This window comes from Carex rostrata, chromosome 26, assembly GCF_964058835.1.
Source record: "Carex rostrata chromosome 26, lpCarRost1.2, whole genome shotgun sequence".
Classification (NCBI taxonomy): domain Eukaryota; kingdom Viridiplantae; phylum Streptophyta; class Magnoliopsida; order Poales; family Cyperaceae; genus Carex; species Carex rostrata.
Window position 1 is genome coordinate 3,437,249 of NC_135943.1, and position 72,089 is coordinate 3,509,337.

Consider the following 72,089-nt stretch of genomic DNA (forward strand, 5'->3'; position numbering starts at 1 on the left):
GGTTAACCGGACCATTTTAAAGAGTCCGGTTAACCGTTAACCGGAAATTTGGTCCGGTTAACGGTTGACCGGTTTGGGTAGAATTTGAAAAACGAAGCCGGTTCGGTTGATTTTTGAAATTTAATTTAAATTTTGGATAAAAATAAAAAAATCGGCAGCTCACTTGATGGGCTGTGAACCTGTGACTGTGAGGCTCAGATTGATGCTACATCGTACCAAATTGCACAACTTGTGTTTTTTTTAGGAAAATTCCGTCCATACATTTGGACATATTAATTGACAGAATATTAACTCTCATTGACTCATTCTCAAAATTACCAAGGCTTCATTTCAACCACTTGGCGTAATTCTGGTTTTAGGAAAATATAGTACAGCATAGTCCTTTTTTGTTGTTTTCAGAAAAAAAAGAAAGACTATGATGTACTATATTAATTGACAGAATAGTCGAAGCCTTGATAATTTTGGACATATTATAAATTGACAGAATATTAACCCTCATTGACTCATTCTCAAAATTACCAAGGCTTCGACCACTTGGCGTAATTCTGGCTTTAGGAAAATATAGTACAGCATAGTCAATGATCTTATTAAATATCCAATTTGAAAGGGTATTTATACTAGGTTGTAAAATTTATTCTATTTTCTCCTCAAGTGCATATATTGCATCAATTTTTTTCCATTAACTTTCTCTTCCAACTCAAGCAACAAATTAATCATTCATATATTGACTACAATCGGGTGCTAATATTAACACAACAACTTCAAATTTTTTACTTGTATGGACAAATTTGGCCTCTAAAATCTCTCTAGATGCCATACCTTATTTAAGATGCACTTTCTTTGATTAATGGTCATTGATTATTTTTTTTAATAACTAAAACATCAAGCGAAATTTTCAAGAATTTAATAGGAACTTTTAATTTTTTGATTTTCAAAATTGTAGCTATAAATTTTACGAAGCAATCATTTTTTTGTAGTAATAATCATGTACTTTGAATTGCATTTTTTTCAAGAGATATGTTATTTTGAATTTGTATATGTATTAAAAACATAATAATAACAATAAACTAATCATGTTTATTTTTTTCCTCTCAAAAAAAATAATCATGTTTATTTTTTTTAAACAATAATGTTATATAGTACAAAAAATTACAAGTAATGTACCAACTACATATATTCAAACAAAATAGGACCAAACTACATATTTAAGAAGAGCTAAAATCATTGATGCACACCCAGAGATGCATGAATTATTTGACTTTTTCGTTGTTGTTGTTCTTTCAAATTAGATAATTAAAGAATGATAATGACGGTTTGGAAATAATATGTATAAAAGGGCAAATTTCTCTATTATATTTAAAATTTTGAAGTTGTTGTGTTAAAATCAGAAGTTACTGTGCTTATATCAGCACCCTCTACAATCTCATATATCGTTCCAATTAGTCCATCTACCAAAAACGGTACCAAATTTACAAACAGTATGCTTCAACCATTCTCTATTATCTTTCTTTGTCCTTTCCTAATACTAACAGAATTCAATTGCTATGCCAATGCTAAACAACTCTCCCCAAATTGCTCGAAGACTGATACATTTGCGATCGGAACCACCATCGAATACAACCTCTTCAAACTACTTTCCTCCCTCCGCACAGATGCACTAATTAACAGTGCCTTTTCCAACAAATCTTTTGGCATCGGCCCCGACGAAGTTTATGGTCTACTAATGTGTTTCGCCGATTCCACTCTGGTCGACTGTGTCAATTGCCTTCAAGATGCCACGTCCAACACAACACAACCATGCTCCATGAGTGCGACCGCCACTGTGCAATATGACTCGTGCTTGATAAGCTACTCCAGCAAGAACATTCTCTCTGTTGCAGATCCCTATTATCCCTTCTGCTTATATAATCTGGATATTTCACTCGATCAGATAACACTGAAATCTCTTATGAAGGTGTTCACTAATTTAAGTGCGACAACACCATATGTACCAGAAATGTTTTCAACTCAAGTGGTCAACGGCACGAATATGTCAGCACTTGTGCAGTGTACAAAAAACTTGTCCCCACAGGAATGTCAAAGATGCATTTCGAATGCAATGTCTAATCATTTCTCCCGGTGCTCAATTAATGGGACTGCACTGGGGATGAGGATGATGGCAAGGAATTGCTACCTACGGTATGAGCCATCTATTATAAACGTTAACTCATTTCCTGTATCATTGCTCTCACCGCCTCCCCCACCATCACGACCACCTCCACCACCACCAACATCATTAGCAGGTAAATAATAGTCCTTTTCAGATTGTACTTTAAACTATGGAATTTGGTTGTTTCCATCAATAAAAAAGGGAAACATTTCATTAAAGAAATTAATAATCCTCAAAAAATTATGTTATGTACTTTTGTCCTTAACTGAACAGAGTGGAAATACTATGAGCACCTTCCTTTTTTAGTTAATGACTTAATTCTCTGACTCAGATGATATAGCATTTAAAGTTTGCTTGCAATTTTTTGAACAATTTAATCAAATATTCAACATACAGGATCAAAATCCAATTCAACTGTCACAATTGTGGTCTCCACACTAGTGGAAAATATGGAATCAGGATCGGTTATATACACATATCAGTAACGGAATCCAACCGATCCTGATGAAGGCGATACTGATAATATCAGGATCGGTTTTATATTTTTTAAAGAACCGTTCCAAATAGAACCTAATAGGATCGGTTTTTTCATAAAACCGATCTTAATAGTAGTTATCTAGATCCGTTTTAGAATAGGAACCGCTCCAGATAGGAACTATTAAGATCAGTTTTTATATAAAAACCGTTCTTGATAATATTTTCGAATATTTTTTTTATTAAAAATTTCATATCTAGATCAGTTTTTGAATAAAAACCGATCCAGATAGGAACTATTAAGATCAGTTTTTATATAAAAACCGTTCTTGATAATATTTTCGAATATTTTTTTTATTAAAAAGTTCATATCTAGATCAGTTTTTGAATAAAAACCGATCCAGATAGGAACTATTAAGATCAGTTTTTATATAAAAACCGTTCTTGATAATATTTTCGAATATTTTTTTTTATTAAAAATTTCATATCTAGATCAGTTTTTGAATAAAAACCGATCCAGATAGGAACTATTAAGATCAGTTTTTATATAAAAACCGTTCTTGATAATATTTTCGAATATTTTTTTTTATTAAAAATTTCATATCTAGATCAGTTTTTGAATAAAAACCGATCCAGATGTTTTGTTGAATGTAAAAAATGTAATTTTAATTATTTGGCCAGCTCCCATTTATATATATATATGCTGGCCCAATTAATATGCTACCGATACAAATCACAGATTGATAAATATATATGCATACAAATCACAGATTGATATCAAACACATCCTACAAATTAAGTTTACATATCCTAAATTATGTTTACACATACAAATCACAATAAAGTCCGAAATTAAAAATCATAAACATACACATCCTAAATTGTTGTACTTCATGTCTACCGTACCTCTTTCAAGAAAATTTGAACCCACATTTTTCGTAAGTCGGTCAAGCGTTGTACAGTATGTTTAGCGGGAATGTCCTGCATTTTTTAAAAGATAGAAGAGCATGCACAATTAATTGTGTATTTTATTATATTTGAAGCAACAATGGTTAATTACTTTTTGAAAATATATAAATGCATACCTTTGAGTTCGGAAAAGTATATATGTGTTCGTTTATTATGTCTTGCATGAGCAACATGACATAATATGCACATTCCCAGCCGGCTGGTTGTTGTGGGCACTACATAATAAGTTTGAAAAAATTGAATTGTATGTCAACAATTAATAGCAATGCAATTACCCGATTATACAATGCAATAAAGAGGATATAATCCAATCCATGCATAAAATTAAAATGAGACCACAAAATTGATCTAATCTACTAATCCATACATAATCTAAACCATGCACAATCTAACCATTTTATGATCGGTTTATTAGAAACTATAATATATTTGTAATGAGAATACATGTACATATGCCAATCTAACCAATACATTATGAAATACCAAATAAAATTCCCACAATGCCTTGGTACCAAGTACACTTGATCGAGTAACTAGGGTTAACAAATCCTAATAAGCAACAATTTATAATTAGCAACAAGTCTTAACAATTGGTAATAAACCGAATTAAGGTTTGTTAGCAACTATAATATATTTGTAATGAGAATACACATATGCCAATCTAACCAATACATTATGAAATACCAAATAAAATTCCCACAATGGATCGGTACCAAGTACACTTGATCGAGTAACTAAGGTTAACAAATTCTAACAAGCAACAATTTATAATTAGCAACAAGTCTTAACAATTTGTAATAAACCGAATTCGCAACAATTTGTAATAAACCGAAATATTTAGCAACAATTCTAATCCGAATTTAAAATAATTTCTAATCCGAAATCTAATAAATCGATTTTAGAGAGGGAGAGGGAGAGGGAGAGGGGACATACCCGAATTTGAGAAAGAGGGCCGGACTTGAGAGGGAGATATAGGCGGGAGGTGGGGCCACCGAGCCGACGGAGACGGAGGAGTGGAATAGGAAGGAGCCGACGGAGGAGAAAGAGGCGACGGAGGAGAGGGAGGAGCCGACGGAGATGAAGGGGCCGGCTAGGTTTGAGGAAGTGGCCGGCTAGGTTTTAGTTTGAGAGAGTTTGAGTGAGTTTGAGTGAGTTTGAGGAGATGAAGGGGCCGTTTAGGTCACGGATTTGAGTGGGTTTGAGTATTAATGGCGCCCAAGGAAAGATCTGGAACGGTTCTATGGTAAAAACCGTTCCAAATAGGTATCTGGAACGGTTTTTACCTGTAGAACCGTTCCAGATAGTAAATTTTAATTTTTATGGAATGAAAATATAAAAATTATATAAGAAAATTTATAAAACAATTTCTAAAATGATTTATATAGCAATTTCAAATATAATTTTTGTATCTTAAAAAAATATGTGTATGTAAAAAAAAAATGTGCATGTGTACGTGTATATATATGTGTATGCTAAATTCTGCTTTATGTAAAAACAAAAACATATAAAATTAATTTTACAAAATAAATTTTTACAAAATTAAAAGATAAGCTTAAAAATTTACATTCAACATGAATATAAATAACTGTACAAGTGAATTGTATAAAAATGTGTATGTGTATGTGTATATGTATGTGCATGGGTATGTCATTTTTGCAATCTGGAACGGTTCTATGGTAAAAACCGTTCCAGATAGGTATCTGGAACGGTTTTTACCTGTAGAACCGTTCCAGATAGTAAATTTTAATTTTTATGGAAAGAAAATATAAAAATTATATAAGAAAATTTATAAAACAATTTCTAAAATGATTTATATAGCAATTTCAAATATAATTTTTGTATCTTAAAAAAATATGTGTATGTAAAAAAAAAATGTAAATGTGTACGTGTATATATATGTGTATGCTAAATTCTGCTTTATGTAAAAACAAAAACATATAAAATTAATTTTACAAAATAAATTTTTACAAAATTAAAAGATAAACTTAAAAATTTACATTCAACATGAATATAAATAACTGTACAAGTGAATTGTATAAAAATGTGTATGTGTATGTGTATATGTATGTGCATGGGTATGTCATTTTTGCAATCTGGAACGGTTCTATGGTAAAAACCGTTCCAGATAGGTATCTGGAACGGTTTTTACCTGTAGAACCGTTCCAGATAGTAAATTTTAATTTTTATGGAAAGAAAATATAAAAATTATATAAGAAAATTTATAAAACAATTTCTAAAATGATTTATATAGCAATTTCAAATATAATTTTTGTATCTTAAAAAAATATGTGTATGTAAAAAAAAAATGTGCATGTGTACGTGTATATATATGTGTATGCTAAATTCTGCTTTATGTAAAAACAAAAACATATAAAATTAATTTTACAAAATAAATTTTTACAAAATTAAAAGATAAACTTAAAAATTTACATTCAACATGAATATAAATAACTGTACAAGTGAATTGTATAAAAATGTGTATGTGTATGTGTATATGTATGTGCATGGGTATGTCATTTTTGCAATCTGGAACGGTTCTATGGTAAAAACCGTTCCAGATAGGTATCTGGAACGGTTTTTACCTGTAGAACCGTTCCAGATAGTAAATTTTAATTTTTATGGAAAGAAAATATAAAAATTATATAAGAAAATTTATAAAACAATTTCTAAAATGATTTATATAGCAATTTCAAATATAATTTTTGTATCTTAAAAAAATATGTGTATGTAAAAAAAAAATGTGCATGTGTACGTGTATATATATGTGTATGCTAAATTCTGCTTTATGTAAAAACAAAAACATATAAAATTAATTTTACAAAATAAATTTTTACAAAATTAAAAGATAAACTTAAAAATTTACATTCAACATGAATATAAATAACTGTACAAGTCAATTGTATAAAAATGTGTATGTGTATGTGTATATGTATGTGCATGGGTATGTCATTTTTGCAATCTGGAACGGTTCTATGGTAAAAACCGTTCCAGATAGGTATCTGGAACGGTTTTTACCTGTAGAACCGTTCCAGATAGTAAATTTTAATTTTTATGGAAAGAAAATATAAAAATTATATAAGAAAATTTATAAAACAATTTCTAAAATGATTTATATAGCAATTTCAAATATAATTTTTGTATCTTAAAAAAATATGTGTATGTAAAAAAAAAATGTGCATGTGTACGTGTATATATATGTGTATGCTAAATTCTGCTTTATGTAAAAACAAAAACATATAAAATTAATTTTACAAAATAAATTTTTACAAAATTAAAAGATAAGCTTAAAAATTTACATTCAACATGAATATAAATAACTGTACAAGTGAATTGTATAAAAATGTGTATGTGTATGTGTATATGTATGTGCATGGGTATGTCATTTTTGCAATCTGGAACGGTTCTATGGTAAAAACCGTTCCAGATAGGTATCTGGAACGGTTTTTACCTGTAGAACCGTTCCAGATAGTAAATTTTAATTTTTATGGAAAGAAAATATAAAAATTATATAAGAAAATTTATAAAACAATTTCTAAAATGATTTATATAGCAATTTCAAATATAATTTTTGTATCTTAAAATGATCTACACTAATTCAACGGAAATTAAATATTAGTAATTAATGGATAACCGCCTACATAACAGGTCCAAATTAAGTAACCAATTACTATGCAATATCATCTCTAAAAATAGAGAAAAAAACAAAATATATGCACACGATGGATATGAATTCACAACAATTCACAAATAGATCGATCCACTAAGATCTGGGTATTGCAATTACGATTTGGAAAAATAAGAATTAGTATTAAATAAAATATGCTTATAATTAGATTGAAAAATACGTCCCTAACCTGCTTCACAAGCAAATTAAGGCATTAATATATTCTAAGGTAAAGCAAGTAGGATTGGTATTGCTTGAAGATATATAGTACATATGGATTCTCTCCCTGCCTTTTTCTCACTCCAATTAGACAATGCATCTTAGTTAAAGAAACCTACCTATATATATATTCCATGTCAATGGAATCCAAGAAAAGAACTAAGTCTCCTTATTCATATATGTGTTTGTACCTTAAATTTGAAAATTAATTAATACTCCTTGCTATTTGTAGGAGTTTATAGGTTATACATTTGGCTTGGGTACGGTTGAGATGCATCTTGACACACACTCTGGCATATGAAACTAACAAATCTCCCGACACAATTATTTATAACATCTAGTCATCAGCATATATATATAAACTGAACAAGTTGTGAAATTAGTACAAAAACAAAAGCTCATAATTAAAGAGAAAATGTAGAGATAAGTACCATGCTACTTAGAAAAAAAAAAAAAAAAAAAAAAAAAAAAAAAAAAAAAAAAATTATCAAGAACGGTTTTTAGCAATAAAACCGTTCCTGATAGTATCTGGATCGGTTTTATTGCTAAAAACCGATCCAGATTCTATTTTCTGATATATTTTAATTTGTTAGATGTATTTAAGTTATCTGGATCGGTTTTTAGCAATAAAACCGATCCAGATACTATCAGGATGTATCTGGATCGGTTTTTATGTACAGAACCGATCCAGATGATATTTTCTGATATATTTTAATTTGTTAGATGTATTTAAGTTATCTGGATCGGTTATTATGTATAGACCCGATCCAGATGCTATTTTATGATATATTTCAATTAATAAGATTTATTTGAGATATTTTAATTATCAGGATCGGTTTTTGTTGGAAACTGATCCTGATACTATCAGGATCGGTTTTTACTAAAAACTGATCCAAATGATTGAACTATTAGGATCGGTTCTAAAATAAAACCGATCCTGATAGTATCAGGATCCGTTTCCACAAAAAACCGATCCTAATAGTAATAAACTAGGATCAGTTGTTACTAAAAACCGATCTGAATAGTTTTTAAGATCGGTTTTTTTAAATAAACCGATCCAGATACTTATTAGGATCGGGTGTCCATATAACCGATCCAGATAGGCCGATCCTGATTCCTGTTTTTCCACTAGTGCCATAGTTGTTGTTTCTGTTGTTTCCGGTCTAGTTGCGCTTGGATTCATCTTCTGGAGGAGAAAGCGCTCATTAGACAAAGATACAAGTAATTTGTCAATTCTGTTGAGTATTTTACATGCCTAGAAGACTATAGAGTAATTTATTAATTTTCTTTTCATCATTATGATACAACGTGATTACGTGAGTGTCTTCTTTCTGAACAGATGATGATGATGACGACACGATGTATATACAATAAAATATAGAAACAGAACTGGAATATATCCTAAATCCAAATGCAGAATATCAAGTGTTCAAATTTACTGCATTAAAAGCGGCTACAGATAATTTCTCTGACAGGAATAAACTAGGTAAAGGAGGGTTTGGTCCGGTTTACAAGGTACAACGACACTTTTACCTAGTAATTTTCCTTATCTCTTGGCTGATAAAGAACAAAATTACTTATATCACTGACATATTATTATATATAAGGGTACTCTTCCTGATGGACGAGAAATAGCTGTGAAAAGACTTTCGGGAAATTCGGTCCAAGGAATAATAGAGTTTAAGAATGAAGTGGATTTTCTCGCAAAACTCAAGCACAAGAACCTGGTGCAGTTGTTTGGATGTTGCATAACAAAGCAAGAGAAATTGCTTTGCTATGAATATCTACCTAATGGAAGTCTTGACAAGATTCTTTTTGGTACAAAGTCCTTTGTTGAATATATAGTACATATTTATTCAAAGTAAATTTCTGAGAAAAAACCATTAATGGTAATTATGATTTTTGATATTTTCATTAATGCAGCAAAGGATTCCTCCATACGAGTCAACCTTGGCTGGAAAATGCGACACAAAATAATTGAAGGGATTACTCGTGGTTTACATTACCTCCATGAGGAATCTCAGTTAAAAATTATACACAGAGATCTAAAAGTTAGTAACATATTGTTGGACAAAGATATGAACCCAAAAATTTCTGACTTTGGGCTTGCAAGGTTTTTCGAAGAAGATCAAACCCATAAAGATACAAATATCATTGCCGGAACATTGTAAGATTGATTATACTATAACTTGTTATTATCAATGATCTAACACATACAGATATATTATTGCACAATTCAAGTCCAGGGTAACAATAATAATGGGTTATGACCATTTCATTCCAAGGATACGGTTGTAAGTAACAACTGGAATTTCAGTTGAGAGCTGTTTGACACCCTTGCATAAAATGTATATTTAAATTTCATTCAATGTGCTAGTGGCCCTTTAGATACTCAAGTAGGGTTTAATTAATTTATGCCCATTGACTTAGATTTCTTTCCCTTCTTTATTTCTTTTACTTTTGTTGCTCAATTTGGAGGTAACTTGGGGTAACGATATTGACAGATCAGTTTTGACTTCATCCACGAATCATATGCGGCGCTTTTTTGGACTTTGTTGTTTGGGTGCTGCATGAACCCAAAACTGCGCTGTCAATATCTCTACCCGGTAACCTGCACATAGAGATCAGTTGAGGAACCACCTCAGGTTTAATAAACTGAACATCATGTATGTTGAAACCTATTATAGAAAAACTAACAAAATGTGTATCACATCATACAAGGATCAATTGGGATTGTACTCCAGGCGAAGCGCTTTCATAAATACGACACCAATTTAGCTTTACAGATTCATTTGACTTCCTTTGAAATGCAGTGGATATATGGCACCAGAGTACATTTCGCACGGAAATTTCTCTGCTAAATCAGATGTGTATGGCTTTGGAGTTCTTCTTCTTGAGATTCTGACAGGCCAGAAGAATAGCGCCTTTGCTGGCTCAAATCGTGTTTCAAACCTCATTGATCATGTAAGTATCATTAGCTTCTTTAGATTTAGGAATAGCTTTTGTTGTCAGAATTTCCATTCAGAAATTTGTCAATGCTCCTGTTTCTGCCATCCCTGTTCTTGCAATTGCAGATTTCAATTATGACCGTTAACCACAGTTATGCCATTATAAGAAAGTTTAATTGACATCTCAACAAAAGAAAAGTTTCTGTGAAGCACTGTTTGTATTTATTTCTCGTAAAATTGCCTTGAGTAGAATTAAAAAAGCATATACTATTTGTCTATTAGAAGATGACAATCCTTTAAATGAAAAGAAGGGCTCATTTTTAATTAGTTGCAGACATATTGAACATAATTATATCCAGGAGAATTGTATTGATTTCTCTTAATTCTTCGATGTACTTGCATTAGTGACTAGATTGTTCTTTACTCATTCTTTCATTATGCTAACTAACTTCATATGCAATCAAATTTTAGAATTTGCTTTCATGATTTCTTTACAATATGTTATTTTTAGTAAATAGTTTAGGTAACATATTATTTAAGTTGATCAGACCTATAAGAAAAAACTAACTGAACCACCCTTGTCACAGGCATTGATGCATTGGAACGATGGTACGATATTTGAATTAGTTGATCCAATTCTAGAGGAGGAATTCAAAGAAGAGATCGAAAGATGTGTTCATATAGCATTACAGTGCGTACAAGAAAATCCAGTTGACAGGCCTACCATGGAAACTGTAAAAAATATGCTTGCCAGTCCATCTGTGATTATTCCAAATTTGTCCCCAACCGCCTCTCTGACTTGGCCGACATATCAACGATTAGGGATGGGCAGCTCTATGATTGACACATCTACACTCACAAGTCAAGGTGGAAGTATTACAACAAACATACAGTCAATTCAAAGTCAAGCTGAGAGTTCTGGAACAGAAAGTAGAAATAACAATTTGTTGAGATGATCCGGATCAATTTTTAATCTGTTTGCTACTATTGTGGTTTTATTTGGATCAATTTTTAATCTGTTTGCTACTATTATGGTTTAGATCTGCATGGGATATTAGTAATATTTTCTAATTTTCCACACCAAACATTAATTAATTTAAATAAGACACATTGTGTTTGATGTCCAATGCGAAGAATAAGACACATTCTGTTATTTACCAAAGTTCAAGAAGACAGTAACTCAGGCCGTACCTCAGGCATCTCAGTTCTCATGGAGTCACTTCCTAAACTGAATTTGCACTTCCAAACAAGCCTTGGCAAATTTGAGTAGAGAAGGCACAATTGACGAATAGCCTTTCTGTCCTTATAAGTGTCATTTGTTAAAATGGTACAGAGTTTTTTCAAAATAAAATTTCTCTGAATTGCTGATTATACTAAAAACTATGTACCATTTTGAAAAAAACTCTATACCATTTTAACAAATGACACTGGTCAAGTCGGTGCTTTCAGCAATTGACGTCTAATTTCTTGTTTTATTGAGGGAGGGTGACATTGGTCAAGTCGATGCTTTCAGCAATGCCATTGCATTACATGAAAGCCTTACAGGTCCCTCTAGGGGTGATTAAACATATTGACAGGATGCGTCAAAACTTTCTATGGAAAGGTAAGGATCTGTGCAAAGGCATTAACTGGTAAATTGGCTTAAAGTTTGTGCATTAAAGGAAAATGGAGGGTTAGGTGTAATCGATCTACATTGTCAGAACAAAGCTTTGTTGTCTAAGTGGATCTGGGAAATAGAACATAAACTGCAGGGTCTTTGGGCAACCACACTATCTAGGCTTCACGGTATTACAGCAGCACAACATTTGCAATTGTATGCGCTAGCCTCCCCCTTTCTTCAGGTATTGTCAACTCTGATGCCGTTCTTTTCATGCTCGGTACAGTACGACAATGGTTTACGGTGGAGATGGTCATCCTCGGGACTATTCACTTGTGCCACCGCCTACAAAACACTGCATCAGAGGGGAGTTCTATCGCGCATACATGGTAGCCTATGGAAACTGAAAGCACCAATGAAAGTCAAGATATTCATATGGCTTATGCTGCAAAACAGGATACTCACCCGGCAGGTACTCTCAAGACGAGGCTGTATGGTGCAACATGGATGCCAACTGTGTGGTATGGGAGCTGTAGAAACACGGGATCACTTGATGTGGAGCTGCTCATATGCGGAGAGTTTCTGGAGAGGACTGTTCGGGCACTACAATATGAGTATCCATATGGGAGGTTCAATAAAAGAGAGATGGGATATAAACAACCGTCGAGGAACGGTCACAATGACGGCTCTAGCAAACACGGTTTGGGCAGGGGGAGCTTAGGCATTATGGAGGGAGAGGAACTGACGGTTCTTCTCTAACAAGCGAAAACCAGTACATGTATTAACCAATGATACGACACTGAAAGTTAATTTGTGGGCTCGTTATGGGTAGGAGAGGGCAAGTCAAGGGGCGCTATATTGCGCTCTTCTGGCGGCTATTTTTGCAAGTTGATGTAAATATTTTTATTTTTCAATGTGCTGGTGTGCTGGGATGAATTACTAATTTTAGTTATCAACTCGTGTAATTAAACCTTTTTCTTATAAATATATTGTTGGCGGTCAAAACCGCCAACCTTAAAAAAAAAGTCTTAACTATAATATTATTAGTATTTTCTCAATGCAACAAGGGATATTTATTTCCAAAACCTGGTAGGAACTGTGGCACAAAATAACTCAAGGGATTTCTTGGGGTGTACATTACCTCATGAGGAATACGGTTAAAATTTTTACAAAGAGATCTAAGAGTAATATATTGCTTGACAAAGGTACCAACCCTGACAAGGTGAACACTTTCTTTTTTCAGCTCGCAAGTTTTTTCGAGCAATATTAAACCCGTAAAGATAACATGATTGTCAGAAATATTGTATGCTGAATTGCTGATTATACTAAAAAATGTCATTATCCATGATCTCAATTACTTGGGTAGTTCAAATTCAGGATGACAATAAACTGAACATGGTACCATCTCATTTCATTTATGTAATTGTGTATAATTAACAGCTAAATATAATTTGGTAATTTTGAGTTATTGACAGTCTCTCCTCAACTTTTGAGAGAGAAATGGGGCTCCACGAGCCTAATTCTGCCTGATGGATTTAATCAAAATAAATATTTTGATATATGTAAAGTCCAAAGGGATACTAGAGAGGATACCTGTACTGCTATGTTACCCTGATACTCCTAGAAACACATCGTACACATATCCGACACCGACACGTCTCCGATACGGCCGCAATATGCATCAGACACGCCAGCTGGCGTGTCCCAACCATGTTGATACGGTCTTCGATACCGCGTTGAAACGTGCCGATACAGTCCGAAACGTCCGATACGAATGGGACACGGCTGGATACGTGCATGTGGACCGCGACCATGAACGGCTCCTGGACCCGTGCACCATGCATACACCCATGAAATTGAATTTTTTTTCCTGCCTTGCGTGAATCGAACTGGGGATTCCTAGGTGAGTGTTAAAATGCCGAAATTTTTATTGATAGGAAAATTGAAAAACAAAATATTAAAAACGAAAATGGGTCCGTAGAAATTTGAAAAACAGGAAGGGGTACGCGGCCCATGGCGTCCCTTAGGGACGCCATGCCAAACTCCAGTCCGACGGAAAAAAAAAAATTTGAAAAACCCTGGGACGCCATGCTTTGGCTTAGGTTCGACGGAAAAAAATAATAATAAACCATGGGACGCCATGCCCCAAATTAGTCCGTTCAATAAAAAGGAAATTTCGGTGTTCTCCTCTCCAAAAAATTTCGGTTATGAATATAAAATATTGCAGTCCTGTATGTGCAAGTCTTTATTTGAATATGTAGGTTGTTTCATATAATGTAATTAACTGTTGTATAGCCAATATTTCATATGCTCAAAATAGTGTGTTTCATCAAATAATTAACTGTTGCAGTCCTGTATGCTCACAATTTTTTATGAATATCTGATAGTGTCAGTGGGAACCTCATTTTTTAATGTCTTTAACAAGAGGTCTCTTTTTACACATCTAAACTCTTGGAATCCACTGCAGAAGCAGAAAAATTATTGTATTACATTTTTTTTATTATATTACTCAGTCCATTTTTGGAAAGAAAAAACATAAAAAAAGGAATCCATTGTCCATTTACCTTTTCCCTCTCACTCCTGATATACTATTGTCTGACAAAATTTTGCCAAATGTAAATAGGATGGTGAGCCTACAGCAAAATTGAATAAGAAACAATTAACTTTGGAGTGTTCACTATGTATGTAAATATGTTATTTTTTCAAAATTAGATATTTCAACAAACCCATCAGAAGTTACACAAGAATTTTTTAGATACAATCAAAAGACAAGATCATTACGTCATTATAGAAACATCTATTGGACCAAGCCAAGCAAAACTAAACATAGACAACACATAAAAATATAAGAAATTATTAAAATTTGGATCTTTGTTATACCAACATAATCAGAGAACCTTTCCATATAAATTAATACAAAGGGTGATTATCACCGAAATTTCCTTTTTATTGAATGGACTAAGTTGGGGCATGGCGTTCCATGGTTTATTATTATTATTATTATTTTTTTCCGTCGAACCTAAGCCAAAGCATGGAGTCCCATGGGGTAAACCATGCCATGGCGTCCTAGGGTTTTTCAATTTTTTTTTTCCGTCGGACTGGAGTTTTACATGGCGTCCCTCAAGGACGCCATGGGCCGTGTATCCCTTCCTGTTTTTCAAATTTCTACGGACCCATTCTCGTTTTTAATATTTTTTTTTTCAATTTTTCTATCAATAAAAATTTCGGGTTAAAATGTTTTACCACTCCACTAGAGCTTCTCTTGTGGTATCTCCTAGTAGTTATAGTATTTAATATATTCTTTGGTTAAGTCTTTAATTATTTATACAAATTTATTTTCTGTTATGATTATCTTAAATACAATATATAAAATAATTAAAAATAATAAATATATAATAGACGTATCGTATCCTCTATTTTTGAGAATTGCCGTACCCGTATCGTATCCGACACGATACCCATATCCGTATCCATGCAACATAGCTGTACTGTCAAGGTTGTGGTGTTCTTTTTCTCTAGGCTGGACCTATCAGATTTGCCACTCCCAAAAACTTCTTGGTTCTTTGACTAAATTCAATGGTATACTCGATTGCTGATTTCAATTGTGCTCAATATGTTAGATCATAAAGGTTAAGGGAAAGAAAGGGAGGCCAAACCAACTCTTTGGATTGAACTAGAAGCAAAAATAACATGCTGAAACTTGATTATATATAAGACCATTACCACAAAATCACGGTCAATCCAAATTTGCATCCTATAGATATCTCAAACTTTGAGTTGACCTATCAAAATCCAGGCCGTTCAAATCTTTTCTGCACAAATATGTTGAGCAGCCTCTGGGGCAGTCAAGAAGGACATAATATGATGAATTTAAACAATCCGGAAAATACTTATCATGTCTCCGTTGCCTCTCCTTGAGTTCTCGGATCTTTCATGACAAATGGTTGTCAGGGGAATTTAGTCGAACACTTGGTGTGCACTGGTCCTGTACCCAACACAATCGCCAGTTAGTTCTACCGACAAGGAATCATTGCACTATAAAATAGGGGATTTGGCTTTAGTGTGCCTTGTCCTCTATATTGTGATTCTCCTTCTTAAATTCCTTGGGCAAACCACCATACATTGGTATTTTTTGAGTGAGTCCATAAATCCGCTGGGTCGGCTCTAGACGTTTGCTAAACCCCTAACGGGTTCAGCCCGTTTTGCCCGGTCCGTACCCGTTACCCGAGCTACCCGTACCCGTTGCCCGGGTACAAACGGGTAGACGGGTACGGGTAATAAACGAACCGGACAACCTAATTTGAAAAAAAACCCGTTATACCCGTACCCGTCTACCCGCCTACCCGTACCCATCTACCCGCATACCCGTACCCGCCTACCCGTACCCATCTACCCGCATACCCGTACCCGTTACCCGTACCCGACCCGTTTCACTTCAAAAAAATTTGAATTTTTTGAAAAAAACAGAAAAAAAAGGGAAAAAACAGAAAAAAAAAAAAAAAAAACCGGGCGGACCGGACCCGTACCCGGATACCCGGATCCGTACCCGCGGTACCCGTACCCGTCAACCTGCAACGGGTACGGGTAATAAACGGACTGGATAGAGGTTTTGGAAAAATTACCCGTCTACCCGTTACGGGTTTTACCCGTACCCGACCTACCCCTTTACCCGTCCTACCCGTTACCCCTAACGGGTAACCCGGAACGGGTCACGGGTAACCCGTTAGCAAATGTCTAGTCGGCTCTAGTTGCTAGCCCTGGTTTGACATGTATAACGGTTCTGCTCAATTCGAGACAAACTCATCTCTTCCAAAAAAAATCTTAGTATCTGATTTAGTTAAGAAGAAATGAGGTAAGCGAAGGAATTCACTGTTATATATTGAATTGTTCATACATGAATCACTTAATCTTTTGATTGTTGCTGTTTTGTGCATTTCACTTGGCTTGATTTATCACGTGGCAACATTTTTTTTCAGTTTTTTCTCTTTCTCGTGGTCTTTGATGGATGTGAATGCATGTGTAATTTCGTCTTCATTTTTTTTTTGTTAATGTACTGGTGTAGGGTTATAAATTGTTGATTGCGGATTTCTTGTCGAGGTTGGCTAATCATCAAAACAATGCAAGTAATATTTTAGATGGTATTCTAGAATACATAAGAGATGTTCGAATTCGATCGAGGAATTGTCGATTCAATCCTATTATAGATTAAAATTAAAAGCAAAAGATAAAAATGTTGAGTTTACATAACCAACCTTTGATCTAAAGTGACGAAAGTAATTTTCTAAAAGATCACAAATTTTCTAAGAAAATGGTAATATTACGGACCACGCTGTTAGAACATGGGACCTCAAGGAGGAATTCACATCCTCTGAGATATCTCAAACTTTGAGTGTTTTTTCGAAAATTCTCAACCATTCAAATATGTTATGAACGAATCTCAAAGAACAAATAATACCACCCCTGCGCTATCCCGAAGAGGCACCGTACATGTCAGTTACGCAAAAGTTGAGATATCTCAGCGCATCTTCTGAGATATCTCAAACTTCGAGTGCTTTTTTTTTTTTTTATAGATCTCAACTCTTCAAATACGTTCTGCATGAATCTCAAAGCACAAATAATATTGGCCCCTGCGCTATCCCCGACGAGGAGTGCGTATCCTTGAGCTGTCTCAACTTTTGCGTGACCGACGTGTATGGTGCCTATTCGGGGATAGCGCAAGGGTCAGTATTATTTGTGCTTTGAGATTCGTGCATAACGTATTTAAACGGTTGAGATTTTCCAAAAAGTCAAGCAAAATATGAGATATCTCAGAGGATGTGAATTCCTCAAGGAGGCAACGATATATTATTTCCTCTTTCAGATGTTCTGTTGAAAAGAAGAAGCAACATTGGGAGGAACTTACTGTATTAGGATTTTCCAGGCTTCCAGCTAAAGAAGAATCAAGAATATAATACACATTCAGTCGTCAGTAGTGTTCTAATACTCGGGCGGGTACGGGTACCCCGGGTATACCCGACTCGGGTACGGGTACAACTCGGGTACGGGTATACTCGGGTAGAAGGGTATTCGGGTACGGGTATGGCGGGTATAGTTTTCAAAAACCATACCCTACCCGCCCTATACCCTTACCCGTGTACCCTTGACGGGTAAGGCGGGTACGGGTACGGGTAGGGCGGGCACGGGTATTTATTTTATTTTTATTTTTTTGCTGTTTTTTTTTCTGGTTTTTTTGTTTTTTTTGGTTTTTTTTGGTTTTTTTCTGGTTTTTTCCTTTTTTTCTGGTTTTTTTTGTTGGTTTGGGGGGGAAAAAATCAGAATTTTTGAATTTTGAAATGGGATGAACAGTAACTCGGGTATACGGCTACGGGTACTCGGGTACGGGTTTAGTCGGGTACGGGTAAACTCGGGTAGGGTATGGTCGGGTATTGGTCCAAAATAACGGGTCCGGTCCGATTTTTGCCCGTACCCGCATACCCGAGTACCCGACCCATACCCGGGCTCGGGCACGGGTACCCTAGCTGGCGGGTACGGGCGGGTACGGGCGGGTATACCCTTAACGGGTTTTATTCATACACTAGTCGTCAGGCCCACGAAATAGAATATTTGGTGGCCCACTTTATTGTCTTGTTTTCAAGGGTTATGCACTTTTATTTGATTTTTCTGGCACCACTCGCTTTTTCGGCTGCACAAATAGCAGTAGGGGTGGCAACGAACCGAACCGAACCGAACTTAGGTTTGAGTTTGGTTTGAATTAATTTCGAACCGAACCCATTTCGAATCGAATTAATTGTGAACTACACATTTTTCGAATCGAACCCGAATCGAATCACCAACTAAATTATTTTTAGCAGCTCTAGTTATACCGGTAGTTTATACATTAATTTTTTTCTCACGGGACAAAATTCACATGGCTTCCTTTTACCGATATAAACTATGAAATAAGTGTTTTTAAGTTGAAAAATTGTTCATGAAAAAATATATCAGAGACAACTTTTCTGGTATGAACTATGAGAGATGACCGAAGAGAGAGGAGAGACAGTCATCTATGCCAGAGAGAGGAGTGACAGCCGGAGAGACAGCCAGTCGCTGAGAGCGTCGGTTAGATTTTAGAGCTAGAGAGAGAATGAATTAGAGAGAGGTGGAGAGAGAACTAGGTTATTGAGATTTGAGAGCGAGTGTCGGCTAAGTTAAATTATGACTCTCTATCTTGAATTTTAATTTCATCAGGTAAATGGATGGCCGGTGATTTTATAAGATTCGAACTACAAAAAAATCATGAACCTATTTCGATCGAACCAGACGAGATTTGAGTTTGGTTTGAATTAATTCCGAACCGAACCTGATTTGGTTCGTTTCAATTCGAACCCATTTCGAATCGAATTGAACTCGAATCAAACCCGAATCAAACCCGAATCGAATCACGAACCTCGAATTTTTTTGCCAGCCCTAAATAGCAGTGGGGCTCAAATTGAAGCTGTATCAATATCACACCAAATTACACAACTTCGTTTTTTTAACTTATTACTTTAATATTGATGCACAACTTGCAGTTGCGCTCAAAAGGAACTATCCTCTCGGTTTCTGAAATCACAATCCTTCTTCTCCATTTTGTTCTGCAGAGACATTGTCTGCATGTTGCTTCTAAACGGTGCTCAAACAACACCTGCATGACGACTAATATTGAAATTTTTATAAAAGATATACCAATTTTGTATTTTTATCTTTTCAAAATGCTAACAAAAAGATTAAGGAATTATAATGCGGCAATAGAATATTTGGGGGAAATGATTGAAAGTAATCCTCCGGAATTTTTTGACTGGATCTAGTGTTTATGATTTTCAAGACTCTGCTTCAAAAGTCAACAGTCAACTATATTAAAAACGCACGAAAGAGGAAAAAAAAAAAAGGGATTGACCTTCCGCTCCAAAGGGTATTAATTTATTTGATTTTTTTTCTCGCACAACTCGCTTGATGGGCTGTGAGCCTGTGAATGTGAGGCTCAGATTGATGCTATATCGATATCGTACCAAATTGCACAACTTTGCGTTTTTTTTATTACGTTTTGATTGATGCATATTCTATCAAAATCGAACTGTTGCTAGCCCTAGTTTGACATGGACAAATGTTGGAATAAGTCAGCAGTGGTTACTGGTTAGGTTTGTAAAAAGGATTTGAAGAAAATTATCGTAATAAATTAGACGAAGTACGAGGCATGCATCTTCTCGAAATGACTTCAAATTCAACAATATTACTTTCTAAAGGAAAATTCCGCTCATATATTTGGACATATCAATTGATAGAATATTAACCCTCATTGACTCATTCTCAAAATTACCTAGGCTTTTACCACTTGATATGTCTGTTGATCGTTTAGTTCAAATGTTGTACTATATTTCTAGAAGTAACCTTATTAAATATCCAATTAATTTCAAGAGGTATATATTTGTCTTGCACGCTATTGAAGATTTGTATTAGTCTGCACATCTTATACGTCGTTAACGTTTGTACATGATCACCTTATTTATCACTGATATAAATAATTTATATAGAGCACTTGTTCTTAACAATTGAACAAAGATGCCTCTACATATAATTCACCGTCAAACATCTCGTGAATTCTTCAAAATCTAATCCATCCGGACAAAAATTTAATGTGTTTCAGCTAAACTTGGGTTTAGCCCAACATTATCAATGTATTTATTAAGGGGTGCAAACGGATCGGATAATATCCGACTGTATCCGGATCCGTATCTGAAAATTAGATATGGATATCCGATATCCGAATATCTATACGGGCACGGATATGAATATGATTTTGAATTTTAATTATCCGTATCCGAATAATAGACATATATCATATAGTTTAATATATATTATAAAATTAATATTTATGTGTAAATTTACGAATATCTAATTCGTATCCATACATATCCATTGAATATTTGATCCATATCCGTATTCGAAAAATAAGAATATAATTTTACCACTATCCAATCCGTATCCGATCCGTTTGCACCCCTATATTTATAGAAGTCAACGGCCTTCTTTAATAGTTACCATAGTCAATGATCTTATTAAATATCCAATTTGAAAGGGTATTTATGCTAGGTTGTAAAATTTATTCTATTTTCTTGCATATATATATATATATATATATGCACTTGAGAAAGAATGAGACAGTACCTGCGAGGATAAAAAGGTGCTTTCTCTATTAGCGACGGTATACTGACAGTATTCCTTGCGGATACTGTCCCATTCTTGCATCAATTATTTTTCCTTTAACTTTCTTTTCCAACTCAAGCAACAAATTAATCATTCATATGTGTTGATATTAACACAATAATTTCAAATTTTTTACTTGTATGAACAAATTTAATACCTTGCTTAAAATCTCTCTAGATGCCATATCTTATTACTACAAAAAATGATTGCTTCGTAAATTTTCTTTGATTAATGGTCATTGATTATTTTTTTTTTCATAACTAAAACGTCAAGCAAAATTTTAAAGAATTTATTAGGAACTTTTAATTTTTCAATTTTCAAAAATATTGTAGCTATAAAATTTACGTACGAAGCAATCATTTTTTGTAGTAATAATCTTGTACTTTTATTGCATTTTTTTCAAGAGATGTGTTGTTTTGAATTTGTATATATATTAATGACATAATAATAACAATAAACTAATCATGTTTAATATTTTAAAACAATAATGTTAATATAGTACGAAAAAATTATAATTAATGTACCAACTACATATATTCAAACAAAAGAGGACCAAACTACATATTTAAGAAGAGCTAAAATCGTTGATGCACACCCAGAGATGCATGAATTATTTGACTTTTTCGTTGTTGTTGTTCTTTCAAATTAGATATTAAAAGAATGATAATGACGGTTTGGAAATAATATGTATAGAAGGACAAATTTGTATACAACTACTTGTTAGTCTTACATATATGTCAATATAAATCCAAATTTACAATTCAGTTTTGTCTGACCAGTACAAACAGTATGCTTCAAGCATTCTCTATTCTCTTTCTTTGTCCTTTCCTAATACTAACACAATTCAATTGCTATGCCAATGCTAAACAACTCGACGCAAATTGCTCGAAGACTGATACATTTAATATCGGAACCACCATCGAAGACAACATCTTCGAACTACTCTCCTCCCTCCGCACAGATGCACTAATTAACAGTGCCTTTTCCAACAAATCTTTCGGCAATAGCCCCGACAAAGTTTATGGTTTACTAATGTGTTTCGCCGATTCCACTCTGGCCGACTGTGTCAATTGCCTTCAAGATGCCACGTCCAACACGACACAACCATGCCCCACGAGTGCGACCGCCACTGTGCAATATGACTCGTGCTTGATAAGCTACTCCAGCAAGAACTTCCTCTCTGTTGCAGAACCCTATCAGCCCTCCTGCCTTTATAGTGGGGCTAATTTACTCGATCAGAAGTCACAGCAAGCTCTTATGACGGTGTTAACTAATTTAAGTACGACGACACCATATACCCGGGAAATGTTTTCAACTCAAGTGGTCAATGGCACAAATATGTCAGCACTTCTGCAGTGTACAAGAGACCTCTCGCCACAGGAGTGTAGCAGGTGCATTTCAAATTTAAGGTCTTACACGTGCGCAAATGGGACTGCACTGGGGATGAGGATGATGGCAAGGAATTGCTACCTACGGTATGAGCAATATATTTTAAACGTTAGCTCATTTCCGGTATCATTGGTCTCTCCACCACCACCAACATCATTAGCAGGTAAATAATTGTGTTTTTCAGATTGTATTTTCAACTATGGATTTTGGTTGTTTCAAAAAATTAAAAAAAAAGGAAACATTTCGTTAAAGTAATTAATAATCCTCAAAAAATTATGTTATGTACTTTTGTCCTTAACTGAACAGAGTGGAAATACTATGAGCACCTTCCTTTTTGAGTTAATTCTCTGACTCAGATGATATAGCATTTAAAGTTTGCTTGCAATTTTCTGAACAATTTAATCAAATATTCAACATACAGGATCAAAATCCAATTCAACTGTCACAATTGTGGTCTCCATAGTTGTTGTTTCTGTTGTTGCCATTCTAGCTGCGTTTGGATTCTGCTTCTGGAGGAGAAAGCGCTCATTAGACAAAGATACATGTAATATTTCAATTCTGTTAAGTATTTTACACACCTATAAGACTATAGAGTAATTTACTAATTTTCTTTTTCATCATTATGATACAACGTGATTACGTGTCTTCTTTCTGAACAGATGATGATGATGACGACACGATGTATATACAAGAAAATATAGAAACAGAACTGGAATATATCCTAAATCCAAATGCAGAATATGAAGTGTTTAACTTTACTGCACTTAAAGCTGCCACAGATAATTTCTCCGACATGAATAAACTCGGTAGAGGAGGCTTTGGTCCGGTTTACAAGGTACAATCACTTCTACCTAGTAATTTTCCTTATCTAAACCTTCAACAGAAAATTTCCTTATCATCAAATACAAAATAACATATATAAAGGAAATATTTTTTTTATAAAGGGCACTCTTCCTAACAGACGAGAAATAGCTGTGAAAAGACTTTCGGGAAGTTCGGCCCAAGGAATAACAGAGTTCAAGAATGAAGTGGATTTTCTCGCAAAACTCAAGCACAAGAACCTGGTGCAGTTGCTTGGATGTTCCATAAAAAATCGAGAGAAATTGCTCTGCTATGAATACCTGCCTAACGGAAGTCTTGACAAGATTCTTTTTGGTATAAAGTCCTTTGTCAAAATATATAAGATACAAATTCAAAGTAAAATTTCTCATAAATAAGCATTACTGATAAGGTTATTGATATTTCCCTGATGCAGCAAAGGATACTTCCCAACGAGTCAACCTTGACTGGAAAATGCGACACAAAATAATTGAAGGAATTACTCGTGGTTTAAATTACCTCCATGAGGAATCTCGGTTGAAAGTTATACACAGAGATCTAAAAGTTAGCAACATATTGCTTGACAAGGATATGAACCCGAAAATTTCTGATTTTGGGCTTGCAAGGTTTTTCGAGGAAGATCAAACCCATAAAGATACAAATATCATTGCTGGAACATTGTAAGATTGGTTATACAATAACTCTTTACTTACCATGATCTAACACTTCACAGATATATTATTGCGCAGTTCAAGTTCAGTATAACAGTAATAGGTACAATACCGTTTCATATCAAGCATGTAGTTGTATGTAGCAGCTGCATTTTCAGTTGAGAGCTGTTTGACACCCTTGCATTTAACGTTCTTTCAAATTTCAGTCAATATCCTTATTGTGCAGTTCAAGTTCAGTATAACAGTAATAGGTACAATACCGTTTCATATCAAGCATGTAGTTGTATGTAGCAGCTGCATTTTCAGTTGAGAGCTGTTTGACACCCTTGCATTTAACATTCTTTCAAATTTCATTCAATATGCTTGTGGTCCTCTAGGTACTCAAATCGGGTTTAATGTATGCCTATTGAATCAGATTCCTTTCCCTTTAGGTACTGAAATTGGGTTTAATTTATGCTTATTGACTCAGATTCCTTTCCCTTATTCATTTTTTTCTTCTGCAGTTGTTCAATTTGCCAATTTGGGCATAACTTACCCATTGAAATCAGTTGAGGAACTAGCTCAGGGTTAATCAATTGAACATCATGTATATTTAAACCTGTTATGGAAAAACTATCAAAATGTGATATCACATCATACAATCATCAATTTGGAATGGGAATGTATACCAGGTGAAACTTGTATAAATATGACTCCAATTTATCTTTACAGATTAATTTGACTTCCTTTAATTTGTAGTGGATATATGGCACCTGAGTACATTTTGCACGGGAATTTCTCTACTAAATCAGATGTGTATGGCTTTGGAGTTCTTCTTCTTGAGATTCTGACAGGCCAGAAGAATAGCGCCTTTGTTGGCTCGAATCGCGCTTCGAATCTCATTAATCATGTAAGTAACATGAACTTCTTGAGATTCAGGTCCAGAAGCTTTTTGTTGTCAGAATTTCCTTTCAGAAATTTTCGTCTATGCTACGGTTTCTGCCATCACTGTTCCTTTCAATTGATGATCTTAATTATTACTATGAACAACAATTATGCCATTATAAGAAAGTTTAATTGAAATCCCAACAAAATAAAAAATTTCTTTTAAGCACTGTTTGAATGTATCTGTTGTGTATAGCCTTGACTAGAATTACATAAGCATATACTATTTGTCTATTTAGAGAATGGCAAGCCTTTTTACTAAAAAGAAGGGTACATTTTTATTTGCATAACATTTTGAACATAATTAAGTCAGAAGAAGAATTGTTGATTTCTATTCTTTGACTTACTTACATTAATCACTAGCTTGTGATTTGCTCAATCCTTAATTATAATCTGATATGCAATAAAATTTTACAATATGCTTCTATGATTTTTTTACAATATGTTATTTTTAGTAAATAGTAGGTAACATATTATTTAAGTTGAGACCTATAAAACAAAACTAACTAAAAAACCCTTTCCACAGGCATTGCTACATTGGAACGATGATACGATATTTGAATTAATGGATCCAGTCCTCGAGGAAGAATTCCAAGAAGAGATCAAAAGATGTGTTCATATAGCATTACTGTGCGTGCTAGAAAATCCGATTGACAGGCCTACCATGGAGACTGTAAAAAATATGCTTGCAAGCCCATCTATGATTATTCCAAATTTGCCTTCAACCTGGTCTCTGACTCGGTCGATAGATCACCGAATCGAGGTTGACAGTTTAATGACTGACACATCTACACTCAGAAGTGAAGCTGAGAGTTTTACAACAAACACACAGTCAAGTCAAGCTGAGAGTTCTGGAACAAGAAGTAGAAGTAACATTTTGATGAGATGATCCGGATAAATTTTTTAAATCTGCTTGATACCATTGTGGTTTTATTTCTGTACGGGAAATTAATATTTTTTTCTAATTATGCACACTAACCATTAACCAATTGAAATAAGACTGCATTGTGTTTGGAGTCCAATGCGAAGAATAAGACGCATTGTGTTCTTTACCAGAGTTGAAGGAGCAGCAACTCAGGCTGTATATCAGGCATCTCGATTCTCATGGAGGCAATGTGGCACAAAATAACTCAAGAAATTTGTTGGGTTGAGAGAAATGGGGCTCCATGAGCCTAATTCTGCCTGATGGATTCAATCAAATAAATATTTTGGTTGATGGAAAGTTTAAAGGGATACTGGCAAGGGTGCTTGTACTATGATCTAAATACAATGGGTATACAACTATACACCATTGCTGATTTCAATCATGCTCAAAATGTTAGATCATAAAGATCCCCACAAAGGAAAGGAAAGTACATGTGGTCCAGAGATAATCACAAAATCTGTGAACCACTCAAATTTATCTCTTTCGGTTCACCATCTTCTGATTCACCACTCAAAAATGTTATAAGGGGAATTTAGTCAAACATTTGGTGTGCACTAGTCCTTTACTCAACAAAATCGCCAATTAATTCTACTAAAGGAATTAACACTCATTCAATATTCAGACAAAAATGAGGATTTCATAATACAGAGGCTACGTTTATATATATCTATATATAATCAATTGTTCACAAATCTCAGAACGAATCGGACATAAATCCGACGTCAAACCGATTTTGATCCTGATGCCCATCAAACGCGTCAGCTTCCACCCTACTGAGCAAACGATTGAAAGCACAAATAAGAAGAGAGAGCTTAGGCCCATGGCTTTCTCAAGAATAACTTCAAAGCCTTGGGCCTTGGGCCCATGGCTTGATCAAAAGATTAGCAAGAACAATGGAAGCACTAGTACGTACTAACGTACGCCAGGAAGAAAGCACTCCAAGATGGCGCGAGAGAAGTGATACATAAAAATAAGAAAATATTTTCTTCCAAAAGATTTATTATGCCGCTTTAGTTACCCCTCTTGGTTGGGTGGCTTCTAGAGTGGAAAAAAGAGAGTTGTCTATTAATTCATATAAACATATTTAAGTTCGTTAATTGTTCGGTCGAAACTAATTAATTCTACTCATCTTACATCATATATTTGCCTCATACAAAATCCATCTATAGGATGGTTCAAATGCCTCCATTTTATGTCTTTATCATGCCTTCATTTTTAAAAACTTTAATAGTTCAAAATCTAAAACTTAAAAGTCAAAATAAAATCGTTGGATGTGATATTTGTTATTTTCTTTATGTGCTTATAAAAAATTATCACATTTCAATTTTTTTTATGTGAATTATCAATAAGTTGAAAAATCAACATCTCTAAATTATCCATATTAATATATTTTTTACAAGCTCTTGATGACAATCAAAATAAATATGGAATGTCATAATTTTTATATATGCATAGATAAAATGATGTAGACATATCCAACTGTTTTATTTTGACTCTTAAATTTTAAATTTTGAGTTATTAAAACTTTTAAAAATAAAGACATAATGAAGACACAAAAAATGGAGGCATTTGAAATATTAAAAGCAAAAGATAAAAATGTTGAGTTTACATAACCAACCTTTGATCTAAAGTGACTGAAGTAATTTTCTAAAAGACCACAAATTTACAACTAAAAAAAATAAGTCTTTGTTCAGTGCTTGCAATATTTATTAGATTTTTTTTGGATAAATTTTTCTAGAGGTCATTGAAATTTGTACTTTATCACGAATTGGTCACTTTATTTTGAGTGTTTTTTTGAAAAATCTCAACCATTCAATTATGTTATGAACTAGTCTCAAAGAACAAATAATACTGCCCCTGTGCTATCCCGAATAGGCACCGTACATGTCAGTTACGCAAAAGTTTGAGATATCTCAGCGCATCTTCTGAGATATCTCAAACTTCGAGTGCTTTTTTTTTTTATAGATCCCAACCGTTCAAATACGATCTGCATGAATCTCAAAGCACAAGTAATATTGGTCCCAAGTCCCAACGCTATCCCTGAAGAGGAGTGCGTACCCATAACACCAAGATGCCCATTTCTCTTAAAGTGTATTCCCCTACCTGGAACTCCCTTCAGATATTTAATAATTCTCATTATCGCTTCCATATGATCCTCACTTAGGTTATGCATAAATTGGCTCACTAAGCTTACTGCGTATGCAATATCGGGTCTGGAATGTGACAAATAAATCAATTTTCCAACTCGCCGCTGGTACCTCTCTTTATTGGTAGGTACTTGATCCAAAAATTCTCCCAATTTTAAATTTTGAACTACTGGTGTATCAGCAGGTTTACAATCTAGCATCCATACCTCAGCCAATAAGTCAATAATATACTTTCTTTGAGACAAAATAATACCTTGGTTAAATCGGACCACCTCAATCCCAAGAAAGTATTTTAGACCACCCAAATTTTTCATTTCAAATTCTTTTGAAAGCTTTTCTTTCAGAACTCGAATTTCCTCTGTGTCATCCCCTGTAATATTCAAGTCATCTACATAGATAATCAAAACAGTTAGTTTCTCATGTCTTCTTTTGTAAAACATTGTATGATCAGATTCCCCTTGATTGAACCCATACTTCTTCATTGCCTGACAGAATCTACCGAACCATGCTCGAGGAGACTGGTTGAGTCCATACAGAGCTTTGTTTAACTTACACACTGTTTGCTTTGAACCCGGATTCTCATACCCAGGAGGAAGATCCATGTAGATTTCTTCTTCTAAATCTCCATGCAAGAAAGCATTCTTCACGTCAAATTGGTGTAAGGGCCAATCTAGATTAGCTGCAAGAGACAACAACACTCGAACTGTGTTCAATTTAACAATAGGAGAAAATGTTTCCTGATAATCAATTTTGTATGTCAGAGTATACCCTTTAGCTACCAACCTAGCTTTGTATCTCTCAACATTACCATTTGAATCATATTTTATAGAAAACAACCCACTTACACCCTACTGTCTTCTTTCCATTTGGAAGTCCAACCAAAGACCATGTGTTATTTTTATACAATGCTTCCATTTCTACATCCATTACTTTTGTCCATGTTTTATCCTTAAGAGCTTCAGTCACATTTTCTGGTATTGGTAAGGTAAGCATCGTATCACAAAAAAGTTTCATTGGTTCTGGTAGTCTTTTGGTGGTGACGTAATTTGCAATTGGGTATTCTATTTCTTTACTGGTTCCATCTTCAGGAACATATCTTTTAGGGGGCTTTCCACGATTCTGTCTAGGAGGTAGAATATATCTAGAGTGAGAAGTACTTACCTCTGGGATATCCTCAGGAGACTCTTGGATCTGTGGTTCTTGGTCTTATTGTATCACTTCTTCACTATCTTCTTCATTTATCTCGGTCCATACAACATCAACTTCTTCTCTGACCCGAACTGGGTCAGCACCCTCTTTAGAATCTTCGGCCATCTCTCTGACCCGAACTGGGCCATGCACACCTTCAGAGTTTTCGGCCAACTCTCTGACCCGAACTGGGCCCTGCACACCTTCAGAGTTTTCGGCCAACTCTCTTACCTGATTTAAGTTCGATTAAGACCAAAAATCTCTCTCATTTTCATTCTCCACCTGAGAGGGATATTTGGTAGTTTGAAATAACGATTCACTTTCCAGAAATGTTACATCCATTGTAACATACCACATGTTTGACACTGGATCATAGCATTTGTACCCTTTTTGGTGCATACCAAGTCCCAATAACACACATTTAACAGCACATGGTTCAATTTTAGATCTTTGATTCTTTGGAATATGGACATATGCAACACATCCAAATATTTTTGGTGGTAAGCTCAGAACCGATGGTATGGGTACAAAATTCGCAAGTTTTTTCAGAGATGTTTGAAAGTCATTCGCTTTAGAGGGTAGTCTATTAATTACATATACTGCCATGGTTATTGCACAATCCCAGAACCTTTTCTCCACTTGATTCTCAAAGAGTAATGCCCTAGCAGTTTCTAAGATATGATTGTTCTTCCTTTCAACTACCACATTTTGTTGAGGTGTGCCAACACAAGAGGTTTCGTGAATAATCCCTTTGTCTATGAAAAAACTTTTGAGAACTTTATTAACAAATTCACCTCCATTATCACTTCGAAAAAACTTAATGGCCTGCCCAAATTGAGTTTGAACCATTTTATAAAAAGTTTTAAATACTTCTGCTACTTCCTCTTTTCTTTTCAATAGGTATACCCATAGACAGAATCAACTGGGGATGGCCCCCAAACATCAGAATGAATAAGATCAAAAGGTTTCTCACATTTATTCATGCTAATATTATAGGATACACGATGGCTTTTAGCCTTGATGCATGTTTCACAGTTAAACATAGGTATATCTAAACCGGAAAATAAATCAGGTAATTTTTTTTTCAAATAACCAAAAGAAGGGGGCCCTAACCGCCTATGCCATGTCCATATTTTATTTTCTGTTTTTGAACACCCACTTGCCAAGTTGGTTCTGCCCACTCTTAAGTCTTCTAAGTGATATAAGCGGCCCTTTTTAGAACCACGCCCAATGATCTCCTTCGTGAGGATATCCTGAAAAATACAAAAAATCAGGAAACATGAGAACCACACAATTCAACTCCTCAGTAATTGTCCAACAGAGACTAATCGTGACTTCAATGAAGGTACAAGAAGTGTATTATTTAATACCAAAGATTGAGTAACTTTCACATTCCCGGCTCCTTGAGCCGGATACCCAATTCCATTTGCATTTAAAACCATATCAGTTCTTGGTTTTTTAATGTCACTAATGTCCTTCTCAGAGAAAGTCATGTGATCAGTGGCACTGGAATCAATTAACCAACCACCCAAACTATCATGATTTAGAGATAACATACCTTTATCAAGTTGTGTACCTTTTCCCTCAACATGAGACGCAATACCTGGAGTTTGGCCTAAACAGCTTGGTTGACTAGATCCACCAGTTGGAGTTGTTCGGATAAGCTTCTACTCAGCATGCCCTGTTCGGCCTACACCTTGCGGATCAGGTGAACCCGACCCATCTCCTTTAGTAGTCGCAGCAAAGGCTTGATTTCTTCCCTTTTCACCTAGTTGTCTTCCTTTACTTCCTTTATACCAGTCAGGATAGCAAACTAAATCGAAACACCTTTCTCTAACATGTCCTGTTTTTCCATAGTTTGAACACTTGAGTTTTGACTTCTCCTGACTGGGTAATTTTTGTTCAGAGTTGAATTACCCTCATATGACTTGTAACTCCTTGACACCATTGTCATAGAGTTTTGAACTACATCTTCTTCCCCTTTCAGCATAACACTTTGTCGAATTGCCTCTCTTCTTAATACCCATAGGCTTGCTCAACGGTGTGAAATGGCAACATCTGTAACACACTTGCCCTTATGTTGTCAAAACGGTCATCAAGACCATCTAAGAAGGTATAGACCCGAGTTTTCTCAAGGTACTTATTGAATTGTTCGATATCCATAGCACTTGTCATGGGATTAGGACGTCGAAAGTCAATTTCACGCCAAAGACCTTGCAAAGCATTATAGTAGTCTTCTACTGGCTTACCTGACTGCTTGAGTCGAGTCACTTTTCTATTCAGGTCAAACACAAAGGCTTCATCATTTTCATCATAAAAGGTGGTTGCAATAGCCTTCCACATCTCAAAGGCAGTTTCATAATGGATGTAGTTAACCATAAGTTTGGATTCAAGCGAGTTGAGTAACCAACCTTTAACTACCGAGTCATCGATACTCCACTTCTGATATGTTGGAGTCGATGGTAAAGGTGGATCACCAGTAATATGCCCCGTCTTGTCACGCCCTTTTAAATACACCTTCACCACCTGAGACCATATGGAGTAGTTGGAACCATCCAATTTCACCGAAATTGGAGAAGAAGGACCTTCAATTGTCACCATGGGTAGGGCAGGTGTGGCTGTGAGTTGGGAAGATTGGAGAGACATGAGTTGGTTCATTTGTGTTTGTTGCATGGTTACTATTTGAGTTAGTCGTTCTAGAAGGGTTACTGTATTAGAGGATTCTCCATCAGATTGATCACCATGCTTTGATACCATGTCTAAAAGTACTAACAATCACAGAAATAAAGTTTCAAACACGCAAATTTAACGAGGTTCGGTACCAGTTTAGTACCTACGTCCTCAACTCAAACCCTCTTTTTTTTTTCTTTATTCATAACAGAATAGTTTTACAATTTTTGGATATCTCCACTGGAGACACACAAGGGAAGTTTAATAGAAAAAAAACAAAATAGAAATCTTGTACAAGATTCTTTCCTAATTCTATTCATGAAAACAAATAAAAGATTACAGCTCATTTCTTTCCAACTATGCCCTACACGGCTTCCCTTCCAAGAATCAATATTTTCTTTCCAATAATAAGAAAATTTAATTGCAATCCCAACAGAAAAAAAAAAAAAAATTTAGCACTGTTTGAATGTATCTGTCATGAATAGCCTTGACTAGAATTACATAAGCATATACTATTTGTCTATTTAGAGCATGGCAAGCCTTTTTAATAAAAAGAAGGGTACATTTTTAGTTGCATAACATTTTGAACATAACTAAGTCAGAAGGAGAATTGTTGATTTCTATTCTTTGACTTACATATACCACTAGCTTGTGATTTGCTCAATCCTTAATTATGCTAATTAATCTGATATGCAATAAAATTTTACAATTTGCTTCTTGATTTCTTTACAATATGTTATTTTTAGTAAATAGTAGGTAACATATTATTTAAGTTGAGACCTATAAAACAAAACTAACTAAAAAACCTTTGCCACAGGCATTGCTACATTGGAACGATGGTACGATATTTGAATTGATGGATCCAGTCCTAGAGGAAGAATTCCAAGAAGAGATCAAAAGATGTGTTCATATAGCATTACTGTGCGTGCTAGAAAATCCGATTGACAGGCCTACCATGGAGACTGTAAAAAATATGCTTGCAAGCCCATCTATGATTATGCCAAATTTGCCTTCAACTTGGTCTCTGACTCGGTCGATAGATCACCAAATCGAGGTTGACAGTTTAATGACTGACACATCTACACTCAGAAGTGAAGCTGAGAGTTTTACAACAAACACACAGTCAAGTCAAGCTGAGAGTTCTGGAACAAGAAGTAGAAGTAACATTTTGATGAGATGATCTGGATAATTTTTTTAAATTTGCTTGCTACCATTGTGGTTTTATTTCTGTACGGCAAATTAATATTTTTTTCTAATTATGCACACTAACTATTAACCAATTGAAATAAGACTGCATTGTGTTTGAAGTCCAATGCGAAGAATAAGATGCCTTGTGTTCTTTACCAGAGTTGAAGGAGCAGCAACTCAGGCTGTATCTCGGGCATCTCAATTCTCATGGAGGCAATGTGGCAAAAAATAACTCAAGAAATTTGTTGGGTTTAGAGAAATGGGGTTGCACATGCCTAATTCTGCCTGATGGATTCAATCAAATAAATCTTTTGGTTGATGGAAAGTTTAAAGGGATACTGGCAAGGCTGCTTGTACTATATATGAACGGTGAAATGTTATTTTTCTCTAGACCGGACCTGTCAGATTCGCCACCCCCAAAAACTTAATTGATGGTTTGACTAAATACAATGGTATACAACTATACACCATTGCTGATTTCAATCATGCTCAAAATGTTAGATCATAAAGGTCATGGCGAAGAAAGGGAAAGTGGTCCAGAGATATCACGAAATCTCTGAACCACTCAAATTTCTCTCTTTCAGTTCACCATCTTCTGATTCATTGTCATCATCCCAATTTTTAGAAATATCCCAATTCAGATAGGAAAAGAGATCCAGAGATTCTACTTATCATGACCCTGTCACATCTCCCAGAGTACTCAGAACGTTCCATTAAAAAATGTTCTAAGGGGAATTTAGTCAAACATTTGGTGTGCACTAGTCCTTCCCTCAACAAAATCGCCAATTAAGTCTACTAAAGGAATTAACACTCATTCAATATTCAGTGAAAAATGAGGACTGCGTTTATATATATATGAAAACATTCACTGTTAATAGAGAATGCACCTGTATGATAATTTCAATCAGGAACCGTCTACCGAAAGGGGGGACCGTCCAACGCGGACAGCTCGTGACCGTCCGATTCGATTCAAAGTTTATGCGGACAGCTTCAATATTCGTGTGTACCAGTTCAAAGTCGTAGATCAATCGTTCGCAAATAACAAATTGGACATATATCCGACGTCAAACCGATTTTGATCCCGAGGCCAATCAAAAGATTGAAAGCACAAAAAATAAGAAGAGAGAATGGTTTTCTCAAAAATAACTTCAAAGCCTTGGGCCTTGGGCCCATGGCTTGATCAAAAGAGTAGCAAGAACAATGGAAACAATAGAACACAGCAGGAAAGCTCTCAAAGGTGGCGAGAGAAGAGATACATAAAAATAAAAAAAATATTTTCTTTCAAAAGATTTATTATCATGGAGAATTGTGTGCAAAAGTAAAGATCAGGGAGGTTTGGGGGTTTTAGACCTTAAGCTTATGAATAAGGCCCTTCTGGCCAAATGGTGGTATCGGTTTCTAGATAATTCTGTTTCTGATAGATGGAAAAATATTTTACTTAGTAAATATGGAACTAGAACTACTCCTTCTCTTTGTTCACCTTTTTGGCGATCAATCCTAAAAGATCATGTGGTTATCAATTTAGGGCTAAATAAAGAAATAGGTAACGGTAAAACAACTTCTTTTTGGTTAGATAGATGGTGTAGTGAACATACCTTAAAGAATCAATTTCCAAACCTTTTTTCTATTGTTACTGATAGGTTTATTTCTGTAGCCGAGGCATTTTCTACTTCTCATTTAAGTCTGTCCTTTCAAAGGCAAATAACTGGTATTTATAGGAATGAATTGATTACATTGCATCACAAGTTTCAACATTTTACTTTGTCTTCTCATTTGGATGATAGATTGATATGGCGATGGTCACAAGATGATCATTTCACTGTTCATTCTTTTTATAAATGGTTAGAATATGGTGGTATTCCAAATTCTGAATATGATACCATTTGGAAATCTCATATCCCTTTAAAAATCAAAATCTTTCTTTGGCTCGTCCGACGTGATAAAATTCTTACTAAGGTTAATTTGGCAAAAAAAGGTTGGTCAGGAAATCTTACTTGTGCATTTTGTGACCAACATGAGAGCGCTGACAATTTATTTATACATTGTTCATATGTACGCTTGATATGGAATTGGATTGCCACATACAATTCATTCCCTTTTACCTGTAATTCTGTAGATGATTTATGGTTACTTGATGCTTCTATTCCCTTAAAGGATAGACTCCTTATGGAATTATTAAGGGGAGCTATATTATGGAATGTATGGTTAGAAAGAAATAGAGTTATTTTTAATGATAATACTACTCCCATTTCTGCTAAATCATTAGGGTTTAAGATAATCTCTTTAGCTACTTTTTGGTGTAAGTCTAGCTCTGATAATTCATACTTAAAATTAAGTCTAATGCTTCCATGTGATGTTAAGGACCTTCCAGATCAGATACTGGAGGAAGAAGAGGTATCCATTCAAGCTCTTGGAGCTGGCAACCCCCCAGATCATATGTCTGGAGACGCGATGTCGGATGAGGATCTCTTGGATTACTAGTCTCCTATGATATGATTGCTTTTTGAGACTTTTATTTTGCTTAGTATTCATTTTGTTTCCAGTTTAGCTTTTGATGTAGTACTATCTCTCCTTGTATGCTTTTATGTTTGTTGATGATGACTTGATGTATGACTTTTCATATTTGATTTTGGTACCTATTTTAGGTACCATATCAGGTATGCTTTGATTTCTATGAAATCGGTGGTAATACCACTATTTTTCAATCAAAAGATTTATTATGCCGCTTTATTTACCCTGCCTGGTTGGGTGGCTTTTAGTGTGGAGAAAATGTGGTCGTGCCATTTTGTGTTGTAACTAATATGTCGTTATTTTGGTCTCGGACTATGCCGTACTGTGGTCAAGTTAATTTTTGACGTGCTATGCCATAACTTAAATGTTAAAAGATGGTCACGGTACGCAAATGGTCATGCTACATGAGTTACGTCGTGACCAAACACGTCTCACGTGACTCGCGTGACCATAATTTAAGTTAGTTTATTCAAGATTAACTATTTGATCAATATATAATGATCCTAATTACACGTGACTTGCATAATCACATGTCATACTGTGACTACATCTTTTACGTGACGTGCCGTGTCATGCATGCCAAAGCTTCAAAAGATAATCACGGCACGCGAATAATTACAGTACAGAACACACGAGTCACGACATGTAACTGACACGCATACCGTGCCGTTCAAGAACCGGCTCCGCCTAGAGTGGCTTCGATTTGAGCCGACGAGTCTGGGTCAGATTTTAGCAAGTGACTGCGAGAAATAATTATAGTCTGGGTCAGATGCTCTTAGAATTTTCCAGGCCACCAGCTATAGAAGAATCAAGAATATAATACACATTCAGTCGTATGGCCCACGAAATAGAATATTTGAAGGCCCACTTTATTGTCTTGTTTCCAAAGGTTATGTATTTTTTTTATTTTATTTTTCTCGCACCACTCACTTTTTGGGCTGAACAAATAGCAGTGGGGCTCAAATTGAAACTGTATCAATATCATACCAAATTACACAACTTTTTTTTTTTAACTTATTACTTTAATATTGATGCACAACTTGCAGTTGCCAGTTGAGCTCAAACCGAACTATCCTCTCGGTTTCTGAAATCACAATCTTTCTTCTCCATTTTGTTCTGCGTAGATATTGTCTGTATGTGGCTTCTGAACGCTGCGCAAACAACACCTGGATGACGATTAATATTGAAACTTTTAGAGCAACTACATCTCTGAAACTCTTGAAGTTTCTAATATGATGTAGAAGTTTCTAATATGATGTAGCAGTTTTTAAATCAGTTTTAGAGATGCAGATGTGTTTCTTATTTAGTAACTTTGCTCTAAAGTTTCTTAATAAGAAATCGTTTATAAACTCTGAGGTGGCCAAATAATTCGATGAAATTCTTTTCTCCTGTAATTTATTTGCTAATGTAACACCGTGAAAATTTTAAATGCAATTTGAATTAAAAGCCTAATTGTTAAATTAAATTGTATATAAATATGTATATGTATATGTAGAGGGAGAGATAAATGTATAATTTCCTTATTTATTGAATATTGAACTATTGGAGGGGTTTAATTGCAAAATTCGCAAAACATGACATGAGGGCCCCCTTTCCTTTCTTTTCCTCTCCTTCCTTCTCTTTTCTCTTCTCCCTGCGCCATTTCCCCTCCCTTTCGTTTGTGAGCCGCCCCAAATAAGAAAGAAAAAGAGAGAGTGAGAGAGAGAGAGAGAGCTTCCTCCTTGAAACCACCCGAAAATTTGAGAAATCGAAGAGGAGGTTGATTCTCGCCCCCTCATCTGCTCCATTGGTACTTCCCTCTTCTCATTTTCTCTACATTTCATTCTCTTGATTTTCTAGGATTTCGGTGAAACCCGAAAGATTTGAACAAATCTCGAGTAATCCCTTTCTATTTTACTTCTCGAGTGATAAATTGTTGATTTCTTGTTTCAATTGCAACCAAATCCCGATTCGCGGATTTTTCCAAAAGTTGATTAGGGTTAGAATACCTTTCTTGCAAATTGACTCGAATCTAACCTTGACAGTGAGTTTGGGTAAACTGAGACTTCCGTGTTGTTCCTATTTGGTATAAAACCCTAATTGCGAGAAAGTATGCCTTAAACCCTAAAATGGTATTTTACAAGGTTAAAAGGGTAAACTTGCAAGATTTCCGAATTTAGTGAATTGACCATTTACGGGGTATTAAAATGCGATTGGATATATGAAACTATGACTTTTATTGCAAATGACTTATTATGCCCTATAATCTAGGAATAGATCCTATCGAGCACGGCTTAGCTGGATAGACGGAATTACCGAATCTAGCGAAAGCGGATCCGCTCTGCGCACCCTACGTGATCAGGTGCGGGGGTTCACGGGATCTGTTTTGATTTGTATTTCTTTGAACTAAATAACTATGCATATATAAATATATATATCTATTGGACTTCTAATTGAACCATTGTGCATACTAACATGTTGAATCTCTGCTTGAATGCATTATTCGCCGCATTGCATGAGGAAAAGTAATAGTATAATTGAATTGATATGATTGTGATGATCTAGCATGTTGGTATGGTTTTATCGATTTCTGTTCTATCGTTTCTGATAATTGAATGGAACCACAGTACTGAATTGAATTGAATTGAATAAATGAATTCTAATTGCAAAGTCTAGAGTCGACGCTAGACTTTGATTCAGGACCCATATGCGCATACGGAGAATGACCCTAATTGACCCAGTACCGGTTGGGTGAGGGAAATTGAATTGTGACTGTAGGAGTAGTGAAACTGTGGTAAATTGAATGTTTGTTGGTCACTCTTTGATAAGAGTGATGATCCGTTGCATAATCACGAGATATGCGACCATAAATCGGAATTGATGAATTGATATGAATGTACGACTATAAACCAGAGAATAGAATGGTTAAGCCCGATACGATAGATAGTTGATATCTATCATTTATAACCGGACTTGGTAAGTTTATCAGTTAAGCCCAGAAAATTCTGAGAATTTCTCGATTGCTTTTGAATGTGATATGTGTTGGATTTCATTTGATTCTATTCTTGGTGCATGTGCATTCATTATTATTGCATAATTGAATTGATACTCAAATGCGGTGTGTGTTTAGTTCTGGTAATGGATTTCTTACAAATCCAGTAGCCCTAATTAAATTCCGCACTGAGAAAACGGATGACAAGTTTTCTCACCCCCCCCCCCCATGCCCCTCAGGGAATTTTATTTGATTGAATGTGTTTCAGGTAAACGCGAGTAAAAGGGACTCGAGCTCGACAAGTGAGGCATAATCCGGATAGTTTCAGGTAAACGCGAGTAAAAGGGACTCGAGCTCGACAACTCAATGTGTCCATTTTGGTATTTGATTAAACCATCGCATGGTATTTTGTTGTATAGCCTCTTATCGGACCATGTCATGTTGATTGTAACCCTAATTACGACCTAAATATACATACTTGATGATAATATAGATAATTATGTTTTAAATGTGTTTGAAATGGTATTGGAAATGGGTATTATATGTTTAATTATGCGGGAATTGATTGATTCAAAAAATGGGAATGGTATTATACATTATGGAGCTAAGTACTGAAAACTGGGGATACATTGCGGGCCGCAGAGAATAGGTTGCGGGCCGCAATCAATGAATAAAACTCAAAGTACTGCGAAAAATAAAAATCTGAATGAGCCTTGAGGACCGCAACCATTTTATTGCGGGCCGTAAGATTCAAGTCAGAGATTTTGAAAGAAAGATAGTTTTATTGCGGGCCGTAGCCCAACCCATTCCGGGCCGTAACACAGCTCTTGCGGGCCGCAAGATGGACCTTTACGGGCCGCAATAAGAAGAAGAAATTGATGTTTTTATTTGGCAAATTTGAGTGCCGCTTGCGGGCCGCAATAAGCCTCATTACGGGCTGCAATAGGTCATGCAGAAATGATTATTTGATGGTAATAAAGTCTAATTGAATTGGGATCGAATCGGATTTGTTTTAAATCTAAATTAAATAGTAATTGTATGATTTAAATATGTTTGTGAGTATACGTCGAAATTATATAAATCATATTGGTATAAATATGATTTTTGACTAATTAAATGGTAAGTTAGATTGGTTGTAAACCGTTATTATGTTAGGTTTACATCGTACTTGCCTTGTGAGTATATAGGAGACTATATATTCATGGCGGGACTGCACGACCCCATGTTTCGGGGTGTGACAGCTGATGTAGCAATTAAGAAACTCTAATTTTAGTTTCAGGGATGTGGAAGTTTAGAAACTTTCATTAACAAAATTTCTAAAAATTAGTTAACAGTTATTTAGAAACTCAAAGAGTTTCGGGGATATAAATGCTCTTATAAAAGATATGCTAATTTTGTATTTTTATTTTTTCAAAATGCTAACAAAAAGATTAAGGAATTATACTGTGGCAATAGAAATATATAATATTTGGAGGAAATGATTGGAAGTAATCCTCCGGAATTTTTTGACTGGATCTAGTGTTCATGATTTTCAAGACTGTGCTTCAAAAGTCAACAGTAAGCTATATCATCATAGAAAAGAAGACGCACGAAAGACAAAAAAAAGAATTGACCTTGCGGCTTGCACTGGAAATAAATCTGCTGTGATTCTAAATAGATTGCAGGACCTGTGATTCCAAATTTAAACTTTCACTTTTTAGAATGCACAAATCTCAACAACACTTATTTTTTATGCACGAATCTCTAGACAGATAAATGAATGAATATAGAATAACAGAGTCTGCGATCCCTTTAGAATCACAGCAGATTTATTTCCGCTTGCACTACCCTTCCTTTTCGTCGCATCCTCCTTGTAGAGCGAAGGGTCACGCCTTTTTGCCGAGTCTCCAAAGTGTATTAATTTATTTGATTTTTTCTCGCACAACTCGCTTGATGGGCTGTGACTGTGAGGCTCGGATTAATGCTATACCAAATTGCACAACTTAGCGTTTTTTATTACGTTTTAATTGAAGAATATTCTATCAAAACCGAACTGTTGCTAGTAGAGATGAAAACGGAGCGGATAGTGGTAAAATTATATTCATATATTTTTTTTTTTTTCGAATACGGATACAAAATGAATATCAGATGTATTAGATGAATATAGATATAGATCCGAATCAGATTAGATATTTATTAAAATAATATAAAATAATTTAAAAATTATTAAAATTCATAATACTTATTTAATTATAATGGTTAATAACATAAATTTTTTATAATACCGATATTTTTATTTTTATCCTTTTTATAATATATTTTAATAAAAATAACCAGGTTATTGAGTTATTTTTAAAAATACTAAGTCACAGGATTTTCTTACGACTTGGAATTAAGGCCCCAAGTCGCAAGAAAATCCTGTGACTTGGGATACATATAAGGCTGTTCAGCGGTTTCTCTCTGCTTCCAAATTATTTTCTCAAATTTACACACTCTCTCCTCAAATTCGAAAATTCTCCAAATTTTCTACTCTCTTCACCATATCTACTAGTAAGCCCCTATATTTTTTTTTAAAATTTCATTTGTAGTGTAAAAATAGTTGTAAATTAGTCCAATTAAGTTAGTAAGGTACCAAATTAGTATAATGTAGTTTTAATTAGTGTTAATTATATGTAGTTAGTTGAGTTAGTGTTAGTTAGTTGTAATTAGGATTAATTAATTAAGGTACCGAATTTAGTGATAATTAGTGTTAATGTAGGTACCAAAATTAGTTGTAATTAGTGATAATTAAGGTACCAAATTTAGTTTTTATTTTATTTTGAATTTTTTAGTCCAAAATTTTACCGTAATTAGTGTTAATTAGTTGTAATTAGGATTAATTAATTAAGGTACCAAATTTAGAGGTAATTAGTGTTAATGTAGGTACCAAAATTAGTTGTAATTAGTAATAATTAAGGTACCAACGTTAGTTTTAATTTTATTTTGAATTTTTTAGTTCAAAATTTTTCCGTAATTAGCATATTTTCAAGTTTTTTTAGCTAATTTAAGTATATTTTTTGCTTGTTTTAGCATATTTTACTCAAATAACATATCTTTTGCATATTAGCGTATTTTAGTATATTTTTACCGCAATTATCGTATTTTAGCCAATTTCAGTATATTTTTGTTTGTTTTAGAATATTTTACCTTAATAACATATTTTTTGCATATTAGCGTATTTTAGCATATTTTTACCGCAATTAGCGTATTTTACCCAATTTGAGTATATTTTTGCTTGTTTTAACATATTTTACCCAAATAACATTTTTTTTTTTTGCATATTAGCATATTTTAGAACATCAATCCTCATATCATACTAAATGAAATTATGAAATATATATATATATATATATATTGATCTCAATTCAAAAGGCCAACAAAATAATAATTAAAGAGCAAATTCAATCTATTCATCATCAGTTTAATACATCAGAGACATTAACTCTAATATTTAAATAAATTGGCGTAATAGATAATATGCGGATTGGGTAATTGAAATATTATACTGGATAATTGAAATATTAAATTATAACTTATATGCGGATTGGCTGAATAGATAATATGCGGATTTGCTGAATAGATAACATCAGAGGCATTCAATCTATTTATATATTGGGTAATTGAAATATTAAATTACAACTTATATGCGGATTCTTATTCAGCTGTGCGGAAAAAATCGGCCAAATAGATAATATGCGGAAAAATATATGTGGTCGAATATTCGAAATTGTATATTGAATCGAATACTTATTTTCTATTCGGATTCTAACCGAATACAAATATTCGGCTGAATAGACTAATTTTTAAAACACTGACTGCACATAAGCAGCGCTGTCCCCATCCAGTTGGAGGGATGCCCAGCCTTCCATCAGTATTTTTCTAATTTATCGATCAAGAGTGCTCAGCAACTCTTCGGTATCTCTGGGTGAAAACATATTTTGCAAACTCCTCATCGCATGGGCTGCACTCGTTCAAAAATTATTAATAAGTGTTTTTTTTTTTCTCACATTCGGTTTCACTTCTTCCTCTAATTTTTTCGACTTTGGATGCCATTATAACTAGAGTTCAAAATGACAGTGATAAATTAGACAATTGATATTGATTCTAAATTTTTCCTAACAATTTGTAACAATATATATATAACAATTTCTAACAATTTAAAAAATAATTAATAAGTTATTCACCCGCCCAAAAGTTGTTAATAATCTCTCTTCTTCTAACTATTCTAAAGTAATTAAAAATAATTTACAAGTAATTTACAAGTAATTAAAAATAATTAATTAATAAATTAATTATAAATAAATAAAATAAATTATCTGAAAATCGCCTCAGAAGTCGCCCTTTTTTGCCTCCGAAATCTCCTTCTCTTTCTCTTTTCCTCTGCTTCTCTTTCTCTCTATGAATTCTGGTGAGTTTGAGAGAGAGGAGAGAGAAACGGGATTTTATAGTACAAAAAAGCAAAAAAAAAAAAAAAACCAAGTCACAGGAAAATCCTGCGACTTGGGGCCTTAATTTCAAGTCATAGGAAAATCTTGCGACTTGGGTATTTTTAAAAATAACCCAGTAACGTAGTTATTTTTATTAAAATATATTAGTAAAAGGGTAAAAATAAAATGTCGGTTCATAATATATATTAAAATATATGGTATATATCTACTATTTGGTTATGGATATTTAGTATTCTTATTCACACGAATATTCAGATATCGGATATCCACATCTAAATTTTTGAATACGGATCAGATATTATCTTTTATCGTTTTCATCCCTAGTTGCTAGCTCTGGTTTGACATGGACAAATGGATGGAATAAATCCGCAGTGGTTACTTTCTAAAGGAAAATTCCAACCATATATGGTTGGAATTTGAAAAAAAAAATATCGTAATAAATTAGACGAAAAGTACGAGGCATCTTCTCGAAATGACTTCAAATTCAACAATATTACTTTCTAAAGGAAAATTCCAACCATATATTTCGACATATTAATTGGCAGGATATTAACCCTCATTGACTCATTAATTCTCAGAATTATCAAGGTTTTTACCACTGGATATGTTTGATCGTATAGTTCAAATGCTGTACTATATTTCTAGAAGTAACCTTATTAAATATCCAATTAATTTCAAAGGGTATTTGTCTTGCGCACGCTTTTGAAGATTTGTATTAGTCTGCACATCTTATACATTTCACCGTTCACATCTTATCTCAGCCAGGATGCTCCAAGCTACTCGGCATTTAAAAAAATAGGGTGTGGTCAGCAGAGGTATAGGCCCTATGACGAGAAAGAAACAGAAGGTTGTTCTCTGACAAAACAAAACTGATGTACTTGTTGATTCAGGATACCATCCTGGATAGGGGTGTCAATATGGCTCCGAAACGTGTAGAATAAAAGTATTTTTATACTCATATTTTAATGATTTTATACATATCTTACTTTTGTCCACTGAAAACTGACCGTACTTTATTGTATTTTTATTCGTTAAAATTATTAGGTAGCGAAAAGTACGTAGTTAGATGAATCATAAATAATATTAATATAATAATTAGTTTTATTTTATTTTACAGATAAAATATCGAAACTAATTCATTTCACATATATATGCAATAGTATTACTAATAAGAAAATAGAAAAGACAAATATACAATCAATTTAAACTAAATTATCCTTTTATAAAGCAAGAGAATTCAAAAATACATATTTTTGGAACAAATTAAATTATTTAACTAAATAACAAAGCATGCAAATAAAAATAATATGTTAATATTTTTCTTATAACAAAAAACATATACTGAATAACAAAAGTATATCTAATTGTTGCTCATATATTATCATATGAAATATCACGTAAATAAATTTTATCCTATAATTTTATTTATATAATTAGAGTAGTGGGTATGAAATAGTATTATTTACTCGTATTCTTACTCGTTTAACTAACAAAAAATATCCGTATCCGCATCTGTATTCACAATTTTCTGTATTCATTTAATCCGAATTCAGATAATCTCCAAATATAGAGTGAATTATCCGTATCCGTTTACACCCCTAATTCTGGATGTACAATTTTGGTCAAGAGACAATAGATAGGCTTAAAACAGTGGTACGGCTTACGGATCAATCATCCATTTGCGAAGTCTTACAAGAGTTTATCTTTTAATTTACTTTTATTTCGAGACTTTTGTAATTAAATAAATATATTGGCATGTCATTTGACGGCCAAGGCTTGTAAATAATCTTTTTTTAGTATTAATATATGTGTCAGCAGCATTTTGCTGCCAATCATTAAAAAAAAACAATTAAATAAAAATGCCTCTACATATAATTTGTGAAATTCACCCTCAAACATCTCGTGAATTCTTCAAAATCTAATCCATCCGGACAAAAATTTAATGCGTTTCAAGCTAAACTTGGGTTTAGCCCAACATTATCAATGTATTTATATAGGGGTGCAAACGGATCGGATAACATCCGACCGTATTCAAATCCGTATCTAAAAATTAGATATGGATATATATATCAGTATGGATACGGATACGGATACAGATATGATTTTGAATTTGAATTATCTGTACCCGAATAGTAGATATATATCATGAGGGATCCAATTACACCATTTAATGGTGACACATCTTGACACCATATTTTTATAAGTCATTTTTGCAATTTCAAAATTCAAATAGTCGATCTGAACCATTCAACATGATGTCCATATTAAAATGTGCTTGGAGACCAAATTTTACATTTTTTTTTGGAAATTTATTACTATTTTTTTTAAAATTATTGTTTTTCAATGGTCCACAATTGTCTGAATATAACAATTTTGTACACATCTTAATAAATAAATACTAAAAAAATAATCCAAAAAATGTAAAATTTGTTCTCCAAGCACATTTTAATATGGAGATCATGTTGAATGGTTCGGATCGTCTGTTTAGATTTTAAAATTGTAAAAATGACTTATAAAAATATGGTGTCAAGGTGTATCACCATAAAATGGTGTACTTCGATCCCTCCTCATTTATCATATAATTTAATATATATATTATAAAATATTTATGTGTAAATTTACACATATCCAATATCCGATCTGTATCCATACGTATCCATCTAATATTTGATCCATATTCATATTCGACAAATAAAAACGGATAAAGATATGATATGCATATATTGCATCAATTATTTTTCCATTAACTTTCTCTTCCAACTCAAGTAACAAATCATTCATATATTAACTACAATCGGATGCTGATATTAACAAAACAACTTCAATTTTTTTACTTATATGGACAAATTTGAACTTGCTTAAAAATCTCTCTAGATGCCATATCTTATTACTACAAAAAATGATTGCTTCGTAAATTTTCTTTGATTAATGGTCATTGATTATTTTTTTTTATAACTAAAACGTCAAGCGAAATTTTCCAGAATTTATTAGGAACTTTTAATTTTTCAATTTTCAAAATTGTAGCTATTAAATTTACGAAGCAATCATTTTTTGTAGTAATAATCTTGTACTTTTATAGTTTTATTGCATTTTTTTTTCAAGAGATGTGTTGTTTTGAATTTGTATATATATTAATGACATAATAATAACAATAAACTAATCATGTTTAATATTTTAAAACAATAATGTTAATATAGTACAAAAAAATTATAATTAATGTATCAACTACATATATTCAAACAAAAGAGGACCAAACTACATATTTAAGAAGAGCTAGAATCACATGAACTATTTGACTGTTTCGTAGTTGTTGTTCTTTTTCCAATTAGATATATATTTATAGAACGATAGTGACGGTTTGGAAATAATATGTATAGAAGGGGAAATTTGTCTATTATATTCAAAATTTTGAAGTTGTGTTAAAATCAAAAGTTACCACGTTGTTATATCAGCACCCTCACAATCTCATATATAGAAGGGCAAATTTGTCTATTATATTTAAAATTTTGAAGTGGTTGTGTTAAAATCAGAAGTTACTGTGCTTATATCAGCACCCTCTACAATCTCATATATCGTTCCAATTAGACCATCTACCAAAAACGGTACCAAATTTACAAACAGTATGCTTCAAGCATTCTCTATTCTCTTTCTTTCTCCTTTCCTAATACTAACACAATTCAACTGCTATGCCAATGCGAAACTACTCAGCCAAAATTGCTCACAAAATGATTCATTTGCGATTGGAAGCACCTTCGAATCCAACCTCTTCAAACTCCTCTCTTCCCTCCACACAGATGCACTGATCAACAGTGCCTTCTCCAACAAATCATTTGGCAATAGTCCCAACGAAGTTTATGGTCTAGTAATGTGTTTCGCCGATTCCACACTGGTCGACTGTGTCAATTGCCTTCAAGATGCCACATCCAACATGACACAACCACGCTCTATGAGTGCGACCGCCACCGTGTTTTATGACTCTTGCTTGTTGAGCTACTCCAGCAAGAACTTCCTCTCTGTTGCAGAACCCTATGAACCCTCCTGCTTTTATAGTGTGGGTAATTCACTTGATCAGAAGTCACAGCAAGCTCTTATGACGGTGTTAACTAATTTAAGTACGACGGCACCATATACCCGGGAAATGTTTTCAACTCAAGTGGTCAATGGCACAAATATGTCAGCACTTCTGCAGTGTACAAGAGACCTCTCGCCACAGGAGTGTAGCAGGTGCATTTCACATTTAAGGTCTTACACGTGCGCAAATGGGACTGCACTGCGGATGAGGATGATGGCAAGAAATTGCTACCTACGGTATGAGCAATATATTTTAAACGTTAGCTCATTTCCGGTATCATTGGTCTCTCCACCACTACCAACATCATTAGCAGGTAAATAATTGTGTTTTTCAGATTGTATTTTCAACTATGGATTTTGGTTGTTTCAAAAAATAAAAAAGGTAAACATTTCATTAAAGTAATTAATAATCCTCAAAAAATTATATTATGTACTTTTGTCCTTAACTGAACAGAGTGGAAATACTATGAGCACCTTCCTTTCTGAGTTAATTCTCTGACTCAGATGATATAGCATTTAAAGTTTGCTTGCAATTTTCTGAACAATTTAATCAAATATTCAACATACAGGATCAAAATCCAATTCAACTGTCACAATTGTGGTCTCTGGTCTAGGTGTGTTTGGATTCTGCTTCTGGAGGAGAAAGCGCTCATTAGACAAAGATACAAGTAATTTGTCAATTCTGTTTAGCATTTTACATGCTTAGAAGACTATAGAGTAATTTACTAATTTTCTTTTTCATCATTATGATACAACGTGAATGTCTTCTTTCTGAACAGATGATGATGGTGACAACACGATGTATATACAAGAAAATATAGAAACAGAACTGGAATATATCTTAAATCCAAATGCAGAATATGAAGTGTTTAACTTTACTGCACTTAAAGCTGCCACAGATAATTTCTCTGACATGAATAAACTCGGTAAAGGAGGCTTTGGTCCGGTTTACAAGGTACAATCACTTCTACCTAGTGATTTTCCTTATCTAAACCTTCAACAGAAAATTTCCTTATCTAATTTTTTGACTGATCAAATACAAAATAACATATATAATGGATATATTTTTTATAAAGGGCACTCTTCCTGACAGACGAGAAATAGCTGTGAAAAGACTTTCAGGAAGTTCGGTCCAAGGAATAACAGAGTTTAAGAATGAAGTGGATTTTATCGCAAAACTCAAGCACAAGAACCTGGTACAGTTCCTTGGATGTTGCATAAAAAATCGAGAGAAATTGCTCTGCTATGAATACTTGCCTAATGGAAGTCTTGACAAGATTCTTTTTGGTACAAAGTCCTCTGTTAAAGTATATAACATACTAATTCATAGTAAAATTTCTCATAAATAACTGATAAGGTTATTGATATTTCCCTGATGCAGCAAAGGATACTTCCCAACGAGTCAACCTTAATTGGAAAATGCGACACAAAATAATTGAAGGAATTGCTCGTGGTTTAAATTACCTCCATGAGGAATCTCAGTTGAAAGTTATACACAGAGATCTAAAAGTTAGCAACATACTGCTTGACAAGAATATGAACCCGAAAATTTCTGATTTTGGGATTGCAAGGTTTTTCGAGGAAGATCAAACCCATAAAGAGACAAATATCATTGTTGGAACATTGTAAGATTCATTATACAACAACTCTTTACTTACCATGATCTAACACTTCTCAGATATATTATTGCGCAGTTCAAGTCCAGTATAACAGTAATGGGTACAATACCGTTTCATATTAAGCATGTGGTTGTATGAAGCAGCTGCAATTTCAGTTGAGAGCTGTTTGACACCCTTGCATTTAACGTTCTTTCAATTTTCATTCAATATGCTTATGGTCCTTTAGGTACTCAAATTGGGTTTAGTGTATGCCTATTGACTCAGATTCCTTTCTCTTTATGTACTGAAATTGGGTTTAATTTATGCTTGTTGACTCCGATTCCTTTCCCTTCATTTTTTTCTTCTGTAGTTGTTCAATTTCCCAATTTGGGCGTAACTTACCCATTAAAATCAGTTGAGGAACTAGCTCAGGTTTAATAAATTGAACAACATGTATATTTCCTATTATGGAGAAACTATCAAAATGTGATATCACATCATACAAGCATCAATTTGGAATGGGAATGTACACCAGGTGAAACTTGCATAAATATGACTCCAATTTAGCTTTACAGATGCATTTGACTTCCTATGAAATGTAGTGGATATATGGCACCAGAGTACATTTTGCACGGAAATTTCTCTGCTAAATCAGATGTGTATGGCTTTGGAGTTCTTCTTCTTGAGATTCTGACAGGCCAGAAGAATAGCGCCTTTGTTGGCTCGAATCGCGCTTCAAATCTCATTAAACATGTAAGTAACATGAACTTCTTGAGATTTAGGTCTAGTAGCTTTTTGTTGTCAGAATTTCCTTTCAGTTAACAACAATTATGCCATTATAAGAAAGTTTAATTGAAATCCGAACAAAATAAAAAATTTCTTTTAAGCACTGTTTGAATGTATCTGTCATGAATAGCCTTGACTAGAATTACATAAGCATATACTATTTGTCTATTTAGAGCATGGCAAGGCTTTTTAATAAAAAGAAGGGTACATTTTTAGTTGCATAACATTTTGAACATAATTAAGTCAAAAGGAGAATTGTTGATTTCTATTCTTTGACTTACATTAATCACTAGCTTGTGATTTTCTCAATCCTTAATTATGATAATTAATCTGATATGCAATAAAATTTTACAATTTGCTTCTTGATTTCTTTACAATATGTTATTTTTAGTAAATAGTAGGTAACATATTATTTAAGTTGAGACCTATAAAACAAAACTAACTAAAAAACCATTGCCACAGGCATTGCTACATTGGAACGATGGTACGATATTTGAATTAATGGATCCAGTCCTCGAGGAAGAATTCCAAGAAGAGATCAAAATATGTGTTCATATAGCATTACTGTGCGTGCTAGAAAATCCGATTGACAGGCCTACAATGGAGACTGTAAGAAATATGCTTGCAAGCCCATCTATGATTATTCCAAATTTGCCTCCAACCTGGTCGCTGACTCAGTCGATAGATCACCGAACCGAGGTTGACAGTTTAACGACTGACACATCTACACTCAGAAGTGAAGCTGAGAGTTTTACAACAATCACACAGTCAAGTCAAGCTGAGAGTACTGGAACAAGAAGTACAAGTAACATTTTGATGAGATGATCCGGATCAATTTTTTTTAATCTGCTTGCTACTATTGTGGTTCTATTTCTGTACGGGAAATTAATATTTTTTTTCTAATTATGCACAGTTTTGTTTATAGATGAACTCGGGCGCTCCAGGTTTTTTCCTATTGACATCACTATTGAAGCTTTACCTCAGCCGACCAGTGATGATAGTAAAGCAAAGCTGTACTGGCACGAGGTTCAGAAAGGAAAAGCGGTGAGATCTAGCTTGCAGTCTGCTACGTCAAAAGAGAGCAAGCTCACTTCTCCATCTCTTCCAGGGTCAGGTTCTAAGTGTAAAGAGAAGGTGTTGGAGGTTGGCAAGTCAAGCAACCGCTTTTCGTGTTCGACACCGCTGGGTTATCTGGATGAACAACCCCCTTCCAAAAAGAAGTGGGAAGCATGGCCAGACTCTGGAAAGGGAGGGACATCAGGTGTTGAGGCGGTGCCTCCTAAGCCCAATGTTGAGGATCCAACTAACCAGGAGTTACCTGTACCTGTATCGGATCCGATACCGGTTCTACCAGCAGCCAGGGAGGTGCAGCCTATGCCAGAGGTGACATGCCATAGTACGAGGGCCCCGATGCTGACTAACTGGGGAGGCAGAGGTGGTGGACGTGGCAGATGGGGTCGTGGTCGTGGTCGTGGTGTTAGTCAGCAACCTATAGGTACACCTACTTTTATTTCTGATTTCCCTTTTGCTGAATATACAGATTCTAAGCTGATCAAACTCTTTGAGAGTTCGGGCTTTAAATTAGCAGAATGTCTGGATGCAAAATTGATTGTTATCCATTATCTTAGGGAATTAAATAAGGATCGTTTTGATACTGTTATGCAGGACGCGTTAGCTCAGCAAAAGAGCAGCTCTGGTACGACTGATATTAGTACCAGAGTGATGCTTGAGAATTCTTAGGGTCTTTATTTGTTCTTAATGTCAAGAATTTTTTGTTGGAATGTTAAGAGGGTTAGGAAATTCGACTACTAAGCGTGTTTTGAAGGAATTATTGATAAATAATAAAATAGATGTAGTTGGATTACAGGAAACGAAAATGGAGACTTATCCACCTAGGTTTTTTCATAATTTAAGTGTCTATATCTTTTTGGACCTTTAAACCTTCTTGTGGTAATTCAGGTGGGATTATAGTAGGTGTGAATGAGGAAAAATATCAAGTCTTAACAGCATGGATTAAGGATTTTTCAGTTTCAGTTTTGCTGAAGAACAGATTTGATTCTTTTGAATGGATTTTTACAGTAGTTTATGGTCCTACTTTATCTAGGTTACGTAGAGATTCTTTGCATGAACTTAGTGATCTTTGTAATTTAGGTTGTGATGCTTTATGGGGCGCAGATCATTTCTTTAGTTAAGTTCTGGTGTCAACATCAAAACTATGATGCCATTACTAATTTGAATTGTATAATGCCTTGTGACACAAAGGAGCTGGCAGGAGGTTTACTTACCAGTTCAATGGAGGAAGGACAGGTCATAATCCCTTTGCATGGGCAAGAGATTATTTTAAATGAAGAACAGGTTGCTCTGGTGTTGAACGAAGCTGATGGTAGCTGTTAAGAGACGAAGACTATACTTTTTAGTAACATCTTGGGAATTTAGGGTCATTTTAGCTGTTGGTAGCTGTTAAAGATTGTTAGAGTCATTTTGCTTATAAACTTGATTACAATAGTTGGTTTTGTATAAAAATAGGTTTTCTTAGGGTATTATGATGCTTTATTCTTCTTGGTTAGATTGCTATATATGTTATGTGTAGGTAGGTTAGTGAGGTATGTGCTCCATACCTTGGTTTTGTAAGTCCTATGTTAGTGGTACCAAATAGGTGGTACCGGTGTCAAAACAATGTAAGGGTTTTCATGTTGAATGGAAATCGGTGGGAATCCTCACTTGTTTTCATTTTTTTTTCTAATTATGCACTCTAACCATTAACCAATTGAAATAAGACGCATTGTGTTCTTTACCAGAGTTGAAAGAGCAGCAACTCAGGCTGTATCTCGGGCATCTCGATTCTCATGGAGGGAATGTGGCACAAACTAACTCAAGAAATTTGTTGGGTTGAGAGAAATGGGGCTCCACGAGCCTAACTCTGCCTGATGGATTCAATCAAATAAATATTTTGGTTGATGGAAAGTTTGAAGGGATACTGGCGAAGGTGATTGTACTATGAACGTTGAAGTGTTATTTTTCTCTAGGCCACCCCCAAAAACTTAATTGATGGTTTGACTAAATACAATGTTATACAACTATATACCATTGCTGATTTCAATCATGCTCAAAATGTTAGATCATAAGGTCACCGCAAAGGAAGGGAAAGTACATGTGGTCCAGAGATAATTACAAATCTGTGAAACCACTCAAATTTATCTCTCTGTTCACCATCTACTGATTCACTATCATCATCCCAATTTTTAGAAATATTCTAAGGGGAATTTAGTCAAACATTTGGTGTGCATTACTCCTTCACTCAACAAAATCGCCAATTAATTCTACTAAAGGAATTAACTCTCATTCAATATTCAGAGAAAAATGAGGATTTCATAGTCAGAGACTACGTTTTTATATGGAAAAATTTCTGGTTTACCCATCTAAATTCCTATAATAGCCAATTTACCCATAAAAATATCATAATAGCTACTATCCCCATAATAATTCAACATAATATCTTCTATCCCCTTTTATCTACTTAATATTTTTATTTAGTTATTATAAAATTTGAATTGACAAATATACCCTTCATTTTAAATGGAGGTGTCTCTTAAATTTGTACAGGGATTGAATAAGAGAAAAGAAGTACACAACTTTAACTCTAGCCATGGCTAACAGGTCCGAATTTCACTATTGGATCCTATTTTATTTTGAATACCAAAAGGTTTTATTGAAATTAAACACTTCGACAGGGCTTTTTAGTAGTATTGTATCTGGGGATGGTTGAGATTCGACCATCGGCGGTTGGTCAATACATGGCCAGAATCAATAAAATGACAAAAACGAAATGATTTGGATCCAATTTGATAACCCAATTAGACCCATTTTAATCAAACCCTAAGTCAACTCAATTTCTTCGCAGTAAACCAAATCCTACTATAGTACCGAAGCACAATTTCTTTTATTAGATACTACTTTTTAAAAAAGGACCCGGAGAGGAAATCATCAATGCATTCTTTCATGTATCGTATTTATTTAAACAATTGAAAAAAATAATTAGCTTAAAGAATTTAAACCTTCACAGGACGGACATCAAATTTAATGGAAACAAAATGCCATTAGGACAACAAAAGCTTAATGTCTCCTTTTATACTTTTATGTATATTTATAGATTATAATGACAACAAAATTGTCTAACAACCTCAGCAACAAAATCAATGGTTACTAAGAATTTGCATTAAAGGTCTATTTCCATTTGGGTTTCGCAACTGGTGTAATTTGTCGATAATTGGAATCTAAATGGAGCATTGGTGGTGCAAATCTCATCGTTTGTTGTCTTAGTTGGTTGGTGTTTTCTTTTTGGTTATTTCAGCTGTTATAAGATAATTGTGTGCAAAAGGAGAGAGGAAGACAATTATAAGAAATGGACTCTTCCACTAAAATTGAAGGACAAACTTGTAAATTCAAATTATAAAATAGTTAAAGGGGATATAAGAAATAATTTGAAATATTTATGGAGATTTTGGATATTAAAGTGTTTTGATGAGAACATTGACTATTTTAAAAGTTTGTATGAATACACTAGAATTTTTCTCTTTATGTGTGTGTTTGTGTGTGTGAACATTCACTGTATAATAGAGAATGCACCTATATGATAATTTCAATCAGGAATCGTCTACCGAAACGGGGGGGCGTCCAATGCGGACAGCTCGTAACCGTCGGATTCGATTCAAAGTTTATACGGACAGCTTCAATATTCGTGTGTACCACTTCAAAGTCGTAGATCAATTGTTCGCAAATCTGAGAACCAATCTGACATATTTCCGATGTCAAACCAATTTTGATCCTGATGCCCATCAAACGGAATTCGTATCCTCTGCATTAACTCAAAAAACAAATATTTTCAATTAATGAGTCTTGACCATCCAATTTTTTTTAAGATTTGTGCGGACTAGATCCGCATTAATATTAAAGGACCCATATGTTATAGACAAAGACCTGAGCAAACGATTGAAAGTACAAATAAGAAGAGAGAGAGCTTAGGCCCATGGCTTTCTCAAAAATAACTTCAAAGCGTTGGGCCTGGGGCCCATGGCTTGATCAAAAGAGTAGCAAGAACAATGGAAACACTAGTACGACAGGAAGAAAACTCTCGAGATGACGACAGAAGAGATACATTAAAAAAAGAATTTTTTTTCTTCCAAAAGATATATTATGCCGCTTTAGTTACCCGGTTGGGTGGCTTCTAGAGTGGAAAAAAGTGTCATGATTAATATACCTTAAGTTTAGTCTCGTGCTGTACTGTAATCAAGTTAATTTTTCACGTACCGTAACTAAAATGTTAAGGGGTGGTCACGGCACACAAATGATCACATCACGTGAGTCACACTATATCCAAACATGTCGTGACCAAATGCGTCTCGCGTGAATATTTGATCATAATTTAAGTTAGTTTAGTCAAGGTTAACTATTTGATCATTATATCGGTTCTAATTATACGTGACTCGCGTGACCACGTGCTGTGCCGTGACTAGTTACGTGACGTGCCTTGTCGTGCCAAAGTTTCAAAAGATGATCACGGCACGTGAATAGTCATAGTACGGAACACGCGAGTCACGGAACGTAACTGACACGCGTACCATGCCGTTTGGGAACCGGCTCCGCCTAAAGTGGCTTTGATTTGAGCCGACGAGTCTGGGTCAGATTTTAGCAAGTGACTGCAAGAAATATTTATAGATTCACTAGTATCATACCCGTGCATTGCAACAGGGACATATTATAAGAAACAAATATATCAATGAAAATAATAATTATCTAAAAATTAAAACACATGTTAATAGAAAATTTATATGATTATGTATTTTTAATTAACTTTAATCGTGATCTCTGATAATAATTTGATGATGTGATGATTTTTTATTTTTAAGTACCAATGATATCAAATAATAGCTCTATTCGAATCTAATATCAAATATCATACAAGAATTCAATATCAACATATAATATGATATCAAAAAATATAAATAAAAAATGTTATCGTGTGTATGTATAGGATATATATACACACACACATATTATAAGAAAAATATATATTGACACACACGTTCCAATTTATATTCTTCTTTGTTTTCAATTTAGAACACACACACACATTGATATATTCTAAATTGCCCACACCAATATGTATAGAAACAAAGAAAGAGAAATAAGGAAATAAAAAAATGATTTCCATTGTGATCCGTATAGAAACAAAGAAGTAAGGAAACAATAAATAAGAAAATGAAAGGTGGAGTCTTCTCAATTGAGGAGAAATATGGAAACAAAAAAAAAGGAAACGGATAAATATATCGCTAAATTTCAGAATTTATTCAATTTTAATTATAACGTATCGTGTTGCAGCATATGTGGTGGGTATGTTTTTAACTAAATTTATACTTCTATACACAAAACAAATGTATTTAACCAAAAGAAGACAAAATATGTAATTGGAGAGCTGAGATCAAATCCGAAATTTCATCTCTCAATCGTAGCCGTTGGTGGATCGGACACCCAACGTGCTTAATAATATAATAGAGATATATAAGAGAGATATCTCGAAAGGGGAGAATTTAATAAATAGAAAAAAAAAACAAAAATATATTATGAAAAGGAAAGTCTGCGCTTTTTAGAAGGAAAAAGAAAAATATACATTACACCTTCCACTTATTTGCAATTAATTACAAAAATTGACATGACATAGGAATGTGTAATGAAATAATGATGGTTGTAAAGAATTGCCAAAATTACTAATTATTGGCATGTAAAGAATTTATAATACAAGTTACTAATTTAATGTGACAATTACAAGAGTAGAACTAGGGTGTTCTTAAGTTCACCAAATTTTTTGGTAAACTCAAGTCCAAAACCTATCGAATCGGTTTCAAATGATGAATCTGAAACGTTGAAATATATCTACTTTACGAGTGATGTGTCTACATATAAATTTTTTAATTTAAAAATTAATTTTGTATAGAGTCAAGTGATCAAAAAAATTCAAAAAATGAATGCATTAAAATTAATTTATTAACCTTTTTAATTTTGACCGCTTGAATTTATACTAAATTGATTCAAATGTTTAAAATTTTCACATGTAGATGCATCACTCGTAAGGTAGATGAGTTTCAATAGTTCAGATTCATCATTTGAAATTGATTTGATGGGTTTTAGACTTGAGTTCACCAACGAATTTGGTGAACTTAAGAACACCATAGTTCTACTTCAATTACAATATTAATTGTAAGGATGATGAGACACACAATTAATTTGGAGAGAATGGATAAAATTGACTTAAAAAAATTGTGTCTAGCATTATATTTATATTGATTCAAATTATTTTTGCATAATTTTCTGCAGTTCCAACTCAACCCAAATAATGAAACACTAGTATTTCAATAATTGCTGGCGGGATTAACAAAAATTTGCTCATGAGTCACGTCTGGTTGAATCGATCAAGACCTCCTCGTTTTGACTAGAAACGATCAGAATCTGACCTCAAACAGAATTATACTGGTGGGTTTTATTTTTCTTCATAAAATGATACTGATGTGTTATGGTACAGAATTGGTATCATAGTAGAATTTTTTTTTAAAGCCATAAATAAAAAAAAAAATTAAACCAATTTGAGTGCTTTAGTTTTTACAAAAATCATAAAAACCGATATATCATTTCGGTCTGAGCTATTTTTACAGATTTCAATAAAAAAATATAGCTATTGGGTAAAACTTGTAAAAACACATCAGACTGAAATGACATCTTGGTTCAAAAAAAAAAAAAATTTGGACATCTCAGTTCTTATGATTTTTGTATAAACCAAAACAATCAAGTTGGTTTAGTAAAATATTTTTTTTATTTATGGTTTATAAAAAAAATTCATCATAGTAGCGACCATAGAGTAACTTTAAAGTTGCTAAAGCGTCATTTATTCTCCGTTATCCATATTATTCCGGAGTGCAGTTATCGTTTTGCTTATTATTTTCCTTTAAGGCGGCTAAAGGATTTATTACCGTTTTAGAAAGTTTGCTGAACTGCTTATTTCTTAAGGAAGGCGATCGGAGGATTTATTGCTTTTTTTTTTTTCCAATTAATGAAAGGATACTCTTGAGATTCTGATTTCAGAGAGGATTTACTGCCTCTTTTCATTAATAAAAAATATATATCGATTTGTCCATTTGATTGTAGATGAATATCTGTGATCATTATCAGATCTAACTATTTATTTTCGAATCTTTATTTTAGATTTGTTTGGATTCCATTCCCAACATATTAATTTAGCAATTTTAATTATTGTAATAAATGTTTAATTTTAAAATTCAAAAATAAAATGCAATCTATACTTTATATGTATATAACATGAAAAATAATAATATTTGATGTCAATTTTACCATTCATCAAATGACATAAATTTACAACGATCTATATATATTTGCCGATATTTGTCAAAAATCAAATAAGTTTAATTGCATGAAAATTTATGCATCACCAATTTACAAGGAAACAAAAAAAATTACCTCTTTGGCCTTCTGCCATGCTTAAATTACTAGCTTATCTAATTTAAAAGAGTATACCAGTAAATTACTTTCTTCATAAATAAAGTTCTATAATTAAAAATAGGGGAGTGCTATACTGAGAGCAACAATTCAAGTTTTGAGAGCTTTGTTTCTAAATGTCAAATTTATCCTTGCTCTCTTAACGGATGGCTTAATGAATCGCTGAATCAAAATCCAAATTAAACCCGCTTTCCTTACTTTCTCAGTTTCTCGTCTCTCTTGTCTTCGTCCATTTCTCTCCCACTCGCTACAGAACCAATGAAGAAGGTCGAAGGCATCCATACCACCGCCGTTGTCGAACTCGCCGATTGCGCTCTCTTCATGCTTCCCGTTTTGATCCATACTTCTCTAACCGCAGCCACCGCCGCAATAGCATCTGTACCGACGACCACCCTTACGCCCTCTTCTGTTGCTCTGTACGAATTAATTTGAGTTTTCCAATATTGTTGGTCTAAGCTCTATGACATTATGCCGATTTCAATTAGAATCTTGGTACGTACTGACTTTGATTTTTTAATCTTTTTCTTTACAAATTTTTGTCTAATTTTATATTATTTCAGATGTGCTATATTTTGATATTCTTCTTCAATTGTCAATTTTTCTGCGTGAAAACTCGTAGTAAGCTTGTGTAGAAGGATCAAAGAAAGTGTTCCTTCCCTGATAAATTTAGTGTCAAGTGATGGGCCTACTGGTAACCTCGGGGCAGTGAATCATCCTTCTGTAGTGAGTGGTCTCTAAATAATAGTTTTAGAACTATACACTTTAAGTATCTCATTACCTTAAAGCATACCTATTCATTTGTACTAGATTATAAATGAATTGTATTTACATTTTTGTTTTGTTTTCTTTCCCTTTTTTTTATACAGGAACATAATTAATGTCAAAGGAAAATCTAGGATGGAACATTGACTCGGCAGTGTAATAATGATAAATTGAGGAACGCGGTGGACCGGGAAAACCTCTGTATCCATTTAAAAATAATAAAGTTATTTAGACTTCCATTAGTTTTAATTTTTACTTGTTCACCTTTGCAGGCTAAAGCAATAGCAATGAAAGAGGCTCTGTTGGAAATTCAAATGTTGTGTGTGTGGGGGGAAGGGGGGGTGTGGCTATGTGTAATTTTCTCTCTGACTGCTCCCAATTGGTAGAGGTTGCAACTGCTGCACAACCACCCCTGGATATTGATTGGAGAGTGCATAGCGAATGTTTTGAGATCTGGAAGCATTTTAGATTAAATCAAGGTCTAACCTGCAATTGTAAAGGTTTTATTTTTCCAGTCTTTAGGACCTGATTGGTTTGTAGTACCAGTAGCTATGTGGAGATGCTGTAACGTATCTATTATGAATTTGATGATGTAAGGTTACTTTATGTAATTGCCCAAGGGCTTTGAAATAAAAAAAAAGTTCTAATTTTTACTTATGAATTATATAATTTGGTTGTTTAGTAGTGGCATGTTTATCTTGTTTGAAAGAAAATTCTTTTTAATCAATGAAATTATTATAGTTTATACATGGGTATATGATAGAGCACAAAGCTGGAGCACAAGACAACAAACACAAACCCATAGCACTGGCACATCAGTGCTATGATAGCACAGCGTCAGAAAATGAGAGCACTGGCACATCAGTTCTAGTTGCTTACATTAGAATTCTATCAAATCTGAAACTAGCAAATAACAAAATAGGCTCGTACCAGCATGCAAACAACCTACTCTAAACTGAAACCAATTAAAACCAACAATATTTCAAAAGTGACAACATTAGTTACAAATTAAAGCCAAGTGACAAAATCCATGATCTGCAAACTAAAATAAAACATATTCATATAAAAAATTAAAACCAACAAAATTCAACTATTACATATTCATATCAAGTCCTTTTGCTCGAACCGCATTGACGGGATGCTTCAACAAACTCAAAACCAGAAGGATCTCGCCGCGTAGAACTTGCCTTTCTCTTATTATTTGACTTTGGTGGACGACCTTTAGGAGGTCGAGTAATAGGTTCGAATAGAACATCATACTGATTTATGAGTTCTTTTATCCTTTCACGAGCAATTTCCATTTTAGAAGCCGGCCATTCTTGATACTTAGTGCGAAGTTCTTCGAGCATGACACTAAAGCCATCATCGTTGTCATCATTGTGTGTAGTCGCATAATCACTCAAGGTCCTTCCAACAATCTGCCATTGTTCAACACTTCTTATTTCTTCCTGCAATAGCCTACGACATATCGGATGTCCGGTTACATCAATCGAAGCTTCATGATTGTGTAAGTAATTCTTTATTTCAATCATCCATAACCCATTATCTTGTCGTTTTTCCTTAATCTTAAATTGACAATCCGTTAAACGACTTGTGGTTGTTCTTTTTCTTTGTTCTATCGAAATATTACGTTGGTCTCAATAACAACCACCTCTGTCACATCCCAAAATCACATACTTATCTTTTCTCGAGCTACGAATTGATAAACCATAACCTTTTTGTGAGAAAAAAGCACGTGTTCCCTTGATCAAATCATCAGATGTCTCGAAGCTTAACATGGTTAACTCGAGCTTTTCATTCTCCATGCCATCATTATTGATCGGCTCGTTAAGATTCATCTGTCAACAGAGTACAAAGTGTTTTAGAATTATAAATAAATTGTTGCACAAGATCCAACATATTGGTCAGTTTTTAGAAGTTGTACCAATTGTGCTAATATATATCCATACTAGACCTTACAGTAGTGCTAATTAATTCTAGAATGGCTTCTTAATTTAATCAATTTAATCCCTAGTAAGGTTATTACCAATACTGTTATTAAATAACAGAAATTGTTATGCTTATTACCAATACTGTTAGTGAATTCTTGTTAATTAAGAATGAACTACAAGTGCATAGCTAGAATTGCCTAAGGCCAAATTTTTCCTTTTCATAACTGGATTATGTTGAATTAAAAAAAATACAATAATATAGATTACCTTTTAACTTTTGCTTGAGAATTCGTGAGTCATAACGAAGCTTGTTTTTAATCAGCTTCTCTTGCTCGAAGTACAAGGCTTTAAGCTTGCTTGTGTCTAGAATTTAAGCGTATGTCACACAATTTGATGTCATACTAAGTATTCCGTCAATTGATTCTACAGTCTGATTTATTTCCATTCTTGTGTACAAAACTATTTCAAATTATAAGAAATTGGAGGAGAAAAAGATATAAGAATCGAACAGAATTTTTGAAACGATTTTCCACTGGCTCCCTATTGGATTCTCTGAGTTAGTATGAAGGAAAGAAATTGGGTATTATTTATCAGGTGAGAGAGAGAGAGAGAGAGAGAGAGAGGGGAAGGAAAGAAATATAACGGAAAGGAACATTCTTTATTATCGGGTGAGAGAGAAAGTGTATCTGTAGCGAGTGGGAGAGAAATGGACGAACACAAGAGAGACGAGAAACTGAGAAAGTAAGGAAAGCGGGTTTAATTGGATTTTGATTCAGCGATTCCTTAAGCCATCCGTTAAGAGAGCAAGGGTAAATTTGACATTTAAAAACAAATTATTCTCTCAGCTCTCAAAACTTGAATTGTTGCCCTCAGTATAGCACTCCCCTTAAAAATAGTATACCAATAACTAGACTATACTGGTACCAAAAGGTTACCACTAATCAAATTGCATTAAGAACCCTCAACTTACTTATAAATACATTAGAAAGGTAACAGTAACAAATAAAGTTACTACTACACTATTACAATGTTGTTTATATATTATGTGGTACATAACAAACAGTCAAGGTTTGACTTCTAAACCATAAATTGGAACCTCAATCAGTGATATAAGTTCCTTACAGCTCAACAAAGACAATTCAATCCTGCATATACTATACCTTGCTATTCATAGTCTTACATGTATATACTATATACCGGAATATGCTAGCATGCTACGCGTAGCATAGAGGACTTCCGTGCAACGGCTCAATATTCAACTTTTCAAAATTCTAACGGTTGATCCGAACCGTTCATCTTGTTTTTCATATTAATATGCATTTGGAGACCAAATTTTACATTTTTTGAAAAAAATTTTTACTATTTTTTTAGATTTATTGAAAATCGTCGTCTTTTTTATGGTCCAGATTTGTTGAAAACAATGATTTTCAATAAATCTAAAAAAATAGTAAAAAATTCCAAAAAATATAAAATTTGGTCTCCAAACACATATTAATATGGAGAACATGAATAGTTCGGATCGACCGTTAGGATTTTGAAAAGTCGAATATTGAGCCGTTGCACGGAGGCCCTCTATGCTACGCGTAGCATGCTAGCATATTCCACTATATACCTATATAATAGATAGTACCCATAGAACTGAACATCAAAAGTTTTCTTAAACCAATCTTTACTCAAGTAATAGAAATTAAGTCACTATTGATTTATTTTCAAGAAAGATAGTTTAAGGGGAGTGAATCACCACTGTCTTCCAGCACCAGCTCTCGTAATCTCCTCTTCTCTTTTTCCTTCTTACGTCGTCTCCTTTGACGTTTCCACATTCAGAGAGTGATATAGATAGAGAGAGATAGATATAGAGATAGAGAAACATAGTAGAGAGAGGAAATAATACACAAATTGTGCACTGTGTAATAGGAAAAGAATAAGGAAGAGCAAGCAGCTATTTTAGTTGATGGTTATCCAATATCCACACGGTGGAATACAGAGGTCTTGCCACGCAAGGAGAGAGAAGATAAAAATAATAATTTAACATATATGTAATAAACAAGATGTGAGGGTCCTAATTTCCAGACATTTATAGTTCATGTATTAAATTCCTTATTTCCGGGTGTTGTAAGTTTCTAAATAAGCAAAAACAAAATTTCAAATTAATATCATATATAGGTTATTTTATTTCAGTTAAATAGACTTTTAGATAATCTAATAAACTGCAATTAACATTAATTTAAATTAATCATTCTATTGATGTGTTCGGAAAATAATACTCGTTGTTTTAAAATGTTATGCGTTTTCCTAAAAAAAATTCTAGTCAACATTTCATATATCAGTCTCAATTATTAATATCACGTTTATATTTTACGGAATGTAACACTGTGACTGTGGGAAATAAATCTGCTACGATCCTAAGGGGATTATAGCGTCCTACGATTCTAAATCAAAACTTTTATTTGTTTTGAGATTTGTGCATAAAAAACAACTTCTATAGAGATTCGTACAACTCAAAAAATGAAAGGTTGGATTTAAAATCGTAGATCGATCCCTTAGGATGTGCTCCAGAAGTTTAAGTAGAGGGGGAGGGGTTGGGAGGGGAGGGAAAGTGAAATTTTTAGAGGACTTGCTCCAGAATAATGCACTAAGAAAGGGGAGAGGCTGGATCCATTTTTCAATTCAATTTTTATGTTATCTAAAATGACTAATATACCCTCATATTTTATTTGAGAGAAGAAGGCAGGAAAAAGAATAAAATTAGTCAATTTCGTTGGTGGGTCCCTTTTTCCCTTGGCTACCCTCCGAATTGGGGGTGATAATTTTGGATTCCGTAGGGTGAACCACCCACCTGCTCAGCCTTCCCTTCCGAAATATACTTGTGGAGCAGGTGAAGTTTAAATATCTCCTCACCCTATCCTTGGCTCCCCTCCGTTAACCCTTATCGGAGCACATCCTTAGGATCGTAGCAGATTTATTTCCGTGACTGTGAGGCTCAGATTCTTCGACTGTTCACTAAAATGTCGGGTCTCAGCATTAATTTCTCAAAAAGCTTAATGGTACCAATTAACATGGATCAGGAAAGAGTGCGGATCATTGGAGCAATAACGGGTTGCACAATCACCAGTTTTCCGGTAATCTATTTGGGTATGCCCCTGTCGGTGAGGAAACCAAATAAGCAAGCTTTTGCGCCAATTATTGAAAGACTTCAGTCAAGGCTTCAAGGATGGCACAGTAAGCTTTTATCAAGAGGCGGTAGGCTACAGCTTCTACATTCTGTGTTCTCAGCCATCCCGGTCTACTTTATGTCATGTTTCAAATTTCCAAAATGGCTAATCCAACGCATTGATAAGATCAGGCGGGACTTCCTTTGGGGAAGGACCACGACAAATTCCAAAGGAATGTCATTGGTGGGTTGGGACACGGCTAGGCTCCCAAAGCGATGTGGTGGAATGGGAATTATGGATTTAGAGCAACAAAACATTGCTTTGCTGTTGCGTTGGTGGTGGCGACTTTATGAGAATTCTAACTCGCTGTGGGCTTCTACCTGCATCAGTTTATATGCAAAGAGAACTCAAGAGGGGGGTGGAAGGGCTTGGATTATCACGGGATCTTTTTTCTGGAAGTCAATGGGGAAAATAAAGGCTCTATTCAATTGGAGCACGTCCTGGAAAGTAGGGAATGGTCTTCTAATCAGTTTCTGGTATGACTCGTGGAATGGAGAGCCAATTTTGAATTTCTATGAGCGGGTATTACGGCCGCAGAGCCCGGTAATGTCTCTATTTCAGGGAGCTTACTTGTTGGGGATGGTTGCTCCGGGTCTAAATATCCAATTCACCATGTTGCAAGATCAAATTAGATGGATTTGGGCCGCCTCTGGAATATACTCATCCAACTCGATTTATAAATTGCTAGTTTCAGGGGGTAAAACGAACTTCAGAAGTTATGGGGTCTGGACTGCAAAAGTACCTCCAACAGTTAGAGTTTTTGGCTATCTAATGATAAAGAAGAAACTTCTGACAAGGGACGTATTAAATAGGCGGAATGTCATTTGTGATCAGGGCTGTGTGATGTGTAATGCTCAGAGTTGTGAAACAATTGTTCACTTGTTGTTTTACTGTCCTTATGCGAAACGGGTATGGATTGTGATCCGACAACGACTGCGTACCGGATTGCTGACTAGAAGCATAGACCAGAGTCGGTTGTCAATAAGAAGAGTGATGGATCTCTCCTTCGAAGAGTTCAGACCTACTGATGCGGTCAAACGGGGGTGATTGGTTCTGCTGGATTTTATGCGTGGCTTGGGGTATTTGGAGGCAGAGGAACAATGCCATTTTTAGAGGAGAGTTGGTACCCCCTGATATACTGGCAAATAGAGCACTGCAGGAAGGTGCGTTGTGGTTAAAGGTTATAGGCGCGTAGTCCTTTTAATCATTACCATTTTGTAATTTGACAGCCTCTGTCAAATATTATAAAAAAAAAAGACTGTGAGGCTCAGATTGGTGCTATATCGATATCGTACCAAATTGCACAACTTTGCGTTTTTTTTATTACGTTTTGATTGATGCATATTCTATCAAAATCGAACTGTTGCTAGCGCTGGTTTGACATGGACTCTTTGGCAGCCTCTGCCAATTTCTCAAAAAAAAGACATGGAATTAATGTTGTAATAAGTCAGCGGTGGTTACTGGTTAGGTAATTTGTAAAAGGATTTTAAAAAAAATTATCGTAATAAGTTAGACGAAGTACGAGGCATCTTCTCGAAATGACTTCAAATTCAACAATATTAATTACTTTCTAAAGGAAAATTCCGCCCATATATTTGGACAAATTAATTGACCGAATATTAACCCTCATTGACTCAAAATTACCAAGGCTTTTACCACTTGATATGTCCGTTCATCGTATAGTTCAAATGCTGTACTATATTTCTAGAAGTAACCTTATTAAATATCCAATTAATTTCAAAGGGTATTTGTCTTGCACGCTATTGAAGATTAATTTGTATTAGTCTGCAGATCTTATACGTCGTTAACCCTTTTTATCACTGATAAATAATTTATCCTTGAGCACTTGTTCTGAACAATTGATAAAATGCTTAATAGAGACTATCAAATTACAACTCAAGCAACAAATTAATCATTCAAATATTAACTACAATTAACACAACAACTTCAAATATTTTGGAGCCTAATAATTGTCTCCCCACTCTCATCTCTCCATTATCCCCCCAATTTTTTTTATTCAATTTCGTTCACATTTCTCATGATCTATAAGGAATTTTACGAATCTAAAACCACGAACGTCTTCTACGTAATTTTATCTTTCAAATGAGATCTATGATGACATATTTTCGAGCTCGTCATCACGCAAGTATTTATACCTCATCATTTAAGTATTTATACCTAGTATTTTACACATATGTCACTGCTGATATTTAAAAATATTAATATCAAATATTACAAGTATTTATACCTATGCATTGAAGTATTTATACCTATATGGTCAACTATTTTTGTTAGAGAAATGTTGACGCATAAACAATTGTGAAAGGTTGATGTGGAGATGTGGGGTCAACAATTAGGGATAAATACTTACAAGTATAGGTATAAATACTTGCACGATGAGGTATAAATACTTGTCTGACAATGAGCCCGAAAGTATATTATCATGGATCTCATTTGAAAGATAAAATTGCGTAGAATACGTTCGTGGTTTTACATTCGCAAAATTCCTCATAAATCATGAGAAATGTGGACGGTATTGAAAAAAAAAAAAGTTCTAAAATTGTGTATGATTATTCTTCCCATGTAGTTTGAGTGGTCTCCCCATATAGTCTTATCAAGTTAGACATGCAAGTATTAATATCTTAGTTTGCAAGTATTAATTTATTATCTTCCAAGTATTTATATCTATGAGAAACATTCGTGGTTTTAGATTCACAAAATTCCACATAGATCATAAGAAACGTAGACGACATTAAAACAAGAAAAAAAAAAACTCACCTCTAAAAAGATGTATGGGAGGTTTAAAAGATGGAGGGATGAAAGTGAAGGAATTCATATAATCATTCAAATTTTTTACCTGGACAAATTTGACCTCTAAAATCTCTCTAGATGCCATATCTTATTTAAGATGCACTTTCTTTGTATTAATGATCATTGATTATTTATTTTGTTTCCATAACTAAAACGTCTAGTGAAATTTTCAAGACGTATTCAGCACTTTCAATTTTCCAATTTTCAAAATTGTAGCTATAAATTTACGAAGCAATCATTTTTTGTAGTAATAATCTTGTACTTTTATTGCATTTTTCTTTTTAAGAGATATGTTGTTTTGAATTTGTATATATATATTAATGACATAATAATAACAATAAACTAATCATGTTTAATATTTTAAAACAATAATGTTAATATAGTACAAAAAATTATAATTAATGTACCAACTACATATATTCAAACAAAAGAGGACCAAACTACATATTTAAGAAGAGCTAAAATCGTTGATGCACACCCAGAGATACATGAATTAATTGGGGTAATTATTTTCACAGATCAATTTTCGCTTCATGCAGCGCACAGAGTATAGAATTTAAACATCGCTGCATATCATTAGTGCGCTGCATGAAGCTAAACCTAATCTGTTAAAATCTTTACCCAATTTGACTCTTTCGTTGTTGTTGTTCTTTCAAATTAGATAATTAAAGAATGATAATGACGGTTTGGAAATAATATCTATAGAAGGGCAAATTTGTCTATTATATTTAAAATTTTGAAGTGGTTGTGTTAAAATCAGAAGTTACTGTGCTTATACCAGCACCCTCTACAATCTCATATATCGTTCCAATTAGTCCATCTACCAAAAACGGTACCAAATTTACAAACAGTATGCTTCAAGCATTCTCTATTCTCTTTCTTTCTCCTTTCCTAATACTAACACAATTCAACTGCTATGCCAATGCGAAACAACTCGCCCAAAATTGCTCCAAGACTGATACATTTGAGATCGGAAGCACCTTCGAATCCAACCTCTTCAAACTCCTCTCCTCCCTCCACACAGATGCACTGATCAACAGTGCCTTTTCCAACAAATCATTTGGCAATAGTCCCGACAAAGTTTATGGTCTAGTAATCTGTTACGCTGATTCCACACTGGTCGACTGTGTCAATTGCCTTCAAGATGTTACGTCCAACATGACACAACCATGCTCCACGAGTGCGACCGCCACCGTATTTTATGACTCTTGCTTGTTGAGCTACTCCAGCAAGAACTTCCTCTCTGTTGCAGAACTCTATAAGCCCTCCTGCCTTTATAGTGGGGCTAATTTACTCGATCAGATAACACTGAAATCTCTTATGAAGGTGTTCACTAATTTGAGTGCGATGACACCATATGTACCGGAAATGTTTTCAACTCAAGTGGTCAATGGCACGAATATGACAGCACTTGTGCAGTGTACAAAAGACTTGTCCCCACAGGAATGTCAAAGATGCATTTCGAATGAAATGTCTAATTATTTCTCCAGGTGCTCAATTAATGGGACAGCAGTGGGGATGAGGATGATGGCAAGGAATTGCTACCTACGGTATGAGCAATATCTTTTAAACATTACCTCATTTCCAGTATCATTGGTCTCACCACCTCCCCCACCATCGCTACCACCTCCACCACCACCAACATCATTAGCAGGTAAATAATAGTGTTTTTCAGATTGTACTTTCAACTATGGATTTTGGTTGTTTCCATAAATAAAAAGGGAAACATTTCATTAAAGTAATTAATAATCCTCGAAAAATTATGTTATGTACTTTTGTCCTTAACTGAACAGAGTGGAAATACTATGAGCACCTTCCTTTTTGAGTTGATTCTCCGACTCAGATGATATAGCATTTAAAGTTTGCTTGCAATTTGCTGAACAATTTAATCAAATATTCAACATACAGGATCAAAATCCAATTCAACTGTCACAATTGTGGTCTCCGTAGTTGTTGTTTCTGTTGTTGCTTGTCTAGCCGCATTTGGATTCTGCTTCTGGAGGAGAAAGCGCTCATTAGACAAAGATACAAGTAATTTGCCCATTCTGTATTTTATTTGCCTAGAAGACTATAGTAATTTACTAATTTTCTTTTTCATCATTATGATACAACGTGAATGTCTTCTTTCTGAACAGATGATGATGATGACGACACGATGTATATACAAGAAAATATAGAAACAGAACTGGAATATATCCTAAATCCAAATGCAGAATATGAAGTGTTTAACTTTACTGCACTTAAAGCTGCCACTGATAATTTCTCCGACGTGAATAAACTCGGTAAAGGAGGCTTTGGTCCAGTTTACAAGGTACAATCACTTCTACCTAGTAATTTTCCTTATCTAAACCTTCAACAGAAAATTTTCTTATCGAATTTTTTGTCTGATCAAATACAAAATAACATATATAAAGGAAATATTTTTAATAAAGGGCACTCTTCTTGACGGACGAGAAATAGCTGTGAAAAGACTTTCGGGAACTTCGGTCCAAGGAATAACAGAATTTAAGAATGAAGTGGATTTTCTCGCAAAACTCAAGCACAAGAACCTGGTGCAGTTGCTTGGATGTTGCATAAAAAATCGAGAGAAATTGCTATGCTATGAATACTTGCCTAACGGAAGTCTTGACAAGATTCTTTTTGGTACAAAGTCCTTTGTCAAAATATATATGATACTAATTCAAAGTAAAATTTCTCATAAATAAGCATTACTGATAAGGTTATTGATATTTCCCTGATGCAGCAAAGGATACTACCCAACGAGTCAACCTTGACTGGAAAATGCGACACAAAATAATTGAAGGAATTACTCGTGGTTTAAATTACCTCCATGAGGAATCTCGGTTGAAAGTTATACACAGAGATCTAAAAGTTAGCAACATACTGCTTGACAAGGATATGAACCCGAAAATTTCTGATTTTGGGCTTGCAAGGTTTTTCGAGGAAGATCAAACCCATAAAGATACAAATATCATTGCTGGAACATTGTGAGATTCATTATACAACAACTCTTTACTTACCATGATCTGACACTTCTCAGATATATTATTGCGCAGTTCAAGTCCAGTATAACAATAATGGGTATAATACTGTTTCAATTTCAGTTGAGAGCTGTTTGACACCCTTGCATTTAACGTTTAATGTATGCCTATTGACTAAGATTCCTTTCCCTTTAGGTACTGAAATTGGGTTTAAGTTTATGCTTATTGACTCAGATTCCTTTCCCTTCTTCATTTTTTTTTTCTGTAGTTGTTCAATTTGGGAGTAACTTGCCCATTGAGGTCAGTTGAGGAACTAGCTCAGGTTTAATAAATTGAACAACATGTATATTTAAACCTATTGTGGAGAAACTATCAAACTGTGATATCACATCATACAAGCATCAATTTGGAATGGGAATGTATAGCAGGTGAAACTTGCATAAATATGACTCCAATTTAGCTTTACAGATTAATTTGACTTCCTTAAATTTGTAGTGGATATATGGCACCTGAGTACATTTTGTACGGGAATTTCTCTACTAAATCAGATGTGTATGGCTTTGGATTTCTTCTTCTTGAGATTCTGACAGGCCAGAAGAATAGTGCCTTTGTTGGCTCGAATCGCGCTTCAAATCTCATTAATCATGTAAGTAACATGAACTTCTTGAGATTTAGGTCCAGAAGCTTTTTGTTGTCAGAATTTCCTTTCAGAAATTTTCGTCTATGCTGCGGTTTCTGCAATCACTGTTCCTTTCAATTGATGATCTTAATTATTACACTGAACAACAATTATGCCATTATAAGAAAGTTTAATTGAAATCCCAACAAAATAAAAAATTTCTTTTAAGCACTGTTTGAATGTATCTGTCATGAATAGTCTTGACTAGAATTACATAAGCATATACTATTTGTCTATTTAGAGCATGGCAAGCCTTTTTAATAAAAAGAAGGGTACATTTTTAGTTGCATAACATTTTGAACATAATTTAAGTCAGAAGGATAATTGTTGATTTCTATTCTTTGACTTACTTACATTAATCACTAGCTTTTGATTTGCTCAATCCTTAATTATGCTAATTAATCTGATATGCAATTAAATTTTACAATTTGCTTCTATGATTTCTTTACAATATGTTATTTTTAGTAAATAGTAGGTAAAATATTATTTAAGTTAAGACCTATAAAACAAAACTAACTAAAAAGCCCTTGCCACAGGCATTGCTACATTGGAACGAAGATACGGTATTTGAATTAATGGATCCAATCTTAGAGGAAAAATACCGAGAAGAGATCAAAAAATGTGTTCATATAGCATTACTGTGCGTGCAAGAAAATCCGATTGACAGGCCTACCATGGAGACTGTAAAAAATATGCTTGCAAGCCCATCTATGATTATTCCAAATTTGCCTTCAACCTGGTCGCTGACTCGGTCAATAGATCACCGAATCGAGGTTGACAGTTTAACGACTGACACATATACACTCAGAAGTGAAGCTGAGAGTTTTACAACAAACACACAGTCAAGTCAAGCTGAGAGTTCTGGAACAAGAAGTACAAGTAACATTTTGATGAGATGATCCGGATAAACCATTGTGGTTTTATTTCTGTATGGGAAATTAATATTTTTTTCTAATTATGCACACTAACCATTAACCAATTGAAATAAGACTGCATTGTGTTTGATGTCCAATGCGAAGAATAAGACGCATTGTGTTCTTTACCAGAGTTGAAGGAGCAGCAACTCAGGCTGTATCTCGGGCATCTCGATTCTCATGGAGGCAATATGGCAAAAAATAACTCAAGAAATTTGTTGGGGTGAGAGAAATGGGGCTCCATGAGCCTAATTCTGCCTGATGGATTGAATCAAATAAATATTTTGGTTGATGGAAGTTTAAAGGGATACTGGCAAAGGTGCTTATACTATGAACCGTGAAGTGTTATTTTTCTCTAGGCCGGACCTGTCAGTTCCGTCACTCCAAAAAAATTAATTTATGGTTTAACTAAATACAATGGTATACAACTATACACCATTGCTGATTCAATCATGCTCAAATTTATCTCTTTCGGTTCACCATCTTCTGATTCACTATCATAATCACAATTTTTAGAAATATCCCAATTCAGATAGGAAAAGAGATCCAGAGATTCTACTTATCACGTCATGACCCTGTCACATCTCCTGGAGATCTCGGAACGTTCCATTAAAAATTGTTCGTAGGGGAATTTAGTCAAACATTAGGTGTGCACTAGTCCTTCACTC

At 34.2% G+C, this 72,089-nt stretch overlaps 3 protein-coding genes across 4 annotated transcripts; all 3 read left to right on the forward strand.

The window, feature by feature from the left end:
- The first annotated feature begins 1,435 nt into the window (after positions 1–1,435).
- On the forward strand, positions 1,436–52,296 carry LOC144544351 (cysteine-rich receptor-like protein kinase 15). Of its 2 annotated transcripts, XM_078292844.1 has the most exons (10): positions 1,436–2,282; positions 2,546–2,581; positions 8,610–8,696; positions 23,291–23,466; positions 23,576–23,786; positions 23,887–24,130; positions 49,383–49,533; positions 50,029–50,371; positions 50,480–51,061; positions 51,839–52,296. In XM_078292844.1, the coding sequence occupies exons 1-10, from the start codon at positions 1,481–1,483 to the stop codon at positions 51,958–51,960; spliced, it is 2,754 nt and encodes a 917-aa protein (XP_078148970.1). In that variant the 5' UTR covers positions 1,436–1,480; the 3' UTR covers positions 51,961–52,296. The 2 variants fall into 2 exon arrangements, with proteins under 2 accessions (XP_078148970.1, XP_078148971.1); XM_078292845.1 differs by lacking the exons at positions 1,436–2,282; positions 2,546–2,581; positions 8,610–8,696; ... (1 more) ...; positions 23,576–23,786; positions 23,887–24,130 and adding exons at positions 46,701–47,496; positions 47,752–47,850; positions 47,962–48,137; positions 48,259–48,469; positions 48,564–48,807.
- On the forward strand, positions 8,850–11,543 carry LOC144544354 (putative cysteine-rich receptor-like protein kinase 31; the record flags this gene model as incomplete). Its single annotated transcript, XM_078292849.1, has 5 exons — positions 8,850–8,990; positions 9,083–9,293; positions 9,399–9,642; positions 10,289–10,439; positions 11,011–11,543. Coding segments are annotated over 5 exons (1,116 nt in total), but the record flags the coding sequence as incomplete, so codon positions are not given.
- Positions 52,297–67,696: 15,400 nt separating the features above from the next.
- Positions 67,697–71,421, forward strand: LOC144544353 (cysteine-rich receptor-like protein kinase 15). Its single transcript, XM_078292848.1, has 7 exons — positions 67,697–68,501; positions 68,756–68,878; positions 68,983–69,158; positions 69,280–69,490; positions 69,591–69,834; positions 70,324–70,474; positions 71,044–71,421. Exons 1-7 carry the CDS (start codon positions 67,700–67,702, stop codon positions 71,404–71,406), a joined length of 2,070 nt encoding a protein of 689 aa, XP_078148974.1. The 5' UTR covers positions 67,697–67,699; the 3' UTR covers positions 71,407–71,421.
- The last annotated feature ends 668 nt before the right edge of the window (positions 71,422–72,089 follow it).

What these genes read in the sequence shown, in the direction of transcription:
- LOC144544351 (XM_078292844.1), top strand. Translation starts at nt 1,481, where the DNA reads ATGCTTCAACCATTCTCTATTATCTTTCTTTGTCCTTTCCTAATACTA. An exon ending in GCTTTGGTCCGGTTTACAAG is followed by an intron (nt 23,467 to 23,575) that starts GTACAATCACTT and finishes TTTTTTATAAAG; the next exon opens with GGCACTCTTCCTAACAGACG. An exon ending in TCTTGACAAGATTCTTTTTG is followed by an intron (nt 23,787 to 23,886) that starts GTATAAAGTCCT and finishes TCCCTGATGCAG; the next exon opens with CAAAGGATACTTCCCAACGA.
- LOC144544353 (XM_078292848.1), top strand. Translation starts at nt 67,700, where the DNA reads ATGCTTCAAGCATTCTCTATTCTCTTTCTTTCTCCTTTCCTAATACTA. An exon ending in TCTTGACAAGATTCTTTTTG is followed by an intron (nt 69,491 to 69,590) that starts GTACAAAGTCCT and finishes TCCCTGATGCAG; the next exon opens with CAAAGGATACTACCCAACGA. An exon ending in CTTCAAATCTCATTAATCAT is followed by an intron (nt 70,475 to 71,043) that starts GTAAGTAACATG and finishes CCCTTGCCACAG; the next exon opens with GCATTGCTACATTGGAACGA.